The 72089-nt window shown below is 33.6% G+C and overlaps 4 protein-coding genes and 1 long non-coding RNA gene across 11 annotated transcripts in view; 3 read left to right on the top strand and 2 right to left on the bottom strand.

Moving 5' to 3' along the window:
* The first annotated feature begins 4217 nt into the window (after positions 1 to 4217).
* On the top strand, positions 4218 to 5781 carry LOC113736900 (histone-lysine N-methyltransferase ASHR2-like). The gene has a single exon (XM_027264102.2). The coding sequence runs from the start codon at positions 4481 to 4483 to the stop codon at positions 5741 to 5743; it is 1263 nt and encodes a 420-aa protein (XP_027119903.1). The 5' UTR covers positions 4218 to 4480; the 3' UTR covers positions 5744 to 5781.
* Positions 5782 to 10932: 5151 nt separating this feature from the next.
* On the top strand, positions 10933 to 17179 carry LOC113736580 (vesicle transport protein GOT1). Of its 3 annotated transcripts, XM_072044718.1 has the most exons (8): positions 10951 to 11084; positions 11974 to 12044; positions 13428 to 13498; positions 15355 to 15446; positions 15583 to 15663; positions 15963 to 16060; positions 16174 to 16251; positions 16833 to 17179. In XM_072044718.1, coding segments are annotated over exons 3-8 (378 nt in total). In that variant the 5' UTR covers positions 10951 to 11084; positions 11974 to 12044; positions 13428 to 13470; the 3' UTR covers positions 16834 to 17179. The 3 variants fall into 3 exon arrangements, with proteins under 3 accessions (XP_027119427.2, XP_071900819.1, XP_027119428.2); XM_027263626.2 differs by lacking the exon at positions 11974 to 12044 and having other exon boundaries at positions 10933 to 11084; XM_027263627.2 differs by lacking the exons at positions 10951 to 11084; positions 11974 to 12044 and adding an exon at positions 11149 to 11173.
* A 384-nt stretch (positions 17180 to 17563) lies between these two features.
* LOC113736579 (glucosamine 6-phosphate N-acetyltransferase-like) lies at positions 17564 to 21715 on the bottom strand. 5 transcript variants are annotated; one of them, XM_027263623.2, is made up of 3 exons: positions 21475 to 21715; positions 18667 to 18928; positions 17564 to 18199 (listed from the first exon to the last, which is right to left on the bottom strand). In XM_027263623.2, exon 3 carries the CDS (start codon positions 18156 to 18158, stop codon positions 17679 to 17681), a length of 480 nt encoding a protein of 159 aa, XP_027119424.1. In that variant the 5' UTR covers positions 18159 to 18199; positions 18667 to 18928; positions 21475 to 21715; the 3' UTR covers positions 17564 to 17678. The 5 variants fall into 5 exon arrangements, with proteins under 5 accessions (XP_027119424.1, XP_027119425.1, XP_027119426.1 ...); XM_027263624.2 differs by lacking the exon at positions 18667 to 18928 and adding an exon at positions 20147 to 20242; XM_027263625.2 differs by lacking the exon at positions 18667 to 18928 and adding an exon at positions 20147 to 20299.
* Positions 21716 to 31359: 9644 nt separating this feature from the next.
* Positions 31360 to 32296, bottom strand: LOC113736690 (uncharacterized). The gene is made up of 2 exons (XR_003459815.2): positions 32005 to 32296; positions 31360 to 31797 (listed from the first exon to the last, which is right to left on the bottom strand). It is a non-coding gene; the product is annotated as an uncharacterized lncRNA (long non-coding RNA).
* Positions 32297 to 67540: 35244 nt separating this feature from the next.
* The window catches only part of LOC113737415 (uncharacterized), a 5594-nt gene continuing 1045 nt past the window's right edge, over positions 67541 to 72089 (top strand). Inside the window, exons 1-2 of the mRNA XM_072044721.1 lie at positions 67541 to 70252; positions 71101 to 72089. The exon at positions 71101 to 72089 is cut by the window's right edge and continues 510 nt beyond it. Coding sequence (XP_071900822.1) covers positions 67690 to 70252; positions 71101 to 72089 — 3552 coding nt within the window. The 5' untranslated portion in view covers positions 67541 to 67689. The remainder of the gene's footprint in view (positions 70253 to 71100) is intronic.

Raw genomic sequence — 72089 nt, forward strand, 5'->3', positions numbered from 1 at the left:
CTTCTCGTTTTACTTGGTGAGTGTCAAGTGTGTGTTACTTGAACTCCTGTGAACTTGATACATGATTACTTGTTATTGATACTTGAGATTTTGGAAAATGGAGTCGAGTGTGTAATTTATCGCACTCGTTCTCATTTGAAATGATTTAACTCATGCTCAAATTGCTTGAATATATCAATTGCTCGAATACATCGATTACTTGTATATATCAATGCTTGATACATGATATGGTATGCTATAGCTGCATACGTCGTTGGAGTGAATCTCTTCGACACATAAATGCACATGGGAACGCCCACATCTCATTGGCCGATCTTGGACTCGAGCCGGCATGGGCTTGGTCGGGAATCTTGGCGAACCATGAGATATATAAGTTTGACCTAATGAGAGATCTTGCTTGGCATACTCGAATAGCATCACCACCAACAAATGACAGGCGGGCCCGATACAGGGGTATGTAAGGTGAAAGGGGACAGGTTAAGCGGAGTTCTACAGACTAAACCTACCCGATTGACAGAGTGTCAATTCGTGGAGGTTATTGCTCGTGCAAGTGGAACTTAGTTTCTGAGAGCTACTATATCCTTGAATTGTTTTTGTTTACTTTTCCCGCTCGAATTGTTAATTATTGCAATATTATTGCTCTATTTGTTAAATTGGGATTGTTACTTGAACAATGTGCTTGCATGTGTGTTCTTGGCCTCACGAGCGTTTTGCTCACCCTGTAGATTTGTTTTCCTTAACAGGAATGGTTTTGGAATGAGACTCGAAGGAACTCCCTTTTGATGTACTTTTGTATTAGGCTTTCTAATGTATTTTGGACTAGACCTCTTGTTGGTTGTACTTTTGGAAACCTAATGTATGATTTGGATATTTGATGTATTTGGATGTAGTACATTTTGGGTTTCGATGTACTTTTGAAAATCCGAGGCAAGGATTGGATAATTATTATGTAAGGTTAAGTTTAAAGTTTTTCGCACTTTCTTACTTTATCTGGTGTTGTTGAATAGTATTACGTTAAGTTTGATTGGAAATTGCCTTGAGTCCTGGCGAGAGTTGGGCAGGCGTCCCGGATACCCTTTGGTTCGCCTTAGGGAGAAGTAGGGGCGTCACAGACTTTAAGAGCTCTGCCCTAACCACTAGATCGACAATATATATTTATTACTTAAGTAAAGTTAATATTTATGCATACTATTTTCTAAAAGCAAAAGTTGTATGTTGGATCTGTTTGGCAACTCGAGTTTTTAATGAACAAAGTTTTTCTTCAACTTTGTCTATAGTACCTTCTAAAAATTTCACAAAATTTTTAAAATACACACTCCAAAACCCAAAAACACACACTTATCTCTCATTTCTACCATCACCCTTCCACCTCAACCCACCACTGCCGCCACTGTCTCACCGCTGCTACCACGACACTACTAGAGGTCGCAGGGGAGGGGAAGGGGCCTAGGGTGGGAGAAGAGGTGATGGGGAAAGGAGAAGGAGAAAGGGAGAGAAAAGGACAAAAGAGGAGGGGGAGAGAGGGAGGGAGGAAGGGAGAAGGGGAAAGTGGAAGGAGGAAAGAGAGGGAGAAAGAGAAAAAAAAAATAAGGAAGGGGAAGGCATCGCTGGCATTGGCGAATGTGCCAGCCAGTGGTGTTAGAGTAGGAGCGGTGGGAGAGAGGAAGAACAAGAAAGGAAAGAAATAAAAAAACTAAAAGAAAGAAAAAAAAAGAAAAAGAAAAAAAGTTTTTCAATTTCTTCACAAAAGTTTTTCTAAAAATTTTACGGTAAGCAACAATAAAATTTTATGCAAATACTCAAAAAAAAAAAACTCACCATCTAAATGGGCTCGTCATTTGGTTTAATCAATATGAGTTAGAATTTATAGTTTAACATAAGACTCCTTAAACTCAATACTTGTAAGTTGCACCTATTTACGTAAATTTTAGTTATACAAACTGTATATGTTTATTTGTAATATATAATTTGATATTATCTAAATTTTAGATAAATGATCAAAAAAAGAATATTTTGAATCCCTGAATTCAATTTGAATTCCATCTTTGATTTTGTTTTTACCAAAAATGCTCATCTAAAATGCATATCTTATTAAATAGTTTCTCACATCATCTTATTAAATAGTTTCTCAGGTCATCTTATTTGTTCTTTCTAGTAAAAAGTGAGAATATTAGGAGTTTTGGTTGAAACTTTCTAGATTCTGAATTGTAGAATTAAGTTCAAGAAAAAAGCAATCACAACAACAAATTTTCTCTTACTTTATTAACTAACTTTTCTTTTAGAAAATTGACTAAAATTCCATAGGTAGGGATTCTTGTTTATCTTATGTGATTACTAAATTGTAGATTTATGAAAATTCTTATTTTATGAATAATGATTATTGCAGCATGTAAGTTGTTTTTACATGAGGTGTAAATGGATGTCTTTTAATAAATACTAGATTTAAACTCAAGCATTAATTTAGGAGATTATATTTGCTTAACAAATAGATGTAGCAATGCCTTACATATTTTTGTTTACATCCTTGAATAAAATTATATAGTATAAGTTAAATTTAAAAAACATGCCAGATTTGTATAATTTATTCATTCATTTTGAAGAGACATAACCTTAAAAATTGGAGAAACATTCTCGCAAAATTAGATAAAGAAATAAATTTATTCAATATTAAATATCCAACCTTGTAGAGAATTATTATGTGTCAAAAACATCAATTGGAATCTTTACTAAGTCTTTTTTATAAACAAAATAATTTCATTGCTGGCACTTATGGCAAAAATACATAAAACATGCAACATATACAATCAGATTTGGAAAACAACATACAACAAATATGAAAAATAAACAAAAACAGCATTGTCAATGTCTAAAAAAATTTTCAACATTAAATGAATCACTGCACCTAAATCTTTGCATGTTTTCAATAGCCAAATCTAATATGAATCCATTTTAGGCCCAATGAGAAAAGTTTAGATATGACAAAATAGGTTTAAGAATTTTCAGATTTGAGAAAACAAATCTACAAAATATCAAATCTAACAAAAAAAAAAACTTTCACAAGAAAAACAAAGGAGCGAAGAAAACTGTCACTAGTTGAATCTAAGAGAGAAAAAACTCTAACTCAAGAATCTTAAGAGAGAGGAAACTATCATTATGAAAATTTAAGAGAGGTATTTATTTAAACAAACAAGAACCTTATAGAAGTCCTCCTCCTATGGAGGAAGAAGAAATAGTTCTATAAAGAAGAAATTATAGAGAAGGCAAAGGATATAACTTGAGAGTGAAAACGTGTGTTTCTTTATTTTTGCAATATTTACTAAGCTTAGTTACCTTATATGATTAAAAATCAGTAATTCAAATGAAAGAAAAAAGTTGTTGCTTTAGGATTTATGGGTTATGCATTTTTTGTATCTACCTCTCATCAAATTATTATTTTTTTTATAATTTCTATCTCTTCTAACAAACTTTATCTATTTTAATATATTTGAATATTTTTTTTATCCATGTGGGGTAACTTTGTTTAGTGTCAGCTTGATTGTTACATCAGTAAATTCATTTAATTTTGCTACAATTAATGAGTATTCATTCATTAAAAACTAGATTGCTGCATCTTTTGTTTTTAATTGAAATAAATATGTGAAGTTGTTTAGTTTTAGGGGTATACTCATTGTAAAAATCTAATTATTATCTCTTGTTACATGTGTTTTTGTGTGTGAATTGCACTTTTTCATGAATATTATCATTTTGTAGTAATATTGATATATTAAAATTTTTTCAAACTTAACATAGTAGTAGAACATTTAAATTAACCACTTTTTATGGAATAAATATGAATAAATACTGAAGAATATTATTGATATTAATATCCATATTATTCATATCTTTCACAAGTTCAACACTAACCAAAAAGACCAAAAAAAAAAAAAAAATCTCGTGCTAATGCATAGTTTAAATGGAAGCCTTTCGATTAGTCTTTTGGACAAATATGAGTCTTCTGATGGGTCAAAGTGAAAACCCCATATTACTATACTCATAACTTGATGGGCCTCAACATAATTAGTCCATTTCAACAATCAACTAAACCTTCCAGTCTTCAACCAAAACCCTCTGCCCTCTTCCAATTTCTAAAACTTCTGAACCCCAGTAGCCATTTGAAAGTGGCTAGCTCTCCTCGCCAATTGCGGCCCTCTTCCTTTTGTGTTCTTCTCCAGGTGTTTCACTACTAACTTTCTTGTTTATTTCTCCTCTTGCTATCGCTTATTTATATTGTATTTCATCTAGTAAATTTAGTGACTTGATTCTGGGAATTTTGATCAAGAACATGCTTAAAAATTGATTCTTGTCAGTGTTGAATTTTTTACTTTAATCTCCTAAATTGCATCTTTCGCGGAGAATTAGAGATGGGTTTCTGAGGGTGTTAAGGATAAAGCACCTTTAAAGTGTATAGAGGTTTTTGACATCAGGGTTTTAGGGAAAAGAAATGTCAGAAACAGCTGAATCTTCAGCTCCACTTTTGAAAATGGTAGAGCTAGAAGGGAAAGGGAGGGCTCTTGTGGCTTCTGTGCCATTAAGGGCTGGTCAAGTTGTCCTCCGGGATTCCCCTATTTTACTCTACTCTGCTCTTCCTTTGCTAGTAGCACCTCACGAGGCTCAGCAAAATCATAACTTTGAGTATTGTTCCCATTGTTTCAGATTAGTTGCCAAAGAACAGCCTTCTTCGTCTTGTCGTTGTCCTAGTTGTTCTTTGTCAATCTTCTGTAGTCAAAACTGCCAATCACTTGCTTTGTCATCTTCCCATACCCCTTGGGTATGCCAAGCCCTCAAACAATTTGTAGATAGCTCTTCGCCACTTCTCCGGTGCCAGCCTGACATCCAGGTTCAGGCCCGTTTTCTTGTTGCGGCCTACAACTTAGCAATGTTCTGCCCTTCGAGTTTTCAGACCCTTTTATCCCTCCAAGGTGATCCATCTACATTTATGAGCTCACCTGAGGCTAAGGACTCTGTGTTCTTTCTCCATTCCCTTGTTTCGTCTCTCCCTTCGGGACCGGTTAATCTAAGTACTTTTGGTTTGTCATTCTCTGTGGAACTGACAGCTGCTCTGCTGGCCAAGGACAAGCTTAATGCATTTGGTTTGATGGAACCCTTTGCCCCTGATAAAGAAAGGTCTGTTAGGGCCTATGGTATCTACCCGAGAGCATCTTTCTTTAATCATGATTGCCTCCCAAATGCCTGCAGGTTCGATTATGTCGATGCTGCCACTGCTGATGGCAGAAACCTTGACATGACTGTTAGAGTTATTCATGATGTTCCATGTGGCCGGGAGATTTCCTTTAGTTACTTCCCTGTGAACTTGAAATACTCTGAAAGGCAAAAGAGGCTCAAGGAAGACTACGGTTTCACTTGTGATTGTGATCGGTGCAGGGTTGAGGCTAATTGGTCTGACCAAGAAGATGAGGAGTTGGATGAAGACAACCTCGGTGATAATGAGGGGGCTGCCATGGATGAGGACGACGACAACGAAGAAATGGTGGCTGAGGATGGCGGCAGTGTGACTCAAGACGAGAGCTATTTTCCTCACGCATATTTCTTTCTGCAATATATGTGTAATAAAGACAACTGCTGGGGCACATTGGCTCCCCTGCCCCCTTCTGACTCTAGTACATCTACTGTAATGGAATGCAATGTTTGCGGAAGCTTGCATCAATCTAAAGAAGTTTTAGATGGCAATGTGGCTGAACAATGATTCTGAGTGCTGCTTTGCCATCATTCCATCTTTAGCCACTTATTGATCTTCATTCAATTCTCGTGCTGCTCTTCTCTGCTATTGTATTAGACACCACACCAAGTGGAAGTTGATGTTTCCTTGAGTGATTACTGCTTCTTTGTCTATGCCATGAGTTGTGATGTCTATTAAATATTCAATATTGTGATGGCTTCAGAATTCTGGAGGCATGCTTTGCCTTACAAATGATTTTCCCTTTGATATTTTCTTTTCATTGGTCATTTCTCAATGATGTTGTGTGTGCTTTAACATCCTCTATGAGGAAAGCTTCTTTCTTTGTCAAGTTTGAACACAGATTTGGATTCATCACTTGGAAACTTATGAGACCTTTGTGTTAGAATTTCTTTTCTCAGCAAAGATAGGATCATTTGTATGAAAGTTTTTAAAGTTAATTTTCCAATCAACAAATGTTCATATGCATCCCGCTGGCTCTGTAAAAGCTTTAGTTGGTGCAATTTTTTTGAATTTCCTTCTGTATAAGTGGTTGGAAACAAATTTGACGTTTCAAGGCTGTAACAGAGAATTTGTATTCAGGCAACTTATGTTCTATAATATCCTGGAGAATTTGTGTGTGTGTGTGTGTTGGGGGGGGGGGGGGGGGTAGGCGGTGTAACTCATTAGGCAAATAGTTGTTCAAAATCATTCTAATTCTTTCCTTTGTGTTTTCTCTTCTTGTTTTTGGAGAAAAATGGTTGCTTCTTTAATAAGCTCTATTCATTTAGTTTCATACTAACATATTGGGATTACACTAGTTGAGATGTCAGAAAGATGGTATAGTTTGTTAATTAAACTATTTCCTTTTGCTGCAATTTCTCTAAAAGGTTTCATCTAATCATTTCTTTCCGCTTTTAATAGGATAGGGCTTGATTGTAAAATATAGCCTCTCGAGCTGCCATAGTAAAGAAAATACAGTTTTCTCTAGACCTAGTGGTTACTTCATGCAGTCCGTTTGCTGTCTAGATATCTGGTTTGGTTTGTAAATAGTCTTTTCTAAAGTCAGATTCCATGAGGTTCATTTGCTTGGGAAAAAGTGAGAGATGAAAGACATGTTAAAGTTTTCTAATACGTTTCCTTTTCTTCAAGGAACTTGATGCCTTACAATGTTAAACATAACCAGTTTGATTTTGTTGTTTGTTCTCTTGAGAAACTGTTTAATTGTCACGAATTTGGTTTGTCCACTTCTCGGTGTCTGTGTTTCACCTATCCACTATACATTTGTTCTTTGTTTAATCAAGACTTAACCAATCGCAATTTCAGCTTCTTGATAATCTGCAAAGGGGTTAAGGTTTGCTACTTGGTGATATTCTTCATGTGTCGCTTGGTTCTATGCTCTTTCTGATTAAAGGACTGGAAAGCATGAAGCTTCTCCACTCTAATAAAGTTTAAAGTAGCTGTGTTACGTTCTTGAAGTTGGACTATTGTGCTTGGGATAATCTTTTTGTAGTGGCTGCCAAGTGTTTAATCACCTGAGAGAAGATTGGAGTTGCAAAGGAAAGAAATCTGAACTGCAAGAAGATCATCCGAAATTATTCTTGTACCAAAGAGAAGGAAGAACAAACGCAAGAGGGACCTTCAAAGCTATTACCCTACAATTCTCTGTAGATTACAAGCAGCTAAGCCATACTTGGAGATTGTGAATGGCTGTTTTGATATGCACTGCATGTGCGCACATGAACTGGAATATTATTATTATTATTGTTATTCAATTTTCAATTGTGTAGCCTGCATGATTTCCTATGGTGGTCTCCATATGTTGTTTGATTAAACGACAGTGTGGCAAATTTGTGGCATGTAGATGATGACAGACAGTAGATGTAAATAGAGGGCTATATAGAAGAAGGGATGACAACGGTGATGGTATTCACTCATAGAACACAACCATGGGTAGTTCGGACAAAGCAAAAAATAAACTAAAATAAAATTTTATCCAATTATTCGCGACAAATAAGTTTTTTTTTTTTTTTTTTAGCTAGCATCTGGGACAAATATGTTCTGAACCCATCTCCTCACCCAATGAAAAAAAAAAATTGCAGAAAGCTGTTATGTGTGACATAGAACATTTTGTAAGTTGGGATTGAAATAAACTGAAAACTGACTCCATGGATGGTAGCCGAATGAAAAAAATAAAAAAGAGGACGAAGAAATAGATATTTACTTTTGTAAGCTTGAAGACCAAGGGGTGTATTTTTTGAGGGCAGAAAGTGAATGAACAAGTTATGTTTTGTTTGAAGATGTTAAAGATGGTGAAGAAATAGATATTTTGTTTGCACAATTTATAATTAGAGTGGTTATGAATTAGCAGCATTTCGCATGCTATCTTGCAGATTATAGAGCACTCTAAGTTAATCAATGGCCAAGCTGAAAATGAACAAAGGGTAAAGGACGACAAAATTGCAATGCTGAAAGAAGAGAAATCGCAGTAAGTATTTGTTTATTGAATCAGCGCTGGCACAAAATGCTGGATAAATTGATTCTGCTCTAATTTTGTTTGATGGTTTTTGGCCTCAAAGAAGGACTAATGGAGAGAAATATGCATCTTAATGCAGGAAGAGCTTGCAGACATAAAGAAATCACCTAGATTATTGATAGGGAAAATGTGCCAGAAGAAGATCGAACAAGAAGGATTTCTGAAGTCATGAGCCGATTAAAATGTGCATGATATTGTTCCTGATGATAAGAATGCTGATATAACTGGCAGGAAGAGATCAAGCAACGAAGGTGAAGTTGCTGATCATCTTGGAGAGTCAAACGAGACCGTGATCAAGGTTGGTAAGGCAATTGAGAAAGACTTGACCCTATAATGTCCTGTGATAAGCATGGTCGAACAACAGGCGGGGAGAAATTGGAAAAAGAAGAGGAGGAAGGTAAACATCTTTATAGCAGTGTTGGTTCAAACAAGAATGTGATCAGCTGCAGGTATAAAATGTGGTACAAATCAGTGCAATTTCCACACAGCAATGTGGTATTTTAGCTACGGATAATATAATTGCGGATTTTATACTTTGAGAGGCAAGTGTTCGAAAGCGATGTTTAAGGAGTAAAGTAGGATGGATTTCTTATTTTAGAAGGTAAAATGTCCAAAAATGAAGTATAAAGATTAAAGTGAAAGTGCATCTAATGTTTAAGGGTCTAAACTCCAAAGTGCAATTTACCCTTTCTTATAGTGTATGACAATATCAATTTCTTATAGTGGAATTTGCCTAGATCGAGCTGACCTTATTTGACTTGATTCGCGTCCAATGCAGTCTACAATTACACCTATCACTATAGTGGCCTGAATCCAGTCGTAATGTTGTCCGACAGGAACCCTATAATGTTTGTGGATTGATGAAAGCTTTAGTTTGTTGTTGTGTGTGTGTGTCTATATATATATATAATGGTATTTGCACTCTATCCAAAGTGGGGTTACTACAACTGATTTAATAATACTTTCAATGTTCAAAATTGCACAACGAAGTATACAGTTTTTACTTCATTCTACACAAACTCTTTCTAGTCTCTTGCCTATTCGTATTCTATCCCATGTAATGATATCATACGCGTATGAAAACCTCTCTGGTCTCCACTTCATTTATTTAGGTATGTTAGGATCTGATTTATAATTGTCTGAAAGTATATGAATGGCAATCAAAAACCAAATCTACTCTAGATCAAAGTCCATTCAAGAATAGGATTGAAAGACAAACCAAACTTTTGAATACTGGAATCAAGTTCGACTTGATAAGAACTCATTCGAATTTGGTTCAGCAGATATTCGAACGAAGCTTGAACAACAATTTGTATTTGATTAACGTTCAAGTTTCGCTCGAACTCGACTCGATTAGTATATAAGTGAAATTTACAAATAAAAAAATTCAAACTAGTTGAGCTCAACTCGAGTTCGACTCGATAAGAACTCATTTAAGGTTGACTCATTGCTTGGCTCGAGAAACAAAGAAGTAAAGTTTGAACAAAATTGCAAACTCGTCAAAATAATTAAACAAGTTTGAATGCCAATGTGTTCGGCATGTTTAGACTTATTTACACTCCTATCCAAGAACTCGAGTACTAGCAGACATATAGTTATTAAAGTCAACTCAACCCGATGGTTCAACCAATCAACTTAGTGAACCCACCGATTTTGTAAGGAACCTGAGTCTAGCATGTTATTGGGGGAAAAATTTTGAGGAGATGCTAGGATGGTGAATCAAACACCGGGCCTCATGTGTGCAAGCCAAGTGCAATCACTGCTGGACCACCAACCCATGTGTTGGTTGTTAGTCTTTCTTATATTATATATTAGACTATTTATTGTTATTTTATTTCTCCAAAAAAAAATTTATTTGAAATTTTTTAATAAAATTTTATTATTCCCCAAACTTTATAAGTTATGAAATGGATTTAAAAAATAACATATTGAACAATTCATTTTAAAGGCAAATATCGTTCCTATTAACCTTTTGCACTTAAAATTCGTAAATAGGGTTGCAAACAAACTGAATTGAGTCAAGTTTTCACATGTCCGAATCAAGTCTCGACTTAATTTTATCGAACTCAAGTTTGATGAGCTCTCAATGTAAAGTTCGAGTTCGATCTCAAATTCAAACTGAGCCAAACTCGAGCTCAAGTTTAAAAAATAAAAATAATTATTTTATTTTTAAAAAATGAATCAAATAGTAATTTTTCTTAAAAATAGTAAAATATTAGAGATATATATGTAATTTCACTATTAAAATAATATATATATGTATATATATATAATTAAGTTGGTTCGCGAGCTTATTTGAGTTTGACTTCAAACTTGACTTGGTCATCTAGATCTCGACTCGAATTGCTTACGAGTTGCTTAACTCATATGTAGCCCTATTCATAAATAAACTAAATAATTACACTAAATATAGATAAAATTTTATACTTGAAGTTTGGTGGATTACTAATTAAATTTAGGTTTTCTTGATTCTTATAAAAATTAATGATTCTATAATGAATTAGATTAAATGAGCACTTACTATGGTATAGTTTATCATAGTGTCAACCATATTAAAAATTATGAGACATACTTTTTAAATATATTTAATGGGCCATCGATTCAACCAGAGCGGTTCAACAACTCACCCACTGAATAAATCGATAACTCGTTAATTCACCTCTTTCGCCGGTTCCTCCTCGGGCTTGATTTAATAACTATGCTAGCAGGCCAAATCCAGTCACCTCGTTTAGGCCCATAATCCGTATGGCGAACCCTGTTAACTATAAATTAACCAACATTTCAAAATTTTAACAAACCTCTCTTTGGAAGCAAAGGTTAAAACTTAAAACCTAGGTAATTCTCTCTTTCTTGTAATTCTGTGTCTTAATTTATATGAAATGCTCCTAATTTTGAAGAATTTCCTCTGTTTTTCCTCTTCCTCTGTACGAATTTCCGTTCTTTATTTACCCCGAGCTTCCTTTTGATTATATGTATACTTTTTTTTTTTAATAACTTCAGTTGTTTTGAATCTATTGCAATTTTTTTTTATTCTAGCACGAAAAGAAATTGAAATTCCCAATTTGAATTCTACTTCAGATTTTGTTAACGATCATTATTAATTTCAGGTTCAGTATTTAAGATCGGAAAGTTTTATGGGTTCAGAAGCATATCACTGTCTGTAGTTCTTTAAATTGCTTAAAATGGAAAAGTGCATGATAAAGTTTTCAAGAAATTCTACATATATGTTCCTTTATGGTTTTGTATGATATAAATGTCCAAAGTTGCTTTCGATAAGTTTCGTATTGAGAGCTGGGGATAGGAGGAAGGATTGGTATAGATAGATTTTGAGCAATAAGCAAGCTTCAATTTTAAGTAAAAAAAAAATAAGCAGGCAGTATTGATCTGAAGGTGTTATATTGTTGTTAGTTGTAAAAGGGACTATTTTGTATCCAAGATTTTGTATTGTTCCTAACTGGACAAAAGGTTTGATTTTGATGACATGCTGAAAGGATGATCAATTTATGTAGTCATTGCGGATAAGCAATATTATGGATATTTTCTAGGAAAATTAGGGAACTTTATAGATGGGCTTCAGCAGGAAAGAGAGTCTTTCTAGTCATATAGACATTGGCAATATTGTAGGAACCATGTCATCATGTGATGTAAACTGATATGGATTTTACTTTCGGAACATTTGTTATGAAAGCCAGCTGATGAAAGATTTTTTTTTTTTTTGCCTTAGGCCCTTATTTATGTGTCCAGACTCCAGACTGTGGTAGCATGATGAAGCATGGAATTTTATTCATAACTCTGGCAATAGCTAGCTACTTAATCCTTATTTTTTTCCCTCTTGGAGCTATGGCATAAATGTTTATATTGAGAAGATTTGAATATAAAATCTACATCCAATGAAATGGGCATGGGTCAATAGTTTGTCTTGACGAGTTATTCATGTTATTCCTGTCAACCACTTGGCTCTTATCTGTCTTAATGAATAGTTTACTAAATGGGTCATGTTGGATATGACATCGAGAAACCTCTAGTATCTAAATACACTTATTTTTAGCTCAAACAGAATTTGGGTTCTGATTTTCATGGAGTCAACGTGGATCACTTCAAATAAATTGCATACTATGATAGTAGGTTAATTGAAATCCACTTTTGACTTGGACCCAGTTAAAGCTTAGAATTCTTCATTTTCTGCATGCTAAACAAGTATTCTTGAAGGTGGCTTATATTTTTTGAGATATGTATCCTCTCATGCATAAGTGCATTGCATATACTTTCAATTTCTTTGTGTGATATTACCCAGCTTACCGTGTCAATAAATATAGTTGCACCAAGGTTACTTTATTTTGCATAAGGAGCAAAACTGCCATTCCATAGTGCTGAAGTTTCTTAACGTTTCTATTTTTTTAATGTTTAATTTTCAAAGAACTCTAGCTCACCTTCTAAAATTTGAATAAGCTGTTTAATTGGTCTGCTATCTTGTTGGGTGATTTATTGAACACCCCTATTATGGCTGAAGCTTGACTGACTGCTCTAACAGCAACCTGATACTCCTCTGCCCAATTTCTCCTATGTTTACTTTTAGAGAACACAATGATGAAACTCTAATCTGATGGAAATCTTGTTGTTATGTTTCAATCATCTAGGAAATCTAAGCACTCTTGTGGTTATAAATCTTTATTCTTGAATTTTTATTTATGATCCAAGTTTTGAAACCAAGGGTGCATCTAATTGGGCAGTAGGAAGTGTAAAGATAGTGAGACTTCTTGCCATCCATGAAAGATGGAGACTAGGGATAAAAAGATAATTCTGCTTTCATTTAATTGCTCCATGCATTTCTAGTCTTTCGACCTTTTCTGGTCAAGTTTAGCTTAGTCACTAGCTTCTGTTATTTGTTCCTATGACTAGATTAGTAGAAGTATTTGGTGAACTATGGAGATAATTTAGGTTCAACAAAGGGTATGGGTGACTGGACTTCCTTTTTTTTTTCTTTAACCTTGAAAGCATATATTTTCTGGACATTCTGTGTTACTAGTGACAGTTAGCAGTAAATGTTATATTAAAGTGCATCTTTGTCTGCTTAACATTTGTTGGTTAATGACTTCTTGTTCTTTAAATATGTGTTTTCCTAGTTTTGTTGAATAATGTTCTTTCTACTGGAAGTTTTACACTGTAATTTGTTTGAAGGAGCTTTGTTTTCGCTTTCAACACAATTTTTAGCACCAGCAAGATGGCTTATGAAATCAGTGAGCAAAAGAGTAAGTTTTGATTGTTGAATACGTTTAAATTTCATCTATTCTACATCTGGCTGCTTTTCTCATTTTGAACATTTGGCAGTCTAAACTTGGTATAAGCTTTGTGATTCCAGATAAAAGTATCTCTTAGCCTGTCTATTTTCTATGGTATTTTCCTTTTTTGTACTCCTAATTTTGTTGCAAACTACATCCTTCTCTGCCTTCACAATATCAATAGACGTTTGAGTCTTCATGTTTTGTGACTAGAAGTAGAAGACTAATTCCTAACTGAAGAGTCTTTATCAAGCTTTTTGATTCCAGATAAAAACATTGCTTAGCCTGTCTATTTTCTATGGTATTTTCTTTTTAGTACTTACAATTTTGTTGCAAAGTACATCCTTCTCTGCATTCACAATATCAATAGATGGACAAGTCTTCATGTTTTGTAACTAGAAGTAGAAGACTAATTCCTAACTGGAGAGTAGCATCTTTTTTGATCCACAATTAGATGCTGGTTTACTACACTGGAATTTTATCTTTCCTTTGAGCAAATCATGTGCGGATATTTGCTAAGTCAAGTTTTCAACTTTGGGTTTATGTGTAGTGTAGTTTTATAGGATTAGGGTGTACAATTATGGCCATAAAGTGGGTATGTTTTGGACTAACTAGCTAGCAGGTTTTGAAAATTTTGATGATACTCTGCAGTCCATTTAGGTAATGTACATAATCTTTCAAACAGTTACTAAACTGGTTTGGAGTCTATTCTGTCAATTAGAATGAGGCTTTGAACAGGGGTATAGTTGAGGTGACTTGTTTCACAAAGAAAACGATGTAATAGTATTTTCTTTTCTTCTTCCTTCTTTAATTTTCTGGGGGTTTTTGAGAGGGGGGGGGGGGGATGTATTCATTACCATGACCTTTGCCCAAAACATATGGTGGTGGTACTAGCAACATGCACAAAGTTCGCATGTGTTTATTCATTTTATCAAAGAAAAACTTTTATTTATCCCAAAATTTGACAGTGTCCATTAATTTTCTCATATACAAAAGAGAAGAGACCGTCTTTATATGGTTTTAGTTTTTTTTTTGTAGCTCATAAATTTGGGGTGGGATGGGTGCAGGGGCATTTCATTGGTCAGTTTCATTTGAGACACATAGAGAGAGGACTGCTGTAAGTTATTTGATTCTTTTGATTAGAAAACCTGGTTGGTGGTGAAAGATAGTAGAACCAAGTACATCTACAAGAAACAAAAATTTCTGTAAATAGTGCATCTACTTGATTTGAAGGTGACTATTTGCACGCACAAGTTCCTTGAATTTAAGATAAACTGAACTCCCTTTAACGTATTTGAAGTGACTTTTAAGTGGTGAAGAGAGCTGTTAAATGTTCTCACTTAATGAAAGAGCTTGGATGTGTTTTTAGTAACCTAATAAATCTTGTCGAAGCATGGGTAGATATGGACATCAAATATTTTCATGGACAAAAGCTCCTGAAAAGTTCATATTGGTACAGTAGTTGGCAGAAATATTGTGATAGTTTTAACTTTTGACATAAACGATCTCATTGAAACTTCAAGGCATTTTGAGTGTGAAATTGAATTTCCGTTAGGTTCACAATACCCTTTGGTAAAGCTTAAGTTTGACTGCAACTCTGTTAAAGTTCATTTTGCCTTATTGGTAGATGTTAAAGAGTTGAACTGTCAATAGTTGCATGTTCAAAATGGTAGTTCTATTTTTCTTTTGCAGTTTATATGTATCTGTGGATAATTGCTTGTCATAAATAATAATTCTAGTTTTTTCTCCTTTTCCTGCCATGTCTTACATTTTGCTCAATTCAAGTGGGCTTCTAACATCTCCATCATGGGATTTTCTTTGTGCAGAGGTTGGCATAGGTCTTGTTGGTTTTGGGATCCTCTTCTCATTTCTTGGCATCATTCTATTTTTTGACAGGGGTTTGCTTGCTCTGGGAAATGTAAGAGAGTAGTTTGTAATTAAGATTTGCTTATTAGATGATATCCAAGTATAGAATAAAAAATTACTTGAGTCTATAAAAAATTACTTGAGTCTATAAAAAATTACTTGTGTCCATCTCATGCCTTTGTTAGTAGATATTATGGTTGGCAGGTGTTGCCCTTTTACTGGGTTGGCGGTCGACACTGCAACTTTTTACAGACAGAAGGAACTATAAGGTATTCATGAGGCACAACAGCCTTTGTCTTGATGAGAACGATGCAAAGATCTTACTTGAGTTTGCTTGATTACCTTCTCTGCATATTCTTTATTGGCATTATAACTATCTTGCATTTGTTTCAGTATGTAGATCTGTTTGGTGTTTCTTCTGACAATTAAATGAAATACTTTGCGCATGCTAGTCAGAAGCACGATAAAACTTACTAGAACGATTTCCTTGATTCTTCAAGATAGTAGCATACAAATAAAGAAGAGAATTGGATGTTATTACTTGTTTTCTCTTCATCTTTTGTTTCAGGGATCTGTTTCATTTCTTCTTGGGATGTTCCTCATATTTGTTCGTTGGCCAATAGCTGGTATAATCACAGAATTGTATGGCTGCGTTTTTCTCTTTGGGTCAGTTCGTAATGATAATACCTTGATTAAATTGTCGTACTTTGTTTTATTTTCTGAGTCCTATTCTAAGAACTAGTACTAATACATTTATGTGTTGATATTTATCCTCTCAGTGGATTTTGGCCATCTATTAAGGTATTTCTCTATCAGATTCCGCTACTTGGATGGCTGCTGCAGTATATCCGACACTGGTGAGTGTATTTTGGCCTTCTTTCTCAACTGGCTATCCCTTGCTTGGGTGTTGTAATGCTATGGAAGCATCTCCAATAGTTATTTCATTTAATGGAAGGAATTATTGGGCATCATGTGGAGGTAGAGTATTCTGGGATAGAAGCCTCATTCATGGTTGCCTGCCATGCTAAAAAACATCCTCAGGCACTATTTCACAACATATGTTGAGGAATGCCATTTCTAGTAAAGATTTGTAATACTGACCACCTAGGATTTTTTTTGGCAAGCCGGCAACGTTTTGGATATTGACCACCTAGCTCATGTTGGATATTCTTGAACTATCGTGGTGTTATAAAAATATGCCAAAATGAGAGTTATTGTTTACTAATACAGAAAGGACTGCTTGTTCAAAATCACATCTGGTATATACAGAAAGGACTACTTATTTAGCAACGTATATATTACTGCCTGATTGCTGCAAATTTGGTCTCTCTCTCTCTCTCTCTCACACTCACTCTCTCTCTCACACACATTCGCATGCAGGTACCCATTTTTTATGTGGTCACCTAACCAATAGCTAACTAATGGTTTGCAATCTCAGATTCTTGATCGTCTATGATAGCTTCCTGTTTGATCTTCTGCTTACGTTGCTCAGTTCAAAACTGCCTCCTGGTTGAAGGACTGAAAAGCATGAATTTTTTCCAGTTGAAGGACAGAAAGACTTCATCAAATTTGCAGAAGCAATCAAAGGACCTACTAACAAAGTGTTAAAGCAGATGATTTACAATTTTTATCTTCAGTTAATATTTGGGATTATGTATTCTAATGGCTGTCAAATGTAATTATATTGTCTTCATCCTACTTCTTGTCGGAGTTCCTTTTTCATACGAAGTTTATTGTTTCCCTATGAGTGGCAAAAGTAGATATTCAGAGAACATTGACAGTGAATTGACCACAAAAGAGTTGCACCTCTTGCACCAGCCACTTTTTGGCTACAGACTAGTGCCTGGCTTGTTTTCTACAGCCACATTGTCGAGGCTTTTATATGCAGTCAATTTGTAATTTACAACTGAAAAGGGGCTTGCGTGACTAATGATTACCCGCTCAAATATAGGAACATCAAAATTTGCCTATAGCATTGTGCTTTTTAATTTCAAAAAAATGTTTTGGTACAACAGTTTTATAAGCATTTTCAGATGAAGTTTTATAAGCATTTTCAGATGAAGCTCAAATCTGAGAGAATACCAAATGGATTAATGAACTTCCAGATTAAATTTCAAGATCCCTTGATTGGCACACACATAATTATGCTCTAAAAGAACAACAGCAAACTGTATAATCTGCGACAAGTTGATAAAAAAAGAACTTGTAATGGTGTGTTAGCTTTTAATCAGCTAGTACAATTGGGACCCCAAAATTTATTTAAAAAAAAAAAAAAAAGATGCATTCAGATAAAGTATTTTACCATCTGAACCTCTTTTTGTTTATACCCACACTTCTCATAAAAAGGTTTGTTCTCCAAGCTGCAGTCGAGGATCACTTTATAGCAACCCATTGAACAAGCATGGTCAGTGAGGAACCCAACAATTTTCTTTCCTAATTGCATTCCTCTGATTGAGGAATCAACAACAACATCCTCAATGTGGCCAACTTTGCCACAGTTTCTTATAAACTTCTTTTCAATAAAAACACTTCCACTAGCAACAATCTTCCCACCATGTCGATCTTCAATTACACATATAACATGCTCATCACCATGTTTAGCAAGCTCTTGATATCGTTCTTCAAAGTCCTTGTCAGATACAGATTCACAGACAGTCAGTTGTTGTAATAATTCGATAAAACCCTTCTTCTTGTCGGAGATCTCAAGCCTTCGAAGTTGAAATCTCTCCTGTTCAATACTAACATTCCCTGGTTTATCTTCCATCGAGACTTTCTAGCTTCGTTCTGGATCTCCTAATAAACGAGCTATCAATAAAGACAAAAAATTCATCATTTAATCCAACACCTGCCCTGAATGAAAGATATGAATTTGCAATACATGTTCTAAATGACAATGACATAAGCTATACGATGGAGGATGAAAGTGGAGATACTACTCTTACCATTTGATACAGTTTTCTGATCCTAGCTAAAACAAGAAAAATGATCTAGATCTCTTCCCATTGGCATTGATAATTCAAACAAACAGGATAGAGACACGACTCAAGATCAAATAAGAATTCGACACCAAAAAAAACATGGAGACTCAGAGAAGATATATTTCTCTACCTTACCGAGATATTTCTATAGCCAGCAGTTTTCATCTGAATGCGGAGTGGGAGGAAAGGAGGGGAAGAGAAGGAAGAGGAAAGATGCACATTTGACGCTTTGGGCGGTGGTGAGTGAGAAGAGAGGAGAGAGAAAAGAAGAGAGAGAAGAGAGGAAAGTCATACCCAATGACATCACCTTAGCCAATGAAAAAATCAGATGGTCACAACAAGAGAGATGCAGCATTGAGGACTGTATCTTTGCCACGCGCCAGCAAGAAAAGTGTGAAAAGACCAAGAATGTGCACAAGAAAAGACAGAAAAGCCCACCAGTGCACCCAATATAACCTTGAAACTGGATGAAGATCACTGTTCCTTACAGTTTTGCTGCTTTTATTTACTCACGCATTGCATGAGTTGCCCTATGTGGTTGTTATAATAGGGAAACCTGTAATGGGATATTGGGATTGTTGCATGAACAAAAGATAAGGTCCGCAATATTAACAGCATATTTGTATGTAATATGGTAATCACAAGGTCATCTTACTGCATTGCAAGTAGCATATAGATTGTACTATATACATGAATGCATAGATAGGTTGTCAGCAATATTTCTAGGTAGATACTTACATATAGCTAAGCAGATATAATAGTAGTAACTCAATAAGTAGAAATCATAGGATTGGACCAGTTTTTGTAATTACAGTATTGACATAAGGACTGAGATTGAGCCTGAAAAGGATCGCGGCTTGTGCTTTGGATAGTGGCAATTGCAGCGGGCAGTGGTAGGAAAATGTAGACTATGTGAAATTGTACAAGTATGCTTTGTAAAGCATGAATCAAAAGCAAAGAGTCGCAAAATTCAGTGATGGATGGAGATATCAGGTGCTAAGAAACTTTGAAGAACATCAGACACATTTAAACAATTTAATCAAGTAAACAATGAAAAATGAGAATTGAGAACCAACAGATGCACCTCTTTTACTCCACTAAACTGTTGCAGAAGCTTTTCAAAGTTTTACTCCAGAAGATTTACCAATCCATGAGAATTAATTCCACATAATCTCACAGGTAGAACTGAACGAAAGATTTAGATCAGCGCTAACTTTCGCATCAGAGGAGCAGTGAATGACATAGGAAGGAATTATTTTCTCTATTAGACACTTAAGTATCTTTTGACTTGAATTAATCAGTTACTTAATTAATTAAAAGGAAATTTATTTAACCTGAAAGGACCATCTTCTCTAGATTCCTTTATGATGGTGCTTCTATTGATACCTTATTGGCAAAAAACATTAATTTGATTGGGAACAAAAAACCACCATGGTTTAGGGATGTAGTACATGTCAAGGTCTAAACTATCTTCAAAGAATAATATTTAAGAACAAATTGCTGTCCAAGAATTTTGTCCATACTATTTAGATATTGAATGTTGTATTAAGAAGTGCAACTGAAATACAACTATAATTTTTCACTTACACTAAAATTACAGCTCCTCTGTTTAGAATCTAGAGGAGCATAAATGGATCATTACTAATCTGAAATGCTTATGCAGCCATTTAATTCTGAAGACCAAAGAACAAAAAGTTCAGTATATGTTTGATATCAGAAACAAACACAACAATATCCAGCATATGAAACGGTGTACTTTGGAGCATGCAATTACCTTTTCGTCACAGATATTAATTCACTGAATTTTTTATTAGGTTGCACTTGATTGCCCCTCTATGTATATCTGACTTTTCAGTTACCAGCCCATCTCCTGACCGAAATATACTATTTGGAGTTATTTCAGCCTTGTACATATATCCATGGCTATCTAAAAGGATTGAACAACTCAGAAATTTATGCACTAGTACATGAAGCAAAAAAAATAACAATAATAATTCAGAAGCAAGCCTATATGAAAAGCAAAACTCTCCTCATATGTCCAAGCATTTTTGAGAACTAACAGGAGAGAGGAAGAATTCCCAAACACTAACCAAAAATACCAAGAACATTTAAAATCCAGAAATAACAAAAGGTAAAATCAATGGAAAACATAAAAGAGAAACATCAGCAAAATGAAGGAAAAAACAAAGCCATGGTTGTTGGAACCTGCTTACAAACGATATCATAGGACATGGAAAGAATTCTTGTTCCATTAGGCACTTGTATTTAGATTTTCATTAAGGCTTTTCACAAACATCTTATATGCACGAAAACAACTATCCTTTATTTGATTAATTTCAAATTAAAGCTAAACCAAAAATTGTCACCAATGCATTTACAATACTAATAAAGACTAACAGGAAAAAGGGAAAAAAAAATCAGCAGTGAAATTAAAATACACAGAAAGGTTAAAAAAGTGAAAGCAAAAGCTGCCTGAATAAGAATATTCCACAAGTAAATGAGGGGAAAGAACGAAGAAAAAATAGGGAAAATTGGCAGTGAAATGCCTCTGAGCCTTTTCTTGTTAGAAGAAGCAGAGAATTAACGGAAAATCTGAGAAAGGGCGGCAAGAGATAAGAAACAATATCCCACTACACCACAGCCCACAGGCATAATGATGTAAGAAAGACTATAATGTATCCTCGCGCAATAGAATTCGACAGGAAAATCAGTGTTTTCTACAGAAATGCTCTTCTAACTTGCTACTAGACCAGAAATTCAGTTCATTTGCGAGACCCAACCCATCCCCTCCAACCCACACAATCATGCGCAAGCTGCTGCAACTTCAACGATCAGTAAGCAAGAAATATTAGCATTACAACCAAAAGACCTACAACTCCTAGTCTTCACAGCAGCTAGCCACAGGCAAATGAAATGCAATAACCCCAATAATTCAAGTTAATTAGCCTGCACAAAAGCTTTGATTTAACGAATATTGATTGGAAACTCAAAAACCTAGAACCAGAAACAGACACAGACCCGTTCCCTCCTAATTATCAAACAATTTAAGCGCACAAGGAAAACAAAGACGAAGATATCAGCAAGAAAAAGATGAAGATTTACCTCCGATCACTTGCCGGCTAAATTCATCCTCGCTCGATCTGGGATTCTGGGTTGGGTAAATTTTTAGGAGGATTTAGAGAGAGAGAATGGGTTTAGTTGACTAGAACTGACGGGAATGGGAGCGACGGCGGTGCTGCGAAGGAGGGAACGAAATCGGTGAAAACGAGGGAGCAAATTGCACTAATGGGTTGTGGACCTGTGGTAAATTTCCAAGTTCCTCGCAAAATCCATCTTGGTTGAGACAAACAAAAAGTAGTCGTTATAGCACCAATGTTTTTAAACTCGGACCCGCCAGCGAACTGGAGAGGGACCGGTTCGTTGTCCGACCGGTCCAACCAGCCGGTTGACTTGTTTTCTGCTTTTTTTTTTTTTTTTTTTTTGTAACTTTAGTGTTAAGTACTTCACAGGTCTTTATTCTACACTTGAACTTGACGGCTAATGTATAATTTAACATGGTTATTGATAACATAAGTTTGTAAAATGCATTCACCAACATAACTAAATTTAAGTTGAGATAATAACAAATTTCCTAAAAGTTATACATAAAACCTGGAATGATAAACATAATTAAAATATCATAATTCATAGGGATGGCAACGGGGCGGGGTTGGGGCGGGGGACCCCTCCCCCGTCCCCCGCCCCGTTGCCTATTAGTTCCCCCCGTCCCCCGCCCCGTCCCCCGCCTCCTGCTCCCCCCGCCCCGCCCCGCCCCCGCCCCGCCCCGCCTTGCCCCGCTTCCCCCGCGGGTGCCCCCGCGGGGTTAATAAAATTTTATTATATAATTTTATTATAATTAAATTTTAATAAATAATCAAGTACTAAAATATCAACACATCACCAAATTATTATTCATTGTAATTTTACAATTGAAACTCATAAAAACAATCAAACATAAGTTATTTGAATACAATCCAATATGATGAAATAAATATAACTAAAATAGTCAAGTTTTCACTTTTAGTACAAATGCAATCACTAATTCATTATTGTGTTTGTGCTTTTTTTTGAGAAAAAAGTGTTATTCTATTAAGTGTAATTAGAAATTTAGTATAAATGTATTAGTAAATTTAGTATAACTAATTAATAAATTCTATTAGTAGACATGTAGAATTATTCATATAATTGATAATATCAATTATATTACATAAACTAATATACATTATATAATACATCTAACTAATAATATCATTATCATAAGTTTATAACTAATTAACTTACATATTATATATAATTATATATATATTTATATATATATATATATATATTTTTTTTTTTTGCGGGGGGCGGGGCGGGGGATGGGGCGGGGGTATACTCCCCCGCCCCCCGCCCCGTTTCTAAGCGGGGGGAAAAAATTCCCCCCCGCCCCGAGAGCCCCCCGCGGGCACCCGCCCCCATTGCCATCCCTAATAATTCACTACAAGTTTTCATAAATTCATTATAAACATAAATAGATACAATCCAAATGTTCACCAATTATCACAAATAAAAACACAAAAATAAATAAAATAAATATTGAAATTCTTTTACAATCCTTAAAAAAGTCTATAAAAGAGTCCAACTCATATTCAAGACAAACCATTTGAATAACAAACTTCCATCAGTGGCATGACAAGCAACAATACCACCTTCACAATTTCATCAACTTAACCTGAAAAAGTTAAAATTTTATTATGAAAATATAACTCTAATTGCTCAAACTCAAAAAAAACCAAAATTTTGAAAAACAAAGATACAACTAAATACATTAAAAAAGCTGTGAGCTAAAAAAGAAAAAAAATCTAATATACAGAATAAATGAAACTTTCGAGTAAGAATAACTAACTAGCTTTAAATGAAACAAACATCAATTGAGATACAATCAGTTTTGTGCCAATAAATTTAATGGTTCTAATGACCCTAGCGGCAAGTGTAAGTAAATGGTCAATTGATGGGATCCTGAGGTTACCATTTATGGATTTACCAAGACATACAAACATGTGGTCCGATTTGGCACTTTTTTTTAAGCTTTTGTTTGACAACTTTAACATGTCTTTAATTTTGTTGCTTTAGTGAAACCTTTAAAATTCAAGATGAATGAGCATTCGGTAGACTAATTACTTCAGCATAGAAAAAGCAATAAAAACACAATATACAGCATAGAAAAAACAGAACAATCATTGATACAAAATTTATTAATTTGATACTTCATCCATGTCTAATTTTATTAATTTGATACTTCATCCAAAAAATAGCTTCTCCAAATATGATTGCAAAATAATTAATGATTCATAATTTCATCCTTAATTAATCAAATAAAAATAAAACAAAAACTAGGGGAAATGGATGAAAATTAGGGGAAAAAAGAAGAAAATGCAAAAAAATTGGCTAAAGATAATAACATAGAAAACAAAAACCTTGAAAAGGGAAAAATTAAACTTACCAAGATGATGGAAAACAGGAAAAGCTCTTGAGTCTCAAATATCTTGTGAAAGTTGAAATTTCCAACTTGTCTACAATCTGCTAAAGATGATAGCTTGATAATAATGGTGAAGGCTTGAGAAAATCTTGTTGTGGGTATTTGGGTTTGAAAGGATTAAGAAGAAAAAATTGAAAAAAAAAATTCAAGAGGAGAACTGGAGGAGCTGTTGGCCTAGAAGTAGAAGCCTGAATTCAAGAAAGTGATGGATTGAAAGAAAAGTGCGTCAGCTGTTTCTTTTCTTAATGTTAGGTTTTCATTTTTTTAATCTATTTTTTAGTTAAGTTAAGTAGAATTCTCAGGACAAACTGAACTTCTTCTATGACTGTGGTCTAGTGGTAAGATTGTCTAATGTGAATATGGAGACTCGGTTCGAATTTGAGCAGCTTCATTCTTGACAATTTTTTTGAAAATTTAAAAACCGCCGAGTTACGGTTTTTAGCAGTTCATACGGTTCGACCTATTTCTATCAATTTATCATTAACTTTCGGGTTTGATACTAGACCGGACAGGTGGTATGTCTGGTTCGCAGTCCAACCAGTCGAACCAGCCGGTTCGGTTTGATTCTGAAAACATTGTATAGCACTCTTGCAAAAATGGTACTTATCCATTTCTATCCACCTAATTAAATGGGTACAATTGAGTTGACTCACTTATACATATTATTTATTTTAATCCACTCAAATCTGTTCAAATCACCCATTTTGATACCTCTAAATATGGCAAACCAAATATCATATGCGTGCCCTGCATATGATAGTAAATTATTAATTATTTAAACTTAAGGGAATTTCGTCAAATTAATCATGAACATTTACACTAAAATCAATTTAGTTCTTATGAATTTTTTTAAATCAATGTAGTCCTTGAACTATTTTTTGTTTTTCAATGTATGACTTTTGTGGCGGTGCCACAAAATTTTACATCTCTTGCGCGACTAGTCACGAGTATTTTTGTGTTGTTGGATCACATATTTCAATTAAGGGATTAGAACTAACACAACACGTGATTAAACTCAAAACATTTGGAGGAAATGGTCTCAGCCATCTCTAGGGGTTTAGTAGAAAATTTTAATGGCAGCCAAAATTCATATGAATCTGATCGATAGATCAGGATCTTCGATGATGGAGAATGTTGACAGGGATAAGGATGGCAATGATCAGACGAGCTCATCACCAACGTCAAGTAAGCTTCATTGAGACCTGCTATGCTTTATGTTATCTTTTAGCTATTTGATGTTGGTATTAAGTGTGTTGAATGGTTTAAAAAATTGCAGGATTTGGTGGGGTGACTGATTTTTATGTAAAATATTAATCTCATGAGACATCAATAGATTTGAGGATGGTGAATTTTTTTTTACTTTTGATTTTGACCACTTATGTCGTATTATGTGGTCCCTTTCTTTTAAATTGTAATGTCTTATTGCTTTCTTGCTCCTCAAAAGTGAGACATATTAGAAGCCAAAGTTTTGGATATAATTAATTAAACCAAGTCTGTATTTTTTTTTTCAAAAAAAAAAAGGACAAGAAGGGAAATTTTTTAGCCTAAAAGTCTTTTATGGTGGTTTATATATCAGAGATCTACAAGAGAAATATGTGGAGGGTAGTATGGAAACATTCAAAGAAATTATTGCCATGAGGGTGAACAAATCAATTTTGCCTGATTTCTGCAGTCTTGTTGGATGATGTACTGAATTCCACATGAAGATAATAAACTTAGGGTGCGTTTGATAACATAAAAAAGTGCTGAATCAGAATTTTTTCAGACATTCAGATGTTTTGAGTGTTTGATAAATAAAAATTTATTTGCTGAACTTGTTAAGCAGTGCTGAACCTGTGTGTATTTTTTTCAGTACAAGAATCTTCACTGAATGCTTAATTCTGATAAGAATCAATAGAATTATTTCAACTACCTTATCTTATCTACCAAATCTACCCTTGTTTGTTAATTATGTTCAAAATTCTTATCCAATTAAACAACCTAATATTCTCTATCTAACGATTTTTAGTTTCTCTTTTCTCCTTTTTTAATGACTCTCACATCTTCTCCATACTTCTCATATAATATATTTCATCTTTTATATTAGTTGGATTTAAAAATAAATATTGTCATTTTCATACCTAACAATTTTAAACTAATTAAATCATAGATTCTATTTTTTTTTAATGAAAGGATATAAGGGCAAAATTGTCAAATTAAATTTATTAAGCGTTCAGTTATAAATATTTATCAAATAGTATAACTAGATTTAACATTAAAATTCAGACATTCATATATTTTTTTTAGTACTTAAAATTCAGCAAATTAATTGTTTCAGTATTCAGATTTCAGAATTCAGATTCAGTTTTATCAAACGGAACCTTAGGCCTTGTTTGATGATCTAATTCATCACTTAAATTTAATGAATTCAGATCTTAATATATTCAGATCGTTTGATAATAAAAAATTGAACATCTGAATTAATTAAGTTGCATTGAATTTTCTAGGCAAAATTTGCTCCCAAAATTAAGTGATAAGCTATTCACTTATCACTCAATGTGATATGTATTCAAATGTATTGGATTTAATACTTAACAATTCAATAACTTAATGGATTCAGACTTCAGACTTCAGATTCAAGATTTCAAACTTCAATTTTCAAACTTCAGTTTTATCAAATGCATCCTTAGTCTCCGGCAAATTGATACTGATGATGCAATTGATATGGTTACTATTGGTAAACAGAATGGTGAAGTTGAATTGTATGTGGTTGATGACATCCATGTAGATTTATAGATCATAAATATGAGAGTTCAAGTGTAACAAATTGTGACACTAATGTTGCAGAAGAAGATGATTTCTTTGTCAATATAACCTTTGAAGATATTGAACTTGCATTCGTGTAGAGAAAATCATAGAGCATTTGAAGAAGAAAAGGGAAAATCAGAAGCTGTTTTACATGAAGAAAATGACCCTAATGAAGTTACACATTCAGATTCGTCTAAAGGTGATAGCTTCCATGACAGTGACTATGATTTTAGTAAAGATGATGATGATGAGATATTCCAAACTTGTGTTGTGGGTCCTAAGAAAGAGCTGGATGCGCATTGGTAATTTGCAAGCTGGCAATGGAGGTAGCACTTTAAAAGGGTAGAGCCAAGGCGACTGCTATGAATGAGCTACACCTTGATGATAGAGACTAGATTCTAGTCTAAGAAGAATCTGATTCAATGGTCTCAGATGAGTTGAAAAGTGTGTATTCTTTCTTTGATGAAGATAGCACAAGGAGGAGGCCTAAATTTGCGAGATTCAAACCTAAAATTGACATGGAATATCCAAAATTCCATGTTAACAGTTGTTCAAGACAGTAGTTGACAACTATGTAGTCAAATGGGCAAGGACATTTAAGTGCGTGGAGCAAGATGCTGCAAGAATGAGAGTCAAATACAAGGCTGAAAACTGTATATGGATGTTGTTTGCTTCTGAAGTTGAAGAGGGTGATGAAGACAATAGGTCTAGAACACAAATGTGGTAGGACCTTTTACCATAAGAGAGCAACCTCGAGAATCTTGGCAAGAAAGTATGTAGACTATTTAAGATTGAACAAGAGAGTGACTCTAGTTTAAAAGACATTCATGAAGGGAAAAGTGTTACTCCATGGAAGCTATAAAAAGACCAATATGAAAGGTTATGAGATTATTGTAAAGAGTTGCTGAAAGGGAAATTTGGATTCTACAGTCTACATGGAGACAACATTAGATGAAGGCCTTAGGAAAGAAATATTTCAGATGCCATATATTTGTTTTGATGCACTAAAGAGAGGATTTAAAACTGGATGCAAGCGTTTACTTGGTGTAGATGGCTACTGCCACTTGAGAAGTTCACATCTAGGGGTGCTCTTAACTGTCATGGGGAAAGATCCCAATGGCTGCATTTACCCAGTTGCTTATGCAATAGTGAAGACTCAGAATAAGAGGCCGTGGAAGTGGTTTCTTGAATTCCTAAAACACGATTTGGGAATCCGTGATCAAAGAAGCTGGACATTCATCAGTGATAGATATATAAAAGGTTAATCATTTTTAATATGAATTAATTTTTTGTCACATTCTATTACATGGTTGCCTACTGATAAATTTGTGTTTGTACTTAACTTGTAAAAGGCCTAGGATCTACTCAAGAAGTAATTTCGGGTGTTGAGCACAGGCATTATGTTAGACATCTTCATAATAATAAAAGTTAAATCCTAGTGAAGCATTAAAAGAGAGTTTCTGGACATGTGCAAGGTCAACTTACATGACAATGTTCCAAAATCAAATAGACTCTTTAAGGGAGTATGATGGAGCTGCCTAGAAGTGATTGATGGACAACACATCACCTCACCACTGGTCATGGTCACACTTCCATACCACTCCCAAGTGTGATTTTCTACTCAACAACCATTGTTAGACTTTAATTCAGGGATAACAAATGTAAGTGAGAAGCCAATTCTTGGCATGTTTGAGGTAAATAGAATTTATCTAATGGAAAGATTGTGAACCAAAAGGGAATGATGAAGAAGAAAATTGACAAAATCTGCCCAAAAAATACAAAAAAAAAAAAAAAAAATGTACTGCCAACATTGCAAATGATCAAAGGAGGAGTTGTTTGACGTTAAACACACGTATGAGGGCACATATGTCATTGACATTCCAAACAAAACTTGCACTTGTAGAAGATGGGAGCTAACTAGTGTGTCATAACTCTGTTTGGATTAGTTGTTTTTTAATATGTTTTTGAAATATTTTACTGTAGCAGTGTATATGAAAAATTTTTATTGTAGATTTTTTGTGATGTTTTTGAAATATATTTTGGGGTACCTTTTAAATTTAAAATATTTTTAGACTATTTTTAAAAAATTAATACGATCACCTACACCCACAACCCCCCACCCCCACCCACCACTGCTACCACCCCCTCCCTTCTCCTTTCTCCTTTCCTCCCCTTTCCTACCACCCTCCAGCCCTTTCTCCGCCCCTCGATCTATTCTCGATTGTGGTTATGAGTGAGGGAAGGGGGGTAGGAGGAAGAGAGAGATGGAGAAGGACCAAGAGGGCGGGGGAGGAGAGAGGAGGTGGTAGCGGTGGTGGGTGGGGGAGGGGGAGGGGGAGGGGGTGATGGTGGATGGTGGTGATAGGTAGAAAATGTTATAAAATTTAATTTTTTTTATTTTTTTTGGGTATATTTGTGAGTTGTTTTGAATATATTTTATGAATGATACTCCCTCCGTCCCGATAAGTTTGTCGCACTTGGGAAGTTGTGATTTTTATTAACAGTGCACCGAATCTTGCAACTTTTGTTTTACTTTCCACCTTTGCCCTCCAACGTGTAATGCATACAAAGAAAGTTATGCTAGAAATTTATTGGTGTGGGGCCTATCTATTTTGTTTAGCTCAAAAATTCATGATAAAAAAGCACGTATAAACAAACGCATGGCACACATTTGGGGGTGTCTTTCACGCACCAAATTGTGGTGCTTCCTTTTTACATTGACTTTTGAGTTAAAGTTGTAGGACCCATATTTTAAGAGGGTAAATGTTGAAATTGGATGTAAACAGGCTTTCTATTTTGGGTATGTGACAATTATTTTGTGACAGAAAAAAAAGGAAAGTATGACAACTTCAATGGGACGGAGGGAGTATGTTTTTTAAATTATTTTTATTTGTATATTACTATAAGATTGTATTTAAAAATTTTATTTTTTAAAAATAGGTCGATCCAAACGGTTATTTGATGGGTGTGTCTACAGAGAGTTTAGTTCATCCATACTACTCAAAAGAGAGCTACTTGAAAGGAATATGAACCAATTATAGGTCCAATGAGCGGGCCTAATGCTTGGGTCAATTAAAGAGGGAACCAATCTTGCCACCTAAGAAGTTGATGCTGCCGGGTAAGCCGAAGACGTCAAGGAAAAGGGAGCCAGATGAACCAAGGACAAATTCAAGTGATGGTATCACATTTCCAAGAAGTGGACTTGTCAAAATGACATGCTCAAAACGCCATCAAATAGGCCACATAGTGAGGAAATGCCCAGTGATTGTACAACCTGATGTAATTGCTGGATCTTGTAATAGAAGGCCTTCTCTATCTAACACCAACAAGTGTGCCTAGTGCAAAATGAAGGGTCATAACAAAAGAACCTGTCCAAACAAAATTGATGTGAAAGGAAGACCTCATTTAGATATAAGAGCTGGTAAAGTCCAAGTTTGAACAATTCTTGGCTTTTTATTACATGATTATAAACTTAAGACTAAGGGTGCATTTAATAAAACGGAAATCTGAAAACTGAAATTTAAAATTTAAAATCTGAAGTTTGAATCCATTAAATTATTGAATTGTTACGTACTAAATCTAATACATTTGAGTAGACATCACATTAAGTGATAAGTAAATAGGTCATCACTTATTTTTTATAGCAAATTTTGCATAAGCATTCAATGCTACTTAATTAATTCAGATGTTCAATTTTTTATTATCAAACGCGTCTGAACATGTTAAAATCTGAATATATTAAGTTTAAGTGTTGAATTGAATTATTAAACAGGGCCTAATTCTTTTTTTCCTAGACGAAGTATGCGACAATGAGAGAAATCAAAGACCCCCACAAGGCAATTCTTATCATTTATAATGGCTAGTTAGATTTTTACTCAAGATCTACTTTACACTTCAGCTAAATTTAATATTATGCTGATTGATTAAGAGATTACTTTTCATGCTATCGGGTGAAGATGTACATGCTGCGAGTGAGGAGCCTGAAGTCATTGATGTCCAGCTTTCAGCTTCGAACCAAATTCCTCAAAGACCAAACTAAGATCAGTGAGTGTTCTATATGCCACGGCATAGGTAACGGAACAACATGTTCAAGTTGCCAGGCTCAAGAATGGCGAAAGAGAAGAGGTGATATGAGGATTTATGGTCCATTTCCTGAATCAACGGAAAAGAAAACTAGGGAAAAAGAAACAGTGAGTTTACTTCTGTCATTTTTTTTTTTTTTAAAAAAAGTCCGATTGTAAATATAGTTTGCTGAAGTATTCATCTGTTCAATGCAGGCACATAGGCTGTTAGATGAAGAACATACCCGCAAGTTCATAACTCAGGCTGGCATTTGTTTGAAGATCAAAATTAGAACCAGACTTGCTGGTGCAGATGTTTAGGGACTATATATTATCCTTTGCTCAGTATCTACAAAGATTGTGTGCTGATTGTCCTCTTTTTGGTTCGGAACTTAATGTAAACTTTTTGGTTAAGCAATGGAAGTGGCTTTGTTACCAACATCATGTCTTGTGATTGTCATTCCATTGTTTTGTGATTCTTGGTACAGGTCCAAATTAGCGGATATCAAAATTTAAGGCAAAATTCTGCCAAATTTTTTTCAACCCCAAATGCCACAACCAAGTTTAGCAACTATGTCAACATTTTTGAAATTCAACTTCCCATTGCATATATTACATACACAGATATTACATTCATGGATTTAAATTTTCTTACAACAAAATCGAAAATACAAACACAACCATGCCTTGGGTCCATCTTTATACCAGCTCTATTGCAACATTTTTGGCTTCAAATCCATGACACTTTGTCTTTCCTGGCCACTGCCAAGAACTACAGCAAACCAAAAAAAAACAAGAGCAAATCACTATAACCGCTAACAATTTCGTTGTTGCTTTCAACTTCTCAATTTCGATCTTCATCATCTTGTTCTCTTTTTGAAGCTTTCCAATTTCAATCTTCATCAATGTGTTCTCCACCTCGGCCGTCCTCAGATTCTTCAAAATTTTGGCCACCATATTCTTTGTCATCAGTGGCATAGGTGGATCATACCACAAAAAGTAGTTGCAAGCATTTGGTGCCTAAAATAAAAATTACTACCATCATTATTCTAAATTAATTAATAACTACATCATATTTTATTGGCAAAAATTAATTTAAAAAATTATCCCATAATTTGAGCAGCCATGAAATCTTTTGCCTAGGTTCAACAATATCCACGAAATCACTATTCGACATGCTTCACGTCAGTGATAGAAACCAACCTCATCCCTATTGTAAAACTTTACCTTTCCTCTATCTATTCGCCCGTGATGGAAACCAACCTCATTCCCATTATAGAACTCTACCTTTCCTCTATTCACCCTTGATGATTGCCCACTTTCTTTCCTATCATGGCTTGATTGTTGACTGCTTTTTGAACTTGATGGACCATGGTCGAAGTTCCTCCTCTAATATATTTCTTTGGAGAGAATTTGCACAAGGAGGTGCGAATTTGGCGACTTGCCGTCGGGCCAAAGTGAGTAGATGTTCTCCATCTCCCCCTAAATGTTTCAAATTTAATCGTGTGTTGTGTTTGTTCTAACCACTTTATTGAAAAATGTGATCCACATGATAAAAATACCCCTAAGTAGTCGCACAAGAGATGTAAAATTTGGTGGTGGCGCCACAGAAGTCCTGCGTTAAAAAACAAAAAGTAGTTCCAAGACTACATTGGTTAAAAAAATTCATAAAGGATTAAATTGATTTTAGTGTAAATGTTCAGGGACCAATTTAGCTAATGAATAGTAAATTATTAATTAAAAGAGTTATTCACCATTGCATTTGCATGGCACTTTTTATTATTAAGAACTTTTTCTTTTTTTTTCTTTTTGAACAATTATTGATATAAAATAACTTGAATACCAAGGTTTGTATAATTTAAGATACTAAATGCAAGAGAAAATTTGAAATTAAATAGAATACAAATAATAAATTCAGCAATAGCTTAATTATTAGTTTCAACTAAATTTTACCCTATGATTCATTTTTGTATTACTCAAATTAATATTAATAAGTTAATATATGAAAGAAAGAGATATATTAGGAAATGTGAAATGTCATGACTTTTTTCGAATGTATTAATACAAAATCTTTACATGTAAGAAAATAATAATAGAACATAAATGCACTTAAAATTTGATTCTTGGATGATTAAAAACTCTAAAGGATAGAGAAATTTTTTATAAATACATGTACACAACCAATTATATATATATATTTATATATGTATGTATGTATTGCATATAATTTTAGAGGCCAAATTTTTTTTGTTAAGATGCAAAAGTTTGGTGAAAGAATTGAGAAAAAACTAATAATATGCTCGGACAGCTGTTGACAAATGAGTTTCTTCTAACTATCTGTTACTATTCATTTCACCATTTATTGATATTTGTAATATTGTTGAATTGTAATTTATTTGCACTAATCCTATTACCATAGGTTTTTCATAATCTTATACAATATATAAAGACCAACTATATTTTTATTCATTTTACATTTTGTAATATTTTTGTGCTGTAATTTGTTGCATTTTTTAAAATCTTTTTTAAGTAGAGAATGGGTGGGATTTAAGAAGCAGGGAGGGGAGGGCAAGGGAAAAGAGGATCTAAGAATGGAACACTAATTTAAGATTTAAAAAGTTAAAAATAGGTAATGTAACAGCTAAAAGAGATATATTATCTAACAATTCAATCTTCAAATTCAACATATGGAAGTTCAAAGGTTAAGGCCTCGTTTCATTGGGATTAGCAATTGGATTAAAAAAAAGTAAATGTAAGATATCTATTTTCCTATGTTTTCCTTTTGGTTAAGGAAGACAATTACAATGCAAAATTTTTTTATAAGAAAAATTTTGAAAAGGTACCCTATGCATGGCTTTACATGTTAAAGTGGTGAAATTATTCTTGGAAGCTTCACTATGCAACCACTGGGATTGGCTCAGTGACCTGACATGACAATTGAGAGTGGGAAGATTTTTTTTTTTTTTTAAAAAAAACAACTGAAATTCCTCTCAAGACAAAAATAAAATAAAATTACTAAAAAGCGGCTTCACTCAAGAAGAAGCTTCCTTAGTTCATGCATTTCATAAAGCCGGCACAGGTAACAACCCAGAAAAACTTTTTTAAAAGAGACCAGCGAAATTATTTTTCGAAAATTCCTAAACTGTACATTAATGATTCCTGATTTCGCCACAGCTCAGAACCCAAAATCATGATTTCTTAGTGAGATATGTATTTTGACCAAACAATATCTGAACTAATCAATAAAACACAAGTAGATTAACATTAACCCAATTAAGGTCACCCCTAATTATACCCTCATCATCAATAAAATCCAAAAGGTGCCCTCATTGTTGTTAACTTGAAATAAATTAAAACAAGATGTCCAATCATCTTTACCTAATCTAGTAATATGACATAATTCAAGCAATTATAAACAATTTGAATCTTGTTGTAAAAGAACTATGAATAAACTTTTGAGTACACTATCTAGCCTAGATGAGTACTAATTAATATAACCTTAACTAATACCATCAAACCATCAATAATTTTAAGGAAAACTCCCATAAGGGTTTTGTCCAAAAGTGCCCCTTGATGATGTTGGGGGGATTGTTGAGGTAGGGCCTCCAATTTGTTAAGGACTTTGTTTGTATTGGGGTGAAGGAATATTGGATTAGTGGGAGGGGAGGGGGGGTCCCAAAGTGCTTGTTAAGAGTTGTAATCTCAGTGACAATAATTGGCAAAGCAAATTAGAAATCCCAACATGGAACTATTAATTAGGAAAAGAATACATGGGACAAGTAGCTAAAGGTTATAGAGGCTTTAGCAGCCATGTGGAGACAACTAATAGTTAGAACAACTAGAGACCTACCAATCTACCATACACTATCTTGAGATTTTCATACATCACAATATATCCTCTTTTTGGTCACTTATTTCAAAAGCAATATTCTCTCTTCCAAAGTCCCAACAAAATCATTAGGTATTGTTGGTTACAACAATTGTGCTTTTTACAATATACAAAAAAATAATGCAAAACTTGTAATTGAAGGGATTCTTGAGTATAGATTCCACCTCATGTAAGTGTCTATAAAAATACCATATAAATACATAAATAGATACATATTTTCATTTACGCACACCACATGCATGCTAATGATGTATCTAAATTGAAAATTTCTGATGTAGTTCAAACCAATTTAGAACATTAAACATCCAATTTAATCCACTAATCCAAATTCTTCCCCTTTCATGCAGTTAATATTGTTGTTTTCCAAAGTCCCAACAAAATAATCAGGTATTGTTGGCTATAATAATGTGCATTTCATTATATACAAAAGAATGATGAAAAATTAAACTCGTAAATAAAGGTCCAGTGTATAAATTAATATACCACACTCATGCATGCATCTACACATATACCAGTTGTAAGAAATATATGAACCCACAACATGCAAATGATGTTTCTCAACTGATTACTTTCTTCTTAATTCAAATTACTTTAGAACATTAAGGGCAAATTCCAGTTACCCCCTGTGGTTTACCATTTTTTTACTTAACTCCCCTATAGTTTCGAAAGCTATATATAACCCTCTCATGATTTGAATTAAAGTGTTAAAGTGACGGGAATGATCATTCTTAATGGAGTCACATAAAATATTAAAAATACCCTTATGTAAAGTTGAAAATTATTTATTAACCAAGAGGGGTTATGTGTATATTTTGAAAATCATAAAGGGGTTATATGGTAAAGTATTAAACCATAAGGGGGTTATATGGTAAAATATAAAAATCATATGGGGTTAATGTATCATGTATTTATAAGGGTAATTTCGATATTTTTAGAAATTCCGCTATGAATAACTATTTCCATTACTTTAACACTTCTAATTTGGTTTATGCTTTGTTGTGTTATCAATCTAAGATTTACGGGGTTACTTAATGCGCTTACTGGTTCTTCTCTGATTTGTCTAAATAATCCTGTATTACTTCTAAGAAATCCTGTATTACTTATGTGTATATTTTGAAAATCATAAAGGGGTTATATGGTAAAGTATTAAACCATAAGGGGGTTATATGGTAAAATATAAAAATCATATGGGGTTAATGTATCATGTATTTATAAGGGTAATTTCGATATTTTCAGAAATTCCGCTATGAATAACTATTTCCATTACTTTAACACTTTAATCCAAACCATGAGGGGGTTATGTATAACTTTTGAAACCATAGGGGGGTTCTGTAAAAAATGCTAAACCACAGGGGGATAAAATGTAATTTGTCCGAACATTAATCATCCAGTTTAATTCACTACATCCAAATTCTACCCCTTCCATGCCGTGAATATTAGTTTCTTGTGTAATGCAATTTGATAAGAACTACATCATCACATTGGCTAAATTCAAAAAACATTAATCAATTTGTTAGCTAGCTTAAATCAAAATAACATCTTTAATTTCATTAAGTTTGAATCACTAGTTTTCCATCATGTTGATACTGACCTCTGATTATTGGTGTCTAGTCTTATTCTGCATATATAGACAAATATGTCAATCGGAAGGGAAATACAATTTGAAAGAATTGAAGTTACTATAGATAAATGACATTGGATCAACAGGATCAATGTGATAGACATTAAAATGTCAATTCCACTTGAGTCTTTATAGATGGTATGGGGATTATTTGTCAAAGAAGACAGACATGGTCCAACATACACTAAATGTTGTAAGCATGATATTTGTAGATCGGTTCGAAAGAGACAGTCTAACTACTAGGGATCCAATGTTTTATGTCAAAATTATAGCCTATAGTTTTTCACATGCTTCTGCCTTATCGGTAACAAATTAAGCCACTTGGAAACATATTCTGAAATGCTTGTGAAGCAGTACAGGAAGATCCTAGGGTTCGCTTAAGTCATAGAAATTCATAAGTGCTATTTTAAGATTAAGAAAAGTTAGAGGTATTTTAACTTTTTGAATCATGACATATTGATGTACTCCAAATAATTATCAAAGACTCTAAATTTAGACACTAAAATGGTAAAATAAATATCCAAGTGCTTCCAACTAATATGCATGGCATCTAAGTTATGGAAAGAAAAAAGAAAGAGGAAGATGTATTGCGAGTTTATCTAATAAAAAAACCGGCGAATTCGTGTTAAATTTCACATAAAGTACATAATCTTAAGACAATTAGTTTAAATTCCACATGACTTAAGTCAAAAGAACTCATGTAATGAAACGGAAGACTAGATTGAACTAGTTGAATTAAATAGAGTAACTCAAGAAAAGCTCTGGTGGTCAATGACAATTAACAAGCCATATTAATAATCAAACACTTGGTGCCATGAAAACCCTAATGCATAGCCTATTCTAAAAGCAAGGTCAGTTAGAGAATGAATTATTTGGGAACATTGTGGAAAGAACCATTTGTGATTGCACAGTTGAAATTGAAGTGTCACCGACACAATGGCACAATATATTAGTTAAAAGGTGGATGATAGGTACATGTTCGAAACACAACAACTACTTGGAATAAAAAAAAAATGAACAACTATTTGGACCATGATGGAGAAAACAAGCATTATTGAACAAGTGAGATTGCAGGATACAAGTTGACTATAGGCAGTTATTTACGAAGAATAACAAGCCATGTGGCCGAGATTTGAAGATGCTCTTTCTAATCATATCTAACTTAATCTTTGGCAATAGTGGCATGTATATGAATAAATTGGACAACTTACATGCACCGCCTCTCTTATAGTCAATGCTGCATTTGCAACTTCTCCTTCTGATCATTCAAACTAGGGCATTCTTTTATGAGTATATTTGCAAGAATACTATAAATTTTTTTATACAACCAAAAAAAAAAAAGATAGAGCAAAAGAAAAAAATAGGATTTAATTGCAAACTTAGTCATCTTACAGACAATATGCATATTTTAGACCACAATACTTATGTAGACCTGATAATAAGTTCAGCTGTGAATCACAAAATTCACATTAGATAATATCACTTACGTTTTGCTTAATGGAGAAATGCCCAAATGACAAAACTAATGGTCATGTACGTGTTTAGTGTCAAAATGAGTTGTTCTTTTGACGTGGGATTTCATGAACCCTAAATTTCGTTATTGTAGTTAAAAAGGCTAAAAGGCTCCGCTCCCTTGAAACAATAGGGTTTTTTCCCATCTTGCTTGTCGTCCTAGCAATGGCCAAATTATAAAGAGTCCTTGTAAATTAGACTGGGCAGTATTGGATTTGGGTTGAAGATCCAATGTGTAAAGCTTGAATGAAATTCAAAGTTGACACCACCTTAAATTGGAGGCTTAAATCTAATGAATTAACCTTTTGGCAACTCAACTGACAAGTTGGCATTTGAACAGCCAAATTAGAACAAAAAAAAAGGGAACCTAAAATGAAACCAAGAATCTTAAATACAAAGCCCAACGCATGGCTAAAAGAGGAAAGACAAGAAATATTGTACGCCTAGCGAACCACAGGCGGCGAAGGGTGACGAAACTAAAGAAAAGGGTTCCAAGATCAATAATTTGGAAATCAACAAAGTGAGATTGACGCCTTAACTATCTGATTTCTTTTTTAGGATGCTGTTGATAAAATTAAAATCTAAAATTTAAAATTTGAATTCGTTAAGTTTTGTTTTGGTAAGTGAGAGAACTTGAATTCAAAATATTTTAAACCCAACCCTCCCTCTTAAATCTATTAAGTTATTGAATTATTAAGTATTGAAATCCCAACATCTGAGCGTACTTTGTATTAAGTGATAAGTGAACAGTTTATCACTTATTTTTTGAAATAAATTTTTCCTAGATAATTCAGAACCACTTAATTAATTAAAATATTCTATTTTTTACTGTCAAATATATATTAATATATTAAAATCTGAATCCATTAACTCTAAGTGTTAAATTGGATTATCAAATAGAGCCTTAATATTTGAATTTGTTTTATTCCTTTAAAACTTACTTTTCGTATCATCCCTCTGATCTTTTAACTTACGCCAAATTGCGTCCCATCACTTTTCTTTCCCCTTTCAAAATTATCATTAAGAAAGTGACCTAGTATTCCTTTTTCGAAGTATTAACACCATCAATAACGGAATTAGTTTTATCAGCGGTAGTAGAGTTGACCAAGTTAATCAAAGATCTATGAGTACACTTTACGAACTCCTCATCTCACCCTATTCTCTTTTACCTTAATATAATGTAAAGGATAATTACCTTCTCGGCCTTTCTAATGTATGTTCACTGGGCACATGTTTATAGCAACGACGTATATTAGCATTTGAGAAAGTAATTACTAGATATTTAGACAAAAATATGTGATGTTTAAGGGATGGGATTGATAAAAATATTCAAGTATTGCATATACATTTAAATTATTGTGCCACTTTATGACAAAAGAAACAAATATTACTAAGATTAAGCTGTAAATTAAGTGAAAACAATAAGGATAAATCAGTTTCCATTAAATACTTTGCACAGTGCAAACATTTATGTGTTAAGGCATATCATTTTTTTTCCTGAATGATTTTTTAGCATGATCCACATGCAAAATAATGATAAAAGAAAATAGTTATAGATCTTGGAATGTATCTTGATGATATGGCATGAGAAGAGTGCCAGTTAGAATAACATAAAAGATTAGGATCGACAAAAAATAGTAGGCATACTATAGGTGGTACAAAATAGGCATTCTCGAGGGATTGAGATGCAAGTCTGATTGCAAAGCTGTCATTGAAAGAATCCAAAAGGGATGCAAGGAGGAATCACCAATAGCGACCATAATAGAAGAATTAGGACAACTGGGTGGCATGTTCCAATACTATACTTTTTCTTTTGTATATATAACTAGAAATAGGTGTGCACATAAAATGGCACAATTTCCAACTGAACTTGTTTCCAATATTACATGGAAACAAAGTTTTCCCCCGTGGCTTAAAGAAAGTATACAGGAGTATAATAGGACAACTGTCTCTTTTGTAACTGACATGTTGTATTTTCAAGTTCAATATATAAATAGGGATAATTTCAGATACCCCCTCAAGGTTTCTAACAATTATAATTAAATAATCTCTAAAATTAAAAATTACACTTACCTCCTTTCTGTGATGGATGTGACAACATGTCAGCACCAAAAGCCTCCTAACGACTAACTTGCTGTCAAAACGTTGTGGCTAATATTATTGCAAAAATGTGAGAAAACAATTGCCTACAACAATAATATTTTTTTATTTACTTCTTGGTGCGAGCATCTACAAAAGAAAATTTGATTTTGTCATTTCTCAACTGTTATCCTGAGAAGCAAAATTGATTTTATTATTCCTCAAATGCCATAGAGAGAAAGAATGCCAAGAGTTGAAAATAGCATTCAATTTTCACATTTTATCCAACTTATATGGTGCCAAGATATAGCTGTTGCAACCTGTTAAACTCTTCTTGCTTCTGACGATCACAAGTGCAAAATTGTAAATGTATTCTTTGTTGTACTGAGAGGATCCCTACTACTTTTGTATCTTTTGTATCTTTTTTAATTAATTTTTATAAACAAAGTGGCAAATGTTTTGTTCATAATATAAAGAGAGTAAAGTTAGCAAAAAATTGTATGTCAGTATCTTTTCCCACTTTTTTAACTTTCTTTTAGTGACAAGGACTGCAATATTTATCAAATGTGTCCACCAAAGGGAACCAAGTGTAATTTTTAATTTTAGAGGATATTCAAGTATAATTATCAGAAACATCAAGGGAGGTATCTGAAATTATCCCATATAAATATGTTATCGTTTGATAAAAAAAAAAAAAAAAAGGTGACTCGACTATTTCTTTATCTCTTTTGATAGAAAAGGATCAACGACTTTAAATATAACTTTTTTGAAGGGCATACAAATTGGTGAAAATTGGCTAAGTTCATCTACCATGTTGGTTGGAGTAATGGTAAGCGAGCACACTCAATCGTCATCCTCACTCCACTTAGGCGTTGCATCCCCTTTATCTCCTTGTTGGGTGCATGATCGTTTAGATATTTAGGTTACATAATCAAATAAAATAGAATTTTGGAAACTAACACTTAAACTTCAATATGAGATTGAAAACTACAAAAACTTTTATATACCAACAGTGTATATACTAGCAAGTTTAAGGCCTCGTTTGGGATTGCAGCTTTTTTAGTAAAAAAGCACTCAAACGTTTGATGAACACCATCTTATAAAATTAGTAGCAGAATTTTTTATATTAAAAGCACGTTTAACAAAACTCAAATTTGATACTTTTAAAATAGATTTTATATTTAAAAATAAAGTATTAAATTTAATCATTTTACCCTATATTACGAACTAAATAAAGAGATAATACATTAAAAATTTTTAAATTATACATTATCCAATACAATAAGTATTTATTGAACTATATATCCAAACAATATACTTAAAAAGACTTAAGCAATTAATAAGTGCTTTTATTAAAAGTTTTATTGGTAAAGTACTTTTCAATAAACTATTGCAATGCCAAGTGGGCCCTGAATGCATATCACATATGTAAAGTTTGGTGTTCAAATTTAAATTGAGATGACACAACATACATCCAAACTTTTCAATGTATATATTGACAATGTAAGAAAGATTAATTCAAATAATATTACTAAGTATAAAACAACAATACAAAAAAACTTTGTTAAAAGTTCAAACTACTTTAAAAAAAATAGTGATGAAACTTTAGTAAGTTAATAAAGTTTGGAACAGACACTTTACATATTTGTGTAACAAAAAGTAAATAAGAACATTTCACTCATCTTCATACATAAATACACGTAACGTCAGTGGCGAAGTTAGGACCTATGGATTAGGGGGAGACAATCGTCAATATATAAATTTGTAGTAGGACAAAATCTTCAATATGAACGACTATATACCCTTATATTCACTTCGTTGCTTGAGATTTATAAGTAACATCATAACTGTGTTTAAACTTTAAAAAAAAAGTTAATTTTTTCTCAAAAAAAGTCAAATTAAGTAAACCTATGTATCATTTTTACATAGAGAGAGAATTTTAGAAATTTGAATGAGACATAAATAAACGTTCAAGCTTTGTAAAGGGTCTAATATAAAGAACTTTACAAAATTACAGGGATGAAGGGGACAAATTGGTTTAGAAATTTGAATGAGACATAAATAAACGTTCAAGCTTTGTAAAGGGTCTAATATAAAGAACTTTACAAAATTACAGGGATGAAGGGGACAAATTGGTGTTTTTAGAAAATTGAGGGAGGTCCAAATAACGTGCAAAAGCGAAAACACTATAAACTGTCAAGCCTATTTTATAATTTCATAAAACTTAAAGGGGACAAACAGGTATTCTTAGAGAATTGAGGGGGTGCAAATTAGGTGCAAAAATTTTTCAATTTCATAAAACTTGAGGTGAGCACCCTCTCTCTCCTCAAAAGCACGTGGCTTTGCTACTGCATAACATGAGCATTAATATATAAGAGTAAATACAAATTGCATGAAAATATATATCAAATTTTATGCAGGGCACTGAGCAGGGGTGGATGGGCTTCCACCATCCCTCGCCCCATTTAAAGCGAGAGGAGATTTTGTGTCACATGGCCGGCATCTCTGGTAGCGTCGCTCGTGCCCCTGCGCGCCACTGCCCCGGTTGCCATCTATCCTGGTTGGCTCCTAGATGATGGAATACCAAAACAAAAGTTTAAAAATTAGAGAATACGTATAAAGAACAATCACAATATGATAGAAAATTCCAAGAATGAAAGCGCTGACCAATTAAGATCTGTCGTTTCAATTTAAGACTTAGTCGGTGTTAGATCATGTTATGCTTTATGGTGGCCATGATCTGGCTTGAGATTGGTATACCGATTTCAGGGCACTATTGAAGTCGACAGTTAAGTGCTGGCCATAAAATTGATGAGTTTTCTGATCTGTGGAGAAGGTGACAGATTGTTTTGAGGCCTTTTTTTTAATTGCATGTTGTGAAAATGGAGTCCAAAATTGGGTCATTTAAGTGATCTAGCAATCAACAAACTCCCTCTAGAGGAGTTGACCACCATATTAATTGTGAGATGGGAGGTTAAGAATTCAAATCTTGTCTCCCATTAATATGCCTCTATATGATATTTGTTCTAAATCCATACAACTGCACCACACACCCGTCTGATCTGATGGTGGTTCAGTCTCCATCAAGTTCCCCCGGCTCAGTTGAGCCACTCTTTATAGTAGGCTCCCCTCCCCCCAATATATGTACCGTTACATAAAATAAAACAAAATAAAAAGTCATCTGGCAATCTCAATTGAGTTGTTAAAGTACATTGATATGTGATATATATATATATATATATAGACACACACACATAGGATTAAAGCCAAACCAATTGTATTATATATACACACAAATCATCGTATCTGTTTGGATTGTGAATTATTAGAGATATTTTTACTGTAGCACTTTTTGTGATGTGATGTATGTGAGATAAAAAGGTAATTGGGAAGGTAAAAAGATGTTTTGAAAATTGTAATGATGTTGTAAGTAAATAAATTTGGGGAAATAAAGCCCAATCCAAACAAACCCTCATTATACGATTGCAAATATGGTTTTCATTTCAAACCTTATCTTCCAAATTCATGAAGTTGCATAATGTGTAGATTTTTAGACTAAATTCTATTGTGGACTCCTAAATTATAGAATTTAGCCAAAATTTAAGGATAAAGTATCCAAATTTAAAGTTTAAGGATAAAAGTGAAAGTGCGTCCATAGTTTAAAGGTCGAGTTTGTATCCTCTGCAGCTACTTTGACCCCAAAAAATTGGTATATGACAATTGGTTTGAATGTAGAAACCAAAATTGATTTGCCAAATCAACCACGGTTAGAGGGTTGTTAGAGAATTGATTTGCCAAAATTGTAGTTTGTGAGTTTATCTAACATGCTAGTGGATATCCCACTATATATTAAAGGGTTATTTGTAGCCTTATCAGTTAATAATCTAAAAATTACTTAATTAACATTTATCCCGGTATGATTAGCAAGGGGTGAAAATGTTTACATACTGTGAAGTATTAGACAGTATGATATGCCTTTTTTTTTTCTTTTTTCTTTTTTTTTTTGGTGTCAATTTCAGGGAGCAAGAAGCTAAGTGCACAAATTAAGCATTAAAATGGAGGGAGAAAACTGATCATAATTTATGTGAAGAGAAAAAACTACTTATATATCATTAAGCAACATCTGTAGCTAGTCAAACAAATATAAAGCGGAGGACATTCTAGAGTGCTGCGAGTGAGCCTGAAACAGTGAAGCAAAAACAACTTGAACAATAAATTGAGAAAAAAAAAAAATGGGAGGGATCTTAACCATTAGACTAAGACTTCCTTGACAAATAATAAATTAAGCTTAGATTTTGCTCAGATGTAGAGATATTCACATGGACTTTGCAGGGACAAGAATTTTGAAACAATTTCCAGTTTCTATCTCTCTCCCCCATGACTATTGTATGCAACCAAAATTGAAGTACACATGATTCATGCTATTTAAAAAGAAAAAAGATTGACACTAATTTCAATATCTGCTTTGATTTCTCCATTAAGCATGTTATCAGCTTTGTTAGTCTATGCTTTGTATTATTGTGAGACAATTGCGGTGATCTGATTGATGCTACAATTAATTTATCTTAATTTTTATTTGTTCTTCAAATTTGTAGTATCTATTCTCTTCAGATTTATTTTTTGATATCTGTGTATGGTTGATGATGTAACTTCTGCCATTAATGCGAATTTTAATAAAATCATGATATTTTTTCAAAAAAAAAAAAAGAAAGTCACTCCACGCAATTGAAAAACAAAATTGACAAATGGCTATATAATACAGGATATGTCTAGAGGATGTTTAATGGGCATTGGTTAAAAAGATCCCCAAATGCGAGTACTTGGAAGAAGTGAAAATTAAATTAAAAATTATCTAAACACAATGGAAGCAATAATTGGATATATTGAACAACGCTTAGAAAAATTTTGTAATGAACTAAAGTATTTGTGTGATGGGTGCTTAATGTGCAATAGTTAAACACGTTAATAGGGATCTCAGGTGTTAATTATTTTTTTTTTATTTTTTTTGTAAAAGTAACGTTGTAATAAAAAATATCTCGAGAAGGTAGAAGATCTACACGCGTCTCCGTTTAAATGGTAATTAGATTAAATACTATAAATTAGTTGTTAGAGTGCCCGTTAAGTCATTAACGAATCTTACAAAAATCCCTAATCAGAATTAGTAATTTAACTACGACTCCAAATTATTGCATTACTAGCTCCACAAGAGTCAAATCTTGTCTTTCTTTGTCTTTTTCTCCAGATTTCTAATTGGGAACAGAAGAAGTCATTTAATCTTCAGGCAGATGTGATGCGGGGAAGTTATCTCATAGACAGGGGCCGACCAAAAATAAAAGCTTATGTCTACCTTCCCAGGATAAAGAAGGAAACGTGGCAAATGCATGTCACTAATAAATCAAGCAGAAAGGAGCAAAGACCATGATTTTCATGGCCTTCTAAGATGATCTAGGCTCTTTGCAGTGATTGTATAGTATAGTTAAGGTGGACCAATGAGGTTGGGTAACCTAGAAAGACTAGTTTAAATAAGTTGGGATCCGATGTCTTTGTATTTGGAGTTCTGTTTAGTACCGTCTAGTTGTGTAAATTGGCACAATTTTACTGTAAATTAATACTCCCTCCGTACCACTTTGATAGTTTTGGTTCTTTTTTCACACAGTTTAAGAAAAAATAGTTAATTTTGTTGGAACAATAAATTTAGGTAGCTATTTTCCTAAAATACCCTCACATTAATTAGAGTACAATTTTATGGGTACTTGAATTGATGGTAAAAAAAGAATAAACTCTCGTTAAATGGGGTAGGTTTATAGTAATAACAACTTACATTGAATAAGGGTATTTTAGAAAAATTAAAATACAACTACATTCTTCAATTGGAAAGTGGATTACAATTTGGGACAGACGAAAAAGGAAAACAGAACTATCAAAGTGGGACGGAGGGAGTATATTTTTGGTGTAATTGTGAGTTCTATACCAATTCAATTATAATTCATGTTTATACGAAAATTTTATCGATTTACTCAACTAAATAGAATTGGAAATAGTGAGGCTCCATTTCCAAGTAAGTTTGGGTTCGATCTATTGATAGTCTTCTTCTTTTTAACTATCCCACCCGTCCCCATGCTCTACCTACTCCCAAAAATCAACATGTGATTTGAATCCTGAACCTGATTGCGATCCCCTGATCATTGGCTGCCGACAGTCTTTGTTGATAAGTGATCTAGAAAAATTACTATAAATCTCTACAAAATGTTGTGATTGGTTGCCATAGCCTAGGGATAAGATAACTTTCCCACCTCCTAAAATTTTTCCTTACCAAAGTAAAAACAAAAAGAAAGAAAAAAGTAAAGGTTGGAGATGGTTAATTTGAAATTGAATAAACTGGATTCTGTGTGGAGCATAAATTTTAATGAGTGACAAAATTTGTTGTATTTTTACATATTGTGCTTTTTACAGTTTATATTTGTTGTTTTCAGCGTCATACTGCATACGTCGTTCTGCGAAATTGTGACTGAATTTTGTCAAACTTAGATGGGGGAGTGTTGGAAAAAATGTTCAACACAATATGATTGTACATCAAGAATTATGCCTAGTAGATCTAAAATTTTAGGAGTGGAATGGAAAGTATGAACCTAAACAATTAGGTGAATTCAGCAAGAGACAAGTTTCACGTTAAAGTCTTGCCAGTACGAAAAGGATGTCAAGTTTATCAGCAAAGGATGACTATTAGTTATACATAGTGCTACCGACACTTGAATTCTTATACAAAGGCCATGGTACATAATGGTGAAGCATATTGGTAAATAGATTGATTGACAACATTGCACATTGGAAGGTTGAGGGGTAGGCTTGTATGTATCCAATGTTGAAACAGCCAAGAAATTAAATACTCAAATAAAATTTACAAATCTAAAAGGGGGACATTCAATCATTTTAAAACTGTTTTTCTTGATGCTAAAAATAGTTTTTTTTTTTTTTTTGCTTTCTTGTAAATCAATTTGGATCTATGTAGAAAAACAGTAGTGACACAATTTTAAAGTTTTATTTCAGACCAATTATGATTAAGAACTCGCACTTGATTTTTTTTTTCTTCCTTTCTGCACCTTTATCAAAAAAATTAATCATTCAAAAGAATATAGAATTTCTGCTTCATACAACATGGTGCAATAATTGAAGTAAATGGTTTCCGACAAAAATATGATAGTAATCTGGGCATAGTTAAATTACACTCCAAGTATTGTTAGGGGAACTCAATAATCTCTTTTACAATTTCTAAAAAAGCACATAAAAAAAAAAAAGAAGTAGAATGTCATTAACAAAAAATACACAAGGACGAAATATAAGAAAGAATTCCTAGTTTTCAAGAACTATGATTGAGATTTTTACTTCTCCAACGCCATAAACTATGCTTGTCTTTTACCACTGGTTTGAATTTTGTCCAACCTCATATTCCACCATATTTGAAACATTTTAAGGCGTTAGCATCCATGCCAGTGCAATTCCAGCAAGACTTTCCAAGTAATTATTGAGTTTGTAAAACGACTGATCTTGAAAGCGATTAGTTTAAATTATTTGGATGCAAACTGACTACCCATTGTATCATATTGTCTTGTACGCGACAGTAGCATTGACAACTACATTGAAGTGACATATTTTGGGAAGCCATAAAACCATACTCTCAAATTAGGCCTTAGTTCAATTAGCAAGGGAAACTTATAGGTTATAACTTGAAGAAAAATAAGAGAAAAAAAGTCCTAGTTCTCTCTACACGTTTGAGTGAGGTGACAAATATTTGACTCTTTCTTAGAATCTAAGAGCGTTACTTTGTTTGGATAATGAAATTATCCCAAATAATATTTCGCTTACATCATAAACATATTTTCCAATCCACCTTTTTATATTTTCAATCATATTTTTATCTCACATACATCACATCACAAAAAATGTTACAGTAATTATTTCAAATAATATTTTAAATAATACTCTATCCAAACAAACCTTTAAAACGAAGATACATGCTTGTACTAGTGAGTATATTTTTTACACGTTGATAGTATAAAAGTTCTTTTTTTCTTTTTACACGAAGAGATATGACACGCGTGCAATAATGAAATTTTAAATTTGAACGAAGATTGTTTGTGTATATCTCAACCTATTGGTGTAAAGAATTCCTTACATCGTCATAGTCAAAAAATGAATTCCTATGGCATTTGCTTTCTTAATAATTCATATTTAAAGTTACCTTGTGGGTTCTACATAGATAATGTAACTTAAATAAATAATGAATGTACAAAACAAGAAAAGCTTTAAGTGATCGTAGTTGTAAAACTCTAGGATCCTAGGATGAGAGCTGGCCTTAATGTTTGTGCTTTTTGGGCAATAATTCTTTCCAAGAATTTATTTTTTTTTTTTTAAAAAAAAAGGACATGAGCAGAGCGACTAGTCTTTATCCTGCCTGGTATTATTTAGTGATAATATATGGGTTGCTTCTAGCGTGGAAAGTAGACCGAACTCCACGGTGGGCAGATGAAGTATTAACAAGACAACTCAGCGTGGACATCTTTCACATGTCAATTGGGGCCCAATTGAAATAAGGCAACCGGCTGTAGGGTTGGCATAACAAACCTGGCCTTGATGATGGATGGAACCCGGAAATCCTGGGTGAATTAATGACTTTCTTGCATCAAAATCTGAGTTTTGTTATTAGTTATTACTGACAAGGTGTTTAACAATTAACATACCAGTCCGGTTTTCAAAATTACGACCCCGAGCTTAACATGCCATGTTGGTACCAACTGGGTTATGGTTATGAAATTGGTTTCTTGTTAATTATTATTACAAAAAATATTTATAATTGAAAAAGATTCAATTCTTGCATACTGAATAATAAATATTTTTAGGAAAAATCGTTTAAAATGTCTTTCACATTTCGTTAAATGGATTTTTTCATTTTTTACTTTTAAAATATTAACTTTATATCTCTTACAAATTCAAATTCACAATTTTTTGTCGCAACCTAAATTTCAACCACTTTTTAGTCTAAAATTATCACATGACTCATATGTAATAATTTTATATACAAAAATGTCAAATTTTACTTTTTTAGAGACAAAAATAAATATAAATTGACAAAAATGAATATGGTATCAAGTTAAATCTTGCTTGTTTAAGTGCAAAAATGAATATGAATTTGATCATTTGTTTAATTATAAATGGGATTTAACTTTTTTGCCTACAAAAAAATGAACTTTTCTTTTTGCCATGATAAAAACTACTTTTACTTTAACTATCTATAACTACCCATGACTATTTTACTTTTAACTATTTAAGTATATGTTTTCAACATAACTACCCATAAATATTATAACTACTAATATAAAATTATTTTATGAAAAATATTTAAAAGATTAAAATTTGTTTTGATAATAAAAAAAATTATTTGAAATATATGATCATAAATATTATATATTTTTTGATTGCACACACATTGGATGTGCATGAGCACTAGTTATAATTGAATTCCAAATCTCACTCCTAGTGATAATGCAATTGTTTCAAATAGTGAATACCTCCCCTACTAAATAATTAGATTGTACTAAACTAGGTCCTAAGTCTGCCATTAGTTGTAATGAACATGACCGACTACAAATCACAAATTTGACAAGTGCAATATCAAATTTCGAGTCTTTTTAACTATTAATATTTTCCACTAGTTATAATGAATACGATGGATTATAAATCACAAACTTGATGAGTACACTAAATTTAAGGCATTTTAACTATTAACTCGGAAGCAACGATGTTTAGATGTCAAATTATGCTCCCATGTTCAATTTAACGTATTTAGATAAGGGTTTAAAGTATACATGAGGATCATTTTGATTTGGGATTTTTCAAGCACCCAATGACTTATTGTCACCTAGGTTTCTTTAAGTGCTCCATCTTAATAATAGTGTACCTATATTTACACAATCTTTACATTTGCTATTTTTTTTTGTTTAAAGTAATTTATCCAACTTTTATCATTTAACATTTTTCCCTTTCTTTATTTGTTCAAAAGCAATTTTTTGTTCATTGCACTTACCTTCTTTTTATTATGTTTTTCTTTTGTTTAATGTAATGTAGCCAACCTTTTTCCTTTTTTGTTTTAACAAAAAGAAACACCATTATTATCTTAGAACTATATAGAAACTCAAGAAACAAGATGAAATAGTGGTTAAGCTACACAAAAAAAAAAAAAATGCACGCGATTAACATCTCAAATTTGAGAGATTTGAATGATGGGTATAACAACAAAATTATAAGATCATATGCTTCCATACTATGAATTTCATTTATGCATTTGGGATTTGCAAGAAGTGTACATACCTTTGAATTGTCAAGATTTCTTGGTTATTTATGATTATTTATATGGTAGAATAATTCACTAATATAATTACTCAATTGAAAATTTTTATGTACATACCTTTGCGTAATCATCGAAAGTTGGGATAGGCATCACATTTACAAATTATAAGAATAGTATTTTTCTTAAAGAAAAAAGAAAAAGTTGGTTAAATTATATATAAAAATAATTAAAAAGGATAAATGCAATAAAGGAAAAATGCTTTTGAACCAATAAATAGAATTAAAAAATTAAATGACAAAAATTGGATAAATTACTTTAAACAAAATAGAAAAAAGACCACTTTAAGGGGGCGTTTGGTAAGAGGGTATCGGATTCGGGGAATGGAATGAACCCTATAAATGGTGTTTGGTTCACTGGAATGGGAATTGAAATCTTGGAATGATTTCTAAAAATTTGGTGTTTCTCCATTCCCAAGTATTTTGGTGGGTTTTGTCCGATTCCCAAGTTTGATTCCAAGAAACAAATTTTTACATCACATTTACAAATTATAAGAATAGTATTTTTCTTAAAGAAAAAAGAAAAAGTTGGTTAAATTATATATAAAAATAATTAAAAAGGATAAATGCAATAAAGGAAAAATGCTTTTGAACCAATAAATAGAATTAAAAAATTAAATGACAAAAATTGGATAAATTACCTTAAACAAAATAGAAAAAAGACCCCTTTAAAGAGATAAAGATGTCATTTTAAAATAATTGGGGATGTTGCATTGGGTAAAAAAAATCTCACCGATGCTCGACCTGAAGACACGAAAGCGGCATCTTTATTCCTTCACGATAACAGGCTTTATCTTAAGGAAGCGCCAAAATTAAACTACGGCCCCCTTGTTCATTACCGTTCTAGCCTGTCTTCGGTTGCAAATTTCAATTTTTTTGTCTGTTTTCTGGCCCACCTAACTGTGTTGTCCTATTCCTATTACTTCTTCCCACTATGCAAAGATGACTCAGCTTTCCACTATAGAAGCAACCATAATTTACGATGGGAGCTGAAAGATTAGGAAAGACTTGAAAAAGACTTGGGGGTAGTAAGTGCCAACTGGAAGCATGCAGAAAAGTCATCATGTGACTAAGCGGCACATGCAGCACGTGCAATTGAATCTTCCATGTGCTTGAAATAGTAGTCCAATTATTAATAAAATTCACCGAATTCTAACATTACAGCAGTTTTTTTTTTTAAGAAAAGTAATTTAATTATTCATTTCAAATCAAATCAAATACCATTGCAAATCGAGTAGAGACAGATAGTCTTATCATTATTTATGAAAACTGCTCTGATATTAATATTTGAGCAGTGACGATAGGGGAAGTATTAGGTTGGTTGGTAGGTGGGACGGCTCGTAAGTAAGAAGTTCTAAATTTAAAACTTTTCACTTACCAAAAAAAAAGGGAGTAGTGACGATATGATTTGTCTGAATATTTACCAAAGTAAAAGTACTGCTTGGCATTGTTTATAAAGAGTTCAAAATTCTGGTTTCTATTATTTTCTAGTAGCATTTTCACGAGAAGAATGTTGAATTATTCAAAAGATTGATTTTCAAGAAGAAGTTTGACTTTTAAGCTTCTATAGAATGTGTTTTTCTTTTTCTAAATTTGAATTTTAAATTCAAATTCAGATTAACTATCATGCATCGAATGATAATAGTGTATATAATATTAGAAGATAAATCCTATTTTTAATTACTAATTCTTTGGAACTCGGCCGACTTCCAACCATTACTTTGCCAATCTGTTCCTGAATTATTGGTTGAATGAGTTATGGTTTGTGTACAATGTCCTTGTGGGACAACTTCTCTTTCAATAACAAGCAAACTTGTTTTGGCCACTCGTACAATAAGTTTATCTATCTAGCTAGTTTTATTATAAAAAAAAAAAAAGAAGAAGAAGGATGTATTATACTCGATTTAATTTAATATAAGCGAGTTTTGGTTTGCTCAAGTTTGAGGTGGGCTCTTCCTTTCCTGATACTTTCCTGTTACATGCCTTTTGTACCGCACGTTTTGGCACATTTGTTCGACAGAACTAGGACTACAAACGAATCGAACCGTTTACGAGAAATTTAGACTCGAGTTTGATGTTGTGTGGACTCGAGTTCGATGTTATTCAAACTCGAATTCGAGGTCAAAGATATTCAACTCATTAGCTCACGAACCGACTTGATTATATCTATATATTATTTTAATAATAAAATTACATATATATTCTTAATATTTTATTATTTGTTAAGAAAATTTATTATTTTATTTATTTATTTAAATAAATAAATTTTTTTAAAAATTTTTTTCAACTCGAGCTCAAGTTCAATCTTTACATTGAGAGCTCGTCGAGTTCAAGATCAAGTTCGAATTTCATAAAACTAAGTTAAAACTCGATTCAATTAGATCAAAACTTGACTTGATTCAGTTCGTTTGCACCCCTAGACAGAACTTTTTGTTCAAAAATATTTATAACCCCTAAATTATTTAATTATTTAGAAGCTTTTCTATTTACATTTTTTTAAAAAAATGTGTCAGAACAATTCTACAGCAGAACTGGACATTGTTCCCATTATAATATAGGATATTAGCTTGTACTCAGTAACCAAGGAAACAAATTTTACTAAGCTAGATGTTAGATTCCTTTGGTTTGTTTGTTTGTTCGTTTTTAAAACAAATATGTGATAGATTTTTCTTCCATTTCTCTTATTAAAATCTCATCTCACATTGTGTTGTTGAATATAGGGCTATAAACAATTCGAGCCCTTAACAAAACAATTCAAACTCAATTCATTAAGGGTTTGATTCGAATTTCATTTTGAATAAGTTTGAATTCAAATTCGAATCAGTGTTAGGATTAGATGAAAGTGTCAATTCGAAATTGAACTTGTATATATTCAGCTTGTTAAGGTCTGAATACTTTTTTATATTTTTATTTAATAGATAAATATTTTATACATAATAATACATTTATTATTTAATTTTATAGATATTATATATATTATTGATAAACAATATTTAAATGTAAAAAATAGATAAAATTTCGAGCTCTCGAATCAAACTCGAACCTATTGAATATTACATCTAATCGAGTTTGAATTTAAATTTTAATCTTTTATAGGATTCAAATTCAAATTCGAGTTTGAGTCCAAAATTTCAAATTAAACCTGAGAGCTACAAAGTTCGATTCAGTTCAATTCATTTACAGCTCTTAGTTTATAAGTCGGAATCTTGGTTTTTCTCAGTCATATCTACCTTGTATATAAGAAGAAAGCCAAGTTACTGTTGCAACCCATCTTTTTGACACATGTATTACATATATTTTTGACAAGTGGAGTCTTGGTCATTTTAGCTAAATTTTTCCTTCCCTTTTTTGATGCAATTGGGTCAAAAGGATTAAAATGTTTTTTCTCCTTCAAAAAATCAATTCCATCTCTTCTTCTTCTTCTTCTTGCGGCAACTACTGTCATCCCTCACTTTTTTTATTTTTTTTAAACTAATCTAACTAAGATTGTTTCCATGTCCTTTTTTTTGTCGAGATGATTAACTACTTAACAAAAAGAAATCTTTATTATTTTTTTTCATCCCATTTTACATTTTCTTTTCTTCCTTTTTTTCTTCATCTCTAATCTCTTTTGTTTGCTCTATTCTTCGATCATAATGTTATAGCCAACTGGCATTTGTTTGTTAAATTTATAAGATGATGTTGTTATTTGGTATTTCTTCATGGATAAAAGGTGAAATATTAAAATATGTAAAAAGATCTTACAATTCATTTTATACTAGTGATCATCTTTTATGAAGAATAAAACAAAAATTCATTCTTTTATTTTTCCTCCCATGATTTGATTTGTTACTTCATATTTTTTTTCCTTTTCTTTGTTTTTTGGTTACATTTATAATTATCTACAATTTTGTGTATTCTTTTAGGAGAAAGATATATCATGCGATGCTTCCACCAAGATAAATCTAGTTAGGCATTCTTCTACCTCTATTTTTCTCTGTTTCTTTCTTTTCACCCCCTTTTTGCAATTACTTTATGGTCTATTCTATTTAATTGAAGGATCCAATAAGATTTTGTATATATTTAAACTAAAGTTAATTTCTGTTTGTTTTTTAAGTACTCCAGTGTTGTAGTATCAATTGGGTTGGCATATAAGGATTATAGTTGGTGGTGGAAGTCACAATTGAGTCTTTCAGTCCAAAGTGTGACTTGCCAAAAAATTGTTAGAAAATTAATTTTGATTAGGAAGACGTTTTGCAATAAAAAAAAAGGGTAAAATAAAAAAATGCCCCCTGTGAAAAACCTAATACATAGAAAAGTCCCCCGTGGTTTCAAAATATACAACACGACACCCCGTACTTTGAATTAAATTGTAAAGGTGACGGAATCTGTTAAACTTAACGGAAATGACTTATTGAAACCTAAAACAAAAATTTTATACCTAATTTTTAACAAATATTCCTGTTCTACCCCTTAACCATCAATTCTCTCTATCTAGAGAATAAAACAAATGATTTTTTTGAGCTGTCTTTTGCTTAATTATATCATGGCATTTTGGTCATTTCGTCAATTTTCGTTAAGTTTAATGAATTCCATCACCTTTACAATTTAGTTCAAAGTACTGGGTGTCGTGTTGTATATTTTGAAACCACAAGGGGCTTTTCTGTATATTAGGTTTACCACATGAGGCTTTTTTATTTTTTTACCCTAAAAAAAATGGTTCAGTTCTAATTTGTATATGTAGATTTGGAAATGTGGCAGTTCATATTTTTATCTAACCTTGCTATTTATATTCTAGAGTTGTAGGATAATGTTGTCATCTTTAGGTGAGATTTAAATAGATGAACTAGCTTATTCTATCAAAAGAAAGAAAAATGTGAAAGTTTATAGTAAGCTATATTTATGTTGAAGATTATGCCATGTCTTAATGGCTTTCTAAACTTTTTCTCATTATTAAAGTACCGAAGCATTATGACTACTTCTGGTTTAGTTACAACTAAAACTATGTTGTTATTAATACAACAATGCATTTATAGTGTATTAATTTTCTCTCTTTTTGTGGTATCATCATAATAGTGGTTCAAAAATTTTTATTCAAATCACAATAAATGGGGAGGTTGACTTCATAAATGAAATTTCTCTTCACAACAAATTTTGAGGAAAATTTTATTTATACTCCATATTTTGTTAATTGTATTCCTACAATAAATAAAAACTATATGATACAAAATAATAGTGAAAGTATGATTAATAAAAATGGGAATTCAAATAACATTTGTCAATTTTAATTATTTTGATGTTCAATTTTTCTACTATATTTCTATTCATTCATCATGTGTCAAAATAATTTGATACTATATGTTCGACTAAATTTCTAGGGAGCCAAGCTGTGTTTGCATACAGCTCAAGTATCTCTAGTAGTCATAATAATATTTTGTTTGAGTCGAAGGGCAAAACTGGAGGGAGGTGACCCTATACAGCTATGCTGTCCATTTGGCTTCAATTCCTTGACTCCTCCAATCATATTTATTGAGCCTGTAAAAAAAAAAATCATATATGTCAGTTCCAGGTCTATTCTCCCTTCCTTGGTCGTCTCCACTGGTTATCCACACAAAAACGCACCGCGTGGCATGCCGTACGCCGGGCTCTTTTCCCTCCGGTGATGTTACGTTAGCTTCATGGTAAAAGGATATGGCGAGGCATTTACCTTTAAAAAAGCTTTTCAAGTTTCATATTTTTTTAAGCTCAATTTTATGCTTATTTCCACTCAATTTTATGCTAATTTCCATTCTAAACGAACGTGGTTTTGGTTTTGGACAGAATGCCCTAATGGCCATCAAACTATTATGAAGTTTAATTTTTGACCCTCCAACTATTAATTGATAAGTTTTAACCTTCTAACTAATTAAAATATATAATTCTAGCCCTTCCGTCAATTCGAGTCGTTGTGTTGAACAGAAATAGCACGACATGCATAGCAATGGCTCTCAAACTATTATAAAGTTCAACTTTGACCCTCCAACTATTAATTGATAAATTTTAGTTTTTCAACTAATTAAAATATATAATTCTAACGCTTCCATCAACATGAATCATTATGTCAAACTGAAACATTACTACGTACACGGTAGGAACATAACCAAGAGGTATTTTCATCTCCATAGGATATATGTTAGAGTAAAATTGTTTTACCCCTATTTGACTCATAAACTAATTTACCAAATCTCCATTTGATGAAATGAATCCAAATCAATTGAAAACCCATAACCCATAACCCTGAATAGAGAATTTTCAGCAAGGATAGGCAACTTGAAGAAATTGAATTGTCTTCATTTTGAATTTAACTCATTTTTCTGTGTTGTTTTAGACTCATTGAATTTATGTGCTTCTCTTAATGACATAAACCTGGTATATAATTGATTTTTCGGGAATATTCTAGCAAGCATTGGTTCCGTTCCATGTTTGAACTTTCTAAATCTCTCAAATAATTAATTCTCTAGTGAGATTCCTCCAAACTTGCATTTTGGCCTTCTTGATTTGTCAAACAATAGGTTGGTTGGGCACATTCTCGGATCCTTTTATCAATAGATATTTCTATTCGACATAATGACTCAAGTTGAAAAAAGGTTAAAATTATATATTTTAATTAGTTGGAGGGCTAAAACTTATCCGTTAATAGTTAGAGAATCAAAAGTTGAATTTTGTAATAGTTTGAGAGCTACTAGGGCATTTTGACCATCTCATGAATCCTGTAGCTCTGTTAGACATAACGGCTGAAATTGACAAAAGGGCTAGAATTATCTATTTTAACTAGTTAGAAGGCTAAAACTTTTCACTTAATAGTTGGAGGGTCAAAAATTGAATTTCATAATAGTTTGAGGACTATAAGGACATTTGGCCATTTGGTTTTTTATTATAAGAAAGGATACTTAATTCGAAAAAAACGTTCAAAACCTCTTTCACATTTTGTAAAATAACTTTTTCATCCCTCATGTTTAAAAGTGTAATTTTGCGTCCCTCATAAATTCAAATTGGTCAAATTTGGTTCCTACATAAATTTCTGACTAATTTTTTATCGGAATCTACCATGTGCCTTGCACGTGATCATTTTTTAAGGAAAAAATTGTCAAATCAAAATTTACACAATCCGATCCATAGTCCTTTACATTTTACAAAATGAATTTTTTCGTCCCTCATATTTTAAAAAATAAATTTTTTCATCCCTCACATTTTACAAAATAAATTTTTCGTCCTACACATTTCACAAATTAAATTTTTTCCCCTCTCACATTTTACAAAATGAATTTTTTTCATCCCTAATTGATCATGTGAACGAATAATTTTTTTCTTTAAACCCATGTATATATTTATTTGATTTTACCTGAATAGTATGAATAGCATGTAATATATCTCTATTTGATTTCACCTGTTCAAGCGAAATCAAATAGATATATATATATATATATATATATATATATATATATGTATATTTATGAGTTTAAAAAAATTATTAGTTTTTCATTTATATTCATTTCATTTTACTTGAAAATTGAAAACAAATAAGATATTTAATTCTAAACATTATCGAGTATTTATATCGAATTAAATTTGAATAGAAAAAATAAACAAAGGAACACTATAACAAAAAGAAGTAAATGCTTAGCACTTTCAAATTTTAAAACAATCACAAGGTAAGTGATTGAACTGATGGTGTTAAAGGTAGTGAGTAGAAGTTTTGGATTTAAATTGCAATTTGTTAGCATAACTATAGAATTCGAATTAGAACCCATTAATTAGATGGCCTTATTGTATAATGCAATAAATGAATTATTATCAAAAGAGAAAAGGTCGTAAATATTGAATAGGTTCACCTGGTGAAATCAAATAGAAATATATATGGATTTAAAATAAAATTGTTAGTTTTAAACCTATATATATATCTATTAAATAGCATGTGTACAACTATAATTAGCCTATTTAGGTGAAATCAAATAGAAATACATTACATGTTATTTGTACAATTCAGGTGAAATTAAATAGATATATACATGAATTTCAAAAAAATATTCGTACATATGGTCAATGAAGGATGAAAAAATTCATGTTGTAAAATGTGAGGGATGAAAAAATTTATTTTGTGAAGTGTGAGGAACTATGGATCGAATTATGTAAAATTTGATTTGACAAATTTGACCCTAAAAAATGATCATATGCTAGGCACGTGGTGGATTTCGACAAAAGATTAGTCGAAAACTTAGATAAGGATCAAATTTAACCAATGTGAATTTGTATGGGACGTAAAATTACACTTTTAAGAGTGAGGGACGAAAAAAGTCATTTTACAAAATGTGAGAGATGTTTTAAACGATTTTTTCCTTAATTCTACAACCCTTGACTACTTTTCAACAGTTTTGTTAGATTGGACCGGCCAAACAGTCCAATCATGAACCAACCTCCTTCCCAAACTGGTTCGTAGCACAAAACCGTTTTGATTAAAAAAAAAATCAATCAAAATCGTAAAAAATCAGTCAAACTAGTAACCTGATTCAACTTCTTGACCCGGTTCACAAACTTTTCTTTCTTATTTTTCTTAAATACAATTTGAGTTACCTCAATTGTAAAACTTTCATTTATTAATTGGAATAAGAAAATGCCACCCATTTTGTGTAAACATCAAAATCACTTGCTTCTTAAAATGATCTCTAAATCAAAAAGTTTTCATTTCTATCATCTTATCAAATTATCATCAGTGATTCCAACTTACATTATAAAGCCATATTCCTAACAAAAAAATCTTGAATTGGGTATAATTTGTTTTAATTTAGTTTTTGAAGTCATTTTGGAGAATGGACATAGTTTAACATGAATTTACATTTTTATATATAATTTTTAGACATATATTTGATTGCAAACCTAATATTTTTGTAATATTTTGCATGGTTGGTCGAATATAACCAAGAACTTAGTTTCAATATTTTTGAAACTTATAAAAATATTAAAAAGTATGACATCATACTGATGTTAGCGAATTTTTGAGAATAATTCGATTGATCCAACCAGTTGATCCCTAACGGGTTAGTTTAGCCGAGTTGCTATCCAATCCAAATTTAACAACCTTGCTTTCCAAACTTGATTTGAGCTTTCTTGGACGCAAACATGTTTGAAAATCAGGAGCAAAACAGTAGTTATGTGACCATTGGGATCCTTGGATTGACTTATAAATTCTTTCTTTTTCCCCTTTCTCCTTAAAAGGGTTGGAGTCTCCCCTTGTATTCGAAAAAAAAAAAAGAAGTATATCTACATGAGCGAGAAAAAATAAGGAGTGATTTGATTAGTTGTATAAGAAATGAGATAGAGAATGGGAAACTCTTTTTAAGCACTTAAGTGAACCTAGAATTTCTCTTAAGAAGTAACTTGGCGTCCATTAGGTAGTGTTTATTAAAAGAAAAAAACTAGTGCATCCAAGTTAAAATCCTCGTGCTGCGAATCACATGCAAGATTTATGCATGCTTGCCTACTAAATTGATTAGCTTGTACCAATCAAGGTGTCAAAGGACTATATTTAATCATGGCCGGATTTGAGCCAATAATTTTAGAAATGAAAATGACTTTTGAAAAAAATTCAAATCCCAGCTCAAATTGAGTTGACGTGATTCGGGTGGTGGAGGCGGGGTCTTTACTCCAAGTCCACCTGAGTTCGATTCTAGCTCGCAACTCAGTTGTTTACCGTCCTAGGCATCGGTCGGGCCCGCTCTGTTTGGACGCTGTGGGATTAGTCGGGCGGTCCCAAATAGTACCCACAGTGTCCAAAAAAAAAAAAACTAGGTAGGCCTTAAATCAAATATATCGTGTTTGGATAAGAGATTGGTTGAGATATTATTTGAGATATTTATTGTATTACTTTTATGATGTGATATATGTTAGATTAATAGGTGATTAAAAAACGTGTTTATGATATAAGTAAATAAAATTTTGTAAATAATATGATATCTAAATAAATTATTTAAAATAATTATTATAGCACTTTTCGTGACATGGCTCATGTGAAATAAAAAAAATAGTTAAGAATATTAAAAAAGTGGCTATAATATGTATTTACAATACTTTTAAAAATTTTTCCATCCAAGCCACTATCTTACACTAGTTTTTAATTTTGGGCAAAAGCCAATTGATTAAAGAAATGGATCCTATGCAAGTAAAGGTGATTTCCGGGTCTACCTGTGACAACCAAAAGTTGGCCCGTAGCGGTGTAGCCGCCACGGTGGGGCAACCTACATGTGCTTTTATAGCTGTCGGAAAACAATGGTACAGGCCTACCTTGAAAGGCTTGAATGTCCAAAAACTGCTTTGGCTGAACGGTGTCTTTCTATGGGGTCTCCCTTAAATTACTTTTGGGCCGTCTTTCCGATGCTTCCAGCGTCGGTCTAATTGGGTGTGTGCGCGTGTGTTTCTACCGCTTGTGGAAAAAAAAAAAGAATGACCAAAAACTACTTTGTAGAACTTTTCTTTTTGTTTATCGTTGTTTTTGGGAAAGAAGGTATGCACAAAAGACATCAATCCGGCTGCTACTATAATGCATGTGTTTATTCCTAGGTTTTTGTTACTGTTGAAGTAATAATTTTAGTGCTGCCCAGCAATATTTCACATAATGGCAAAATCTCCCCAGGTGATAGTGAACATTTTCTGTTTTAAGGACATTATGGTCATTTTAATTTATATTGATATGCTATTGCCAAGGCTGCACCGTTTTCGTTTGGATTGGTCTATTTTTCAAAAATAAGCTTTTCAAATACAATAGTACAATAATACATAGATAATAATAACTTCAAAAATATCTCATCCATACTTTTTTTTGGGAAATGTTAACAGATAACTCATCCATGTAATATATAAAAAATAATTCATAAATATACACAAAAAAATTTAAAAAAATAAATTTTACAACATTTTTCACCCATCACCACCACCCACCTCTGCCACCTCCCTCTCCCTCCTCCTCCTCCCCTCTTCCTCCTCCCCTTCCCTTCCTCACCATCCTTCAGTCCTTCCCTTTTGACCAGATCAAGGCCTTTGGTCACGACCAGAAGGTTGCAATTCTGGTTGCGATCTGGCCACGACCAGATCGAGGGGGGAAGGAGAGAGGAGGAGGAAGAGGGAAGGGGGAAGAGGGAGGGGGAGGAGAAAGCAGGATGGAGAGTGTGGTGGCGGTGGTGGGTGGGGGTGAACGTAGTGGTTGTGGGTGCTAGAATTAATTTTTAAAAAGTATTCTAAAAATATTTTAATTTTAAAAGGTACTCCAAAATATATTCTAAAAATCTCTCCAAAAACATCTACAATAAAAGTTTTTCATATACACTGTTACAGTAAAATATTTCAAAAATACTCCCAAAGATAGCAAATCAAAAAAAAAAAATTACTTAAGTGTGTTTGGACTGCTAAATTATTCTCAATAATATTTCGCTTGCATCATAAATATATTTCCCAATCCACTTTTTTATATTCCCAACTACTTTTTTATCTCACACACATCACATCACAAAAAGTGCTATAGCAATTATTCAAATAATACTTTAATTTGGGCACTAAGTATATCTAGCTTAAAGTTTATCTCAATATCCACAATACATCTTAAACGCCGTTTGTGGACGCTTTACTTAGGCTCTGTGTTTGATAATCCAATTCAATACTTAAAACTTAATAGGTTCAAATTTTAACATGTTTATATGCATTTGATAATAAAAAATAGAACGTCTGAATTGATTAAGTAACATTGAATTTTCCAAATAAAAATTGCTCCAAAAAATGAGTGACAAGCTATTCACTTATTAGTTAATATGATATATATTCAAATATATTAGATTTAGTTCCTATTTGATAATCGAATTAGCATTTATATTTAATGGATTCAGATGTATTTAATAATAAAAAATTAAATATCTAAATTAATTAAGTGGCATTGAATTTTTTAAGCAAAACTTGTTCCAAAAAATAGGTGATAAGTATTAATCATAGCCTTCTTGTGATTGTCCCTATGGGTTTGAAGGAGTTAAACTGTCGTTATTCAATTATTACTTAACGTGATATACACTCAAATATCAAATTTAGTATTTAATAATTTAATAACTTAATGGATTTAGATTTTAGATTTTAGATTTTAGATTTTAGTTTTCAGATTTCAAATTTATCAAATGCATCCTTAGTAATGAACAATTAGTAACTTAACAGATTCAGAATTTAGATTTCAATTTTCACACTTCAACTTTATCGAACACAGCTTTAGTAAACTTTTATATGGAACTCACCCTAGTTGAGTAGTTAAGGATTTTAGAAAAGCTTATGGAAAATAGCGTGTAAGCATGGTTTCCTGCAATTAATTGTACTTTACATCATTAACCTTTGGATTAATTCGCACATTGTTCCCCAAACATCAGTTTTGAACCTTTTGCGCCTTAAAATATTTAACTGTCTCACTGTAGTCCAATCGTTAATGACATCAAAAATTAGACAAAGTTATGGACAGATATACATTTGATTTAGCTCTGGCAAAGAAATTTTATAAAATGCAAAACGTACATCTACCCATGAATAGTTTTCAATTAGAGTGGTACCCCCTCCCCTACTCCTACATCTAGTCGAATTTCTTTCTTTTCTTTCAACCAATAAATTTTCAGCAAATGGCCTTTAATTATTTTTTTTAAAAATTATTTCTGCATTGGCATTTTCTTTATGGAAAATTTTATATCGGTCGGAGCAACTATTAGGTATAAGAAAAGGACAGGCACCTATTTTATCTATGGATTTGGAGATGATTGGAGTACTAGTTTTCTATTTTGGCAATATACATACATATAGCTTTGCCCACACTATAAACAATTAGTTAGGTTAAAAGCAAACAATTTGTTTTTACTATTTTTCTTGAGCAATTTCTTTTTCCAATATTTAATATCTTAATGCTTTACAACTATCAAAGGACATGGTGAAACACTAATTTTAATTCCTTGTAACAAATACTCATGTGCATATCATTAATTGATTTCTTAGATGTTCTTAACAATTGAAATAAAGTGGACAAATAAGACACTTAAAGCTACCAAAAAAGAAATCTGAAAAATTAAAATTTGGAGTGCATAATGCTAAGCAAGGAAGTATGGAAAGTAAAAATGTGATGCTAATTAGGTGTTATTTTATTGTTGATTATGCGTAAGGCCATCATCTATTGGACCAAAGTCAGTTTAATAAAGCATTTAAGGTGCAAAATGTCCAGATTAAAACTTAGGGAATGTGATAATCGGTGTAAAATTATGACAGTACTCTAATCCTGATTAAGGGTCTTAATAACCACCAATGACCATATAAGATAAGAGTAATCTATCACAAAACATGCTACCACTTAAATTTCTTTGCATGTGAATCCGATTCTACCTTAGAAAACAAGAATGAGTAATTCTTATGTCTTGTTCTCAAGAAATTGGTTAATTCTGAATACCATGAGAATATTCCAAATAGCAAATCTCCAGCAGATAATTAACTTAAAATCTCGAAGTACAAAAACTGAATCCTTTTAATTGTTCATCTTTGGTGAATGACAAGAAGGGTTCATTCTCCGCAAAAAAATAAATTCAAAATAACAGAATACAGAAATAAACATATAAACGCCTTTTCTACGTTAGCTAACTAAAAAAAAAGTTTTATTATTATCTCAATAAAAGTTTATCACCTCGGTCTTGCCCTTTTAAATGTTTTCCTCCCTTAAATGTTCTACGCATCGTTGAATTTGGGTGGAAAAGTATGTAAGAAATCAAATTTAACAACTTCTTGTTGAAAGAGAAATGTTTCTAATACTTTATTTTTTGGGTATAATCATGAGAATTCAACAAGGGTTGTACACATGTTTGTTTAATATCAAATGTGTAATAGAAACGAACATACTAAGCACTAGGAATTTGGTTATGGAACGACAATTATGCCATGATCTTGGAGTACCTCAAGGACCACATATGCAATCCGGCTTGCAGCCCTAACTTTGTTCAATCCAAGAAATAAAAGGTATTCAAAATCCAAAATCCAACCTTGAATTATTTGCTATAATAGAGGAAACAAAAAAGGTGGGGGGTTTTTGTGGGAGGGGAGGGGTGGGGGAAGCAGAGGAAAGATGATGATGATTTTATCCAGTCTTAGAATAAAAGGCAAGAAGCAAATAATGGAAAATCATAATAGAGAGTTTGTTTGTTTGGTGAACATGACTTTGCTTCTTGCAAATTTCCCTTTATACCATGTTACATGGGGCAATAGAAATGATCCAAAAGAGTATCTTTCCATCTCCAAGCAATCCAAAGCCAATTTTTCTTGTTTGTTGACAAAGAGTTCTAAAACGTGGTCCTCAATGATCCATTCTTCTAAAGCTTGCTATTTACTAATTACTATTACTATAAGTGTTGAGCGTCACCAATTACTTGCTACTTTCTAACTAGAAATTAAAAGATTACGTGATAAGAAAAGTCAAGAGGAAAGTGCAGTAAAAAAGAATGGATTAGAAACATAATGTTCACATTATTGGATGTGAAAGTGACCTTCACGTTTCACATCAATGCCCCTCTGTCCTAAATGCATAATTCTGTCAGTCAATGCCGTGCAAAGAAACACTTTTGATTTTTCAACTATGAAATGATTGTAGTAGAGCGTCTAATTAGGTTATAAATCTCAGTTAGTACTGTTATTTTGAGTAGGGTTAAGTAAAATGAGCTGCTTTTTTTCAAAAAAAAAAGCCAAAAGAAAAAAGAGAGAGTTGTTAATGAACTATCATTTTCAATTTGTGAGAATTCTTGGATAGAAAGTGGCCTGGATGGAGCGTTTGGAATTTTCAGATGGATTAGGTGTTTAACTGGTCATTCAAAACCTGTTTTTCCACAAGGCAAACAAAGGAGGCAAAGGAGTCTGTACGCTCACATGGATATTAAACATCTCAAGCTGAAAGCAATATACGTAGGTGTCATTTACTTGTTAATATCAAGGCTATTTTGTCACTAAGACCCACATAAGCCGTACACATGCGTATAAGGAAAATAACAGAAGCCGTTATATATATGTACAAGGAAAATTTTACATTAAACGACATGCGACTTACACGATGAATACAAACAAAATCACGACTCACCTGTTTAATCTGAGGAATTCTTATGCTTGTATCCATCGCTTATATATAGATATCCGTCGCTCTTTGTACTTAAACTTTGGGTTTGTTTGGATTGTAAGTTATTTGAGATATTTTTACTGTAACGCTTTTTGTGATGTGATGTATGTGAGATAAAAAGATAATTAGAAAGATAAAAAAGTGTATTGAAAATTATAATGATGATGTAAGCAAATATATTCGAAAAAATAATCAGCTGTTTATGTATAAATACATAATGCATTTTGCCTGATTCTTGGGTTCCATTTACTCTCTCGAGTTATTCCACTCTAGTACGCAACTTGCATTGGATCCCAGACTTTAAAGGATCTTCATTTCTTCTTGGTGAATTGTAATGTCAAAACAAAATTGGAGGTGTATTCATTAGGTCGTTAATTAACTAATAATATGTACGTAAAATTTTGACTTTTTAACAGGAGGGACACATGCATTTGTGCAGTCATGAATGTGTTTGTTACTCACATTGGCAATCATATGCAACTCCATGTGATCACAAACTAGAGACATTTTGGTAAACCTTCTCTACTGTTTGTTTCTATTTTTTTTCCATCTTTTCACCTGACATGCAGCTTGAGGAATTATGAAGCAGCCTTTGTCCTTCTTTCCCTTTCCTTGGAACTTTCTTTCTATCTGTCATATGATCATCTCATATTTTCCAGTTTTTGCAAGTTTCCTTTGAATGATTCTGAGGTACTCATGGTGACTTCCACAAAGTGGGACATTTATGTTGGAAGCTGTAAGCAAACAATAATGAATTATTACTTCCTTGGACAAGATGAAATTCAGAATCAAAATAGAGACTTTGCTCTCTTTTGCCCTTTTCATTTGATCAGAGCCACCAACCAAAAGTCTGCTAAGGAAATTGACTGACTGTGGCCGCAAACAATTCTCTCATTATGGAGAAATCACATGCCCTTATAAAAAAAAAAAAAATTTTTTGAAAAACAGTAGAAGATAATCTGTCATCGTGGAGGAAATTGTGGTACCACAAAGTCATTCTGTACCAAGAATATATATAATCAGCCAGGTCCAGTTCTTCCCTCTTGGCTAAAGGTATGGAACACATTATCTGGCAACTACGTAATGAAAGGGAAACTTCTCTGTCGGTTTACTTTTTGAAGGATGATATAAAAACGATGGAAGAGCAATCAAGTAATCTTGTAGATTCCTGAAATTGCAAAAGAAAATTAAACACAAAACTAAGCATTTTTAGTGCTCATTTAAGTCAAGGTTTCTCGTGTCATTAACTTTAGGCCTTGTTTGGCAAGCAAGTTTTTGGCCAAGTTGTCTGCTATAAGTTTTTTAACAACTTTAACTACAGTAACATCAAAAAACTTCTCAAAAATTTTAAATTATACACTTTAAAATGTCCAAAGAGTTACACACTTTAAAAATTTTTTCTACAATTTTTACATTAAGTTACAGTAAAATTTTAGACAAAAACTCAAAACACTCACTTGCCAAACTGGGCCTAATTAGTTACTATCAAGAATTACCATGAGAGATGTTAATAATGCTTAAACATCTTTGACTAATCTTCACACAATGAATTCCGGACTATATGTTCAAAAATGTGGGGTGTGACTGAAGTAAAAAAAATAAATAAATAAATTTTTGAAAGTAAAAAATGATAGCAAGGACGAAAGAGCAAGGGAGATCCAAGAGAAATGATTGATCTCAATAATCAATCATGAGAAGGTGCATGGCAGCAATACAAAAATCAAATTTTTAATTGTGGTAGGAAAGTGGAATTATTTAAAATTGTGCAACTACTCTCTCACTTCTATGCATGTTGTAGCATGCATCTGCTACAGCTCGCACGTTGGCATTTTATGTAATGTAGCAGGCGACTAGTCCTTAGCAAACCTATAAACTGCAAAACAAAACTGAATTAGGGTGAAGTTAATTAATAGGAAAATTCAGTTTAAGTGATCAAACTATTTGGTGCTTCCAGCTGGAGAGTTGATTGTAAAAATTTACTACAAAAAATCTAACAAAGAAATTGTATTGGTCCCTAATTGACAGCTTTCTTTTAACGACTAGTTCTTTCTCTTTTGCTGTATAAATAATTGACACATTGGATGCAAAAGGTGTATCCTCTCAACTAAAGCACTAAAATTTGTGCTCTTCTGACTATTCTAACTACTCCTCCAGCTCCAGCTCCAGGTTCTTTCATCTTCATCATCAGAGGAGGTGCTGGGCTTCAACATTGGCTGCACAGGAAGAGTTTTCCGGCGAGGAATGTGGCTTCGATGGGGCGACCCCGCCAGGGGTCGTCTGTTGCTAGTGGCATTGGCCATTTTGGCTGTTTCAGTGGTGGTCTCAGCAGACCCTTATTCTTCACCCCCACCTCCTCCTTATGATTACAAGTCACCTCCTCCACCTTCACCTTCTCCACCACCACCTTATGAGTACAAGTCTCCTCCACCACCATCACCTTCTCCACCACCACCATATGAGTACAAGTCTCCGCCACCACCCTCCCCTTCACCACCTCCACCAACATATGAGTACAAGTCTCCACCACCACCCTCTCCTTCACCTCCACCATATGAATACAAGTCTCCTCCCCCACCACCATATGAATATAAGTCTCCTCCCCCACCCTCTCCTTCACCTCCACCATATGAATACAAGTCTCCTCCCCCACCACCATATGAGTATAAGTCTCCACCACCGCCCTCTCCTTCACCTCCACCATATGAATACAAGTCTCCTCCCCCACCACCATATGAGTACAAGTCTCCACCACCACCCTCTCCTAAACCTCCACCATATGAGTACAAGTCTCCACCACCACCCTCACCTTCACCTCCACCATATGAATACAAGTCTCCTCCCCCACCACCATATGAATACAAGTCTCCTCCACCACCCTCTCCTTCACCTCCACCATATGAGTACAAGTCTCCTCCACCACCCTCTCCTTCACCTGCACCATATGAATACAAGTCTCCTCCACCACCACCATATGAGTACAAGTCTCCACCACCACCCTCTCCTTCACCTGCACCATATGAATACAAATCTCCTCCACCACCACCATATGAGTATAAGTCTCCTCCCCCACCTTCACCCTCTCCACCTCCACCATATGAGTACAAGTCTCCACCACCACCCTCTCCTTCACCTCCACCATATGAATACAAGTCTCCTCCACCACCACCATATGAGTACAAGTCTCCACCACCACCCTCTCCTTCACCTGCACCATATGAATACAAGTCTCCTCCACCACCACCATATGAGTACAAGTCTCCACCGCCACCCTCTCCTTCACCTGCACCATATGAATACAAGTCTCCTCCCCCACCACCATATGAGTACAAGTCTCCACCGCCACCCTCTCCTTCACCTCCACCATATGAATACAAGTCTCCTCCACCACCACCATATGAGTACAAGTCTCCACCGCCACCCTCTCCTTCACCTCCATATGAATACAAGTCTCCTCCACCACCACCATATGAGTACAAGTCTCCACCGCCACCCTCTCCTTCACCTCCACCATATGAATACAAGTCTCCTCCCCCACCACCATATGAGTACAAGTCTCCACCACCACCCTCTCCTAAACCTCCACCATATGAGTACAAGTCTCCACCACCACCCTCACCTTCACCTCCACCATATGAATATAAGTCTCCTCCCCCACCACCATATGAGTACAAGTCTCCACCACCACCCTCTCCTAAACCTCCACCATATGAGTACAAGTCTCCACCACCACCCTCACCTTCACTTCCACCGTATGAATACAAGTCTCCTCCCCCACCACCATATGAATATAAGTCTCCTCCCCCACCTTCACCTTCTCCACCTCCCCCATATGAGTACAAGTCTCCACCACCACCGTCACCCTCACCACCTCCACCATACGAATACAAATCTCCCCCACCACCATCACCATCCCCTCTACCTCCCTACCATTATGTTTCACCACCTCCACCATATTACTATAATTCACCTCCACCGCCATACAACTACAGCTCTCCTCCACCACCAGAGAAGTCTCTTCCACCTTACTACTACCATTCACCTCCACCACCAGTGAAATCACCCCATCCACCTTACTACTACACTTCCCCACCACCACCAGTGAAGCCTCCACATCCACCGTACTACTATATTTCTCCACCACCACCAATGAAGCCTCCACATCCACCATACTACTACACTTCTCCTCCACCACCAGTTAAGTCACCACATCCACCATACTACTACACTTCTCCTCCACCACCACCAATGAAGCCTCCACATCCACCATACTACTATAATTCTCCACCACCACCAGTGAAGCCTCCACATCCACCATACTACTACACTTCTCCTCCACCACCAGTTAAGTCACCACATCCACCATACTACTACACTTCTCCTCCACCACCACCAATGAAGCCTCCACATCCACCATACTACTATAATTCTCCACCACCACCAGTGAAGCCTCCACATCCACCATACTACTACACTTCTCCTCCACCGCCACCAATGAAGCCTCCACATCCACCGTACTACTACAATTCTCCACCACCGCCAATGAAGCCTCCACATCCACCATACTACTACAATTCTCCACCACCGCCAATGAAGCCTCCACATCCACCATACTACTACACTTCTCCACCGCCGCCAATGAAGCCTCCACATCCACCATACTACTACACTTCTCCACCACCACCAGTTCCTTACCACCCCCACCCTCACCACCCCATGCTCGTTAAGGTAGTTGGAAAAGTTTACTGCTACAGATGCTACGACTGGGACTACCCAAAGAAATCCCATGACAAGAAACATCTCAAAGGTACGTCTTCCTTCTCCATTCCATATCTACTGAAATTTTTTCTGCTTACAAGATGACGTCATTTTTTCTTTTTAATCCAATTAAAAAATTAAAATCCCAATCCTTAAATTGCAACATATTTTAAGTCAACTTCCATGATGATTGTAATAGATTTTGGTACAAAACGTTCCTTAAACTTGAAAATGAAATGGGTTACGTTAGTAATTCTGAAAATGAAGGTTGGTCCATTCTTTGAAAGCAATTTTTGTTTTTCTTTTGTTATTTGCAACAGCAAAAAGAATACGTTAACGTAAATGAGAAAAAAGTTTGATGACATATTCTTGAATTTATACATATTTAGTAATTTATGTCATGATTAAGCAGTCAATAAAACAACCGTTAATTGTTGTGTGTTTGTCTCATAAATTCCTGGATCCCAATTGAAAAGGCTGCTTTGTCATACGGGAGACAACTTTTGTGTACAAATCATGGCATCTTGACCACGTAGTCCACGTTAGAGTATCATTTTATTGAATAAAAATTGTGTCCAGATCGTTAAGCTTGACATTTTTTATATGTGAAGTTATAATCAATAGTCATGTGTTAGAAAAGTGGAATAGTTTTTAAATTGGAAAAAGACAAATTAGTTGTTGGACTAAGTACTTGTGGCAGCTGGAGATGCCGAATTTTTCCAATTGATTATCAGTTTGTCCAACATTTGGTACTAACTAATATTAATTTTCATTTTAGTAATCCAAAAAAAAAAAAAAAAACAAGAAGAGCATAATTGCCAAAACCCGAATATGATTTTAATTATTTCTATCCACCAATAATTGTAGTTTTGAATTTTCTGTCTACACATTGTGCAGGAGCTGTAGTAGAGGTTACGTGCAAGGTTGGTGACAAGAAGATTGTGGCATATGGAAAAACTAAGATTAATGGAAAGTACAGCGTCACACTTGAAGGGTTTGATTATGGCAAATATGGAGCTAAGGCATGCATGGCTAAGCTGCACATGGCGCCAAAGGATTCCAAATGCAACATTCCAACCAATCTCCACTGGGGCAAAACGGGTGCTGAACTCAGAGTCAAGTCCAAGACTGACTATGAAGTCGTGCTCTACGCAAAACCATTTGCTTATGCTCCCAAGACTCCTTATGAGGAATGTGAGAAGCCCAAGCCAACTCCTGCTCCTTACCACTACATATCTCCTCCGCCACCAACTTATGTCTATAAATCACCACCACCTCCACCACCAACTTACCTATACAAGTCACCGCCACCACCGGTGAAACCTCCACCAAAGCCGTATTATTACGTCTCCCCACCACCACCAACTTATGTCTATAAATCACCACCACCTCCACCACCAACTTACCTATACAAGTCACCGCCACCACCAGTGAAACCTCCACCAAAGCCGTATTATTACGTCTCCCCACCACCACCAACTTATGTCTATAAATCACCACCACCTCCACCACCAACTTACCTATACAAGTCACCGCCACCACCAGTGAAACCTCCACCAAAGCCGTATTATTACGTCTCCCCACCACCACCAACTTATGTCTATAAATCACCACCACCTCCACCACCAACTTACCTATACAAGTCACCGCCACCACCGGTGAAACCTCCACCAAAGCCGTATTATTACGTCTCCCCACCACCACCGGAAAAATCTCCACCACCACCTTATCAGTACATCTCCCCACCACCACCGGAAAAATCTCCACCACCACCTTATCAGTACATCTCCCCACCACCACCGGAAAAATCCCCACCACCACCTTATCACTACATCTCCCCACCACCTTATCAGTACATCTCCCCACCACCGCCGGAGAAATCTCCA

Source organism: Coffea arabica, chromosome 3e (genome assembly GCF_036785885.1).
Source record: "Coffea arabica cultivar ET-39 chromosome 3e, Coffea Arabica ET-39 HiFi, whole genome shotgun sequence".
In the NCBI taxonomy this organism is placed as follows: domain Eukaryota; kingdom Viridiplantae; phylum Streptophyta; class Magnoliopsida; order Gentianales; family Rubiaceae; genus Coffea; species Coffea arabica.

What these genes read in the sequence shown, in the direction of transcription:
- LOC113736900 (XM_027264102.2), top strand. Translation starts at nt 4,481, where the DNA reads ATGTCAGAAACAGCTGAATCTTCAGCTCCACTTTTGAAAATGGTAGAG.
- LOC113736580 (XM_027263626.2), top strand. Translation starts at nt 13,471, where the DNA reads ATGGCTTATGAAATCAGTGAGCAAAAGA. An exon ending in TGAAATCAGTGAGCAAAAGA is followed by an intron (nt 13,499 to 15,354) that starts GTAAGTTTTGAT and finishes TTCTTTGTGCAG; the next exon opens with AGGTTGGCATAGGTCTTGTT. An exon ending in CAGACAGAAGGAACTATAAG is followed by an intron (nt 15,664 to 15,962) that starts GTATTCATGAGG and finishes CTTTTGTTTCAG; the next exon opens with GGATCTGTTTCATTTCTTCT.
- LOC113736579 (XM_072044720.1), bottom strand. Translation starts at nt 18,158, where the DNA reads ATGGAAGATAAACCAGGGAATGTTAGTATTGAACAGGAGAGATTTCAA.